At 43.5% G+C, this 72,089-nt stretch overlaps 1 protein-coding gene across 1 annotated transcript; it reads left to right on the plus strand.

Annotated features, from left to right (window-relative positions):
- Window positions 1–13,763: 13,763 nt before the first annotated feature.
- On the plus strand, window positions 13,764–41,824 carry LOC308162495 (ubiquitin domain-containing protein 1-like; the record flags this gene model as incomplete). Its single annotated transcript, XM_080536644.1, has 4 exons — window positions 13,764–13,856; window positions 40,199–40,426; window positions 41,146–41,331; window positions 41,613–41,824. The coding sequence occupies exons 2-4, from the start codon at window positions 40,252–40,254 to the stop codon at window positions 41,822–41,824; spliced, it is 573 nt and encodes a 190-aa protein (XP_080392770.1). The 5' UTR covers window positions 13,764–13,856; window positions 40,199–40,251.
- Window positions 41,825–72,089: the final 30,265 nt, after the last annotated feature.

Below are 72,089 nucleotides of genomic sequence, written 5' to 3' on the forward strand. Positions count from 1 at the left end.
ACAGCAACAGAAGGTGGGTTGTAAGGAAAGTACACCTTATAGCATATTTTCAGCATATTAAGCAGTATAAATACTTCAAACATGGGAGCCAAACCCAGTAACATTGTGAGGGCTGTTAATACAGCCAAGGGAATATTAGCAAATTCATCTCCTGTGGCTATAGTGGAAAAAATGAATCCTCTTGTTAAGGAGATTAGCGAGATATCAACGAAATGGAATATTCGTTGGGCAGACATTGAACAACCATGGCCAGCAGAGGGCACCTTTGATTTACAATTAATTGCAACATTGGAGATACTTATCAATGTACATAAGGCGCATCAAAAAGGAAAGATTAGATCAGAGAAACGCAGGTTAGAGTTAGCTATTTTAGACCTCTTCAAGGTAGAGGGGCAGAAAGTAGCATTAGCTTGGAAAGAGAAAACAGCTCACATGGATCCAGAAAAAAGAGATGAATTGGCCAAAGCAATGGAAGAGAAAGTGAACATTCCATTCTCACACACAGCTCCAATCTCCAGTCCTCCTCCCTATGCCAAGAGACTGGAGGACAATTCTCAGCGGATCTACCCTCAGGTCCCTGTCCTAAGTACGAGTGGAACCTTCACTATCAAAGATAAGGATGACAATGTACTGGAGAGGGGAAGAGCGAAAGTGACCGTGGACTTCGAACCAGAGAACAGGTCTGGTGCCAAACCGAAAATAAAGGAGGAGCCGAGGGAAAAAGGGGACGACAGGAGGGACAAGACGGATGACGGTGAAGATGGCAGTGGAGGAGATGGCAAAGATTCCAGTGATGACAGCAATGCACAAGGAGGCTACAGTTCTCCGATAAGAAAACTACTAGCCAGGGCCGAAAAGCAGGGAGGGAAAATACGCTATAAGAAGGGAAAAGAAGAAAATAGTTCTGAAGATGAGCAGAAGTCTCTGAAGGCAGGGAAGAGAAGAGAGAGCTTAGAGCAAAAGAAGAAGAAGCTGCAGGAAGACAGGGATGAAGAGGAGGGAGAAAGGAGGGCAAGAAAACTCCGTGCGAAAATCCTAAGAAACGAAGAGGACTACAGACAACAGCTGCAGGACCTAGACGTAGAGAGAGAAACGTGTCGTCAATCTCAAGCGGCAGCATCACCTGCATCCCGGTTGAACTCCCCAAGGTCCGGAGCGACACCAAGGCGGGAAGCGACACCAAGGCGGGAAGCGACACCAAGGCGGGAAGCGACACCAAGGCGGGAAGCGACACCAAGGCGGGAAATAAAAACGGAGCCACAAGAGCCACAAGTAAGCGATTATGAAACAGCATCGGAAGAAGAGGAAACTCAGGGGAACTTCCCAGTGCTGATTCGAGGTAACCAGATGGAATATCGTCCTTGGAATCATACGGATCTGTCAGAAGTGATCGAAAAACTCCCAGTCCTGGAAGATGGAGGTCATCCTTGGACGGCACAAGTCGACGTGAGATTGACAGGGACGCACGCTGCTATGGGGGATTTGAAAAGACTCTTAGCTACCATTACAGGATTGGACACCATGCAGGAAATATTGATGAAGGCGGGACTTCATAGATATATCGATACATCCGTTTATGATCCAGAACTCTTCGCAGCAAACAGAGGCAAGCTGTGGAAGGCAATCAGAGAAACATACCCTACTCACATTCACCCAGACAATGTCATTGTGAAGCCACTGGGGGGAGATGAAAATCCCCGGGGGTACGTTGCCCGTGTGCACTCTCAATGGAGAAGTGTGACAGGGAAGGATGCCGAAGAGAACCCGTTAGAAAAAGCCATAATCAGGGAAAAGATTCAACAAGGTCTCCCTACCCCAGTTAAGAACAAGTTAGCAGAAGTGGTGGGCCTACGACACATGAGCAAGGCTGTTTATATAGACAACATAGCACACCAAGTAGAATTATTTAGAAAGAAGATTCAGGCACAGAAGGCACAAGACGAGGACTCACTCAGAAAACTAACTCAAGTGCAATTGCAAGAAGGCAAGAAAACCAAAGAGAGAGAGCAGACTATAGCCCTACAGGTCCCATCTCAGCCACAGCAACTGCAAATTGTCCCTCCCCAGTCATACCCACAGGGGCCACAAGGGGGGAATCCATACCCACAGGGGCCACCAGGGGTGCAAGTGGTTCCATACAACCAGCCTGGCCAAGGACCACCACAAGAGGGATGGACCACAGCACCGAGGAGGGTACTAGGACCATGTTTCGTATGCGGCCAGTATGGACACTTAAAACGTACCTGCTTTAAGAAGAACCAGGGGGGCGCAGGGGGGAAACAGAAAGGAGGAAATAAGCCCCCTGCTGCACCGGCTCCAGGAGTGGTGAACCCCTATGGAGGCCCAGCAGCTGCGCTATAGGGGTGCCCGGAAGATCCGAAAGGGGGGTGCCAGCTGGTGGTGACAAACAGGCCTGAAGATGAACCTACAATATGGGTGTCGGTCAACCAACGTCCATTAGAATTGATGGTGGACAGTGGAGCAGCCTACACCTGTCTGAAGCCTGAAGACGCCACGCACCTTCCTATGTCTGGGAGATATGTGAAGACAATCGGATTCGAGGGAATTAAACAGCTGATCCCTACTACTGAGCTTGTAAGCTTAGAGTACAAAGGACAGAGAGCAAATCTGTCAATACTTGTATCAGAACACACGCCAATAGGGCTACTAGGGAGAGATGCACTATGCCAGTTAAATTGTACCGTGAAATGCACACCGGACGGCTGTCAGGTGACAGTGCCACAAGAGAACAGACAACTGTCTGTCATGATGGACAACAACGCATCTATGGTATATTGGGTGGGAGGGCTTAGCCCAGACCTAATGGAACCAGCAAGGATGTGGGACAATTATATCCTGGCACACATGGCAGAGGCCAGAAGGCCTACTGATCCATTGCATTGTACACTCCAGTATTTTAGAGAAGTTGCAGATGCAACCCCAGATGAGTGGCTGAAGCATCAGCCAAAACAGGTACAGCTTAGTGCAAGTTGTATAATCCTAGGCCCTCAGGGAGTGGCTATGAAGATAAACAGTGACACTTATCTAGATCAGGAGCATAAGATTGAGGGTAGCATCCCTCATGTGACACTTATGATATCTGAACACTATAAGCAGAAGCATTTAGGGGCAATGATGGCAGACTCAGAAAAAGCCAGATTTGTAACGACAAAAGAAAACCCTGCTATCTGGAGGAGCATTGATGGACAGTTCACAAAACTGATGATCTCTGCTCAAGGAATAGGACATCCGCAGACTGTGAAGCTAATGAACCAGCTAATCCTTCCTGTACAAGCTGACAGAGACCTCAGAGAAGAAATGATGCAGAACGTGCCAGCCGACCTGTGGGCAAAGAACAGTACAGACATTGGATTTGTGAAATCAGCTCGTCCATTGAGAGTTGAACTCATACCGGGTGCAGAACCCCCTTGGAAAAACCAATACCCATTGAAACAGGAAGCAATTGATGGAATTGAGCCACAGATCAAAGGACTGTTAGAGGCAGGAGTCCTGAAGATAACTCAATATCCGTTAAGCAATACACCTCTTCTGCCAGTGACGAAACCTGATGGTTCATATCGTCTGGTACATGACCTACGGGCTGTGAATGAGGTAGTCGTCAGCTATCCAGCTGAAGTTCCTGATCCTCATGTGCTGTTGACTCAGATTCCATCTACAGCCAAAGTATTTACAGTGATTGATTTATGTGGGGCTTTCTTTTCTATACCTCTTAGTGTAGAAAGTCAAGGGTTATTTGGGTTTACCTACAAAGGTCAGCATTATCAATATACCAGAATGCCACAGGGGTACAAACACAGTCCTCATGTTTTTAATCAGGTCTTAAGGGAGGACTTAGACGGGTTAGAACAGATGATAAGTAGTACTGCCATTCAGTACATGGATGACATACTCCTTTGTGCCCCAGATGAAGAAACATGTCACAGGGATTCCGTCAAACTGTTAAAGGTTTTGGCGGAGAAGGGACACAAGGTGTCTAAAAAGAAGCTACAGTATTGTCAGGAAAAGGTAACTTACTTAGGACAATCCATTACGCAGGGACATCGCAGCGTCACAAATGAACATTTGGAAGCTATTCAGAGGGCTCCAAAACCACGAACGGTTAGGGAAATGATGATGTTTTTGGGCATTACTGGGTATAGTTCAGCATGGGTGGAGGATTACTCTAGACTAGTCGCTCCATTGAGGGGGATGATTAAGGAAACAGGTAGTGATAACCTCCAATCTTGCATTACTTGGACAAGGGAAGCTGATTTGGCGTTTGAGACAATTAAACACAAATTGCAAGAAGCGCCAGCTTTAGCGCTTCCAGATTATTCCAAAGAATTTGGATTGTATGTTTCTTCTTCAGCCGAGGGGAAGTATGCCTGCGCTGTTCTTACGCAACCAACAGGCATTGGACCTAGTCCACAGCCCATAGCCTATTACTCTGTCGCATATTCAGAGGTAGAAATGGGTTTCGCGCCATGTTACAGAGCAATGGCCGGGGCTTATCTTATGTACGAGAAGGCAACAGCCTTAACCATGGGGTACCCAATTACCATTCTCTGCCACCACAGTCTAAGGAACCTCTTGAATCAAGGCAAGTACACTTTGACGATGCCTAGGATTAGGGATTATTACAGGATGTTGGAAAGGGAAGATGTAACCTTACTAAGATGTAACACACTTAACCCAGCAGAGACCTTGCCAACCCCAGAAGATGGGGAACCACACGATTGTGTGAAGGAAGCTACGAGGTACTCTAAGCTTAGAGCAGATCTACTAGCTTTGCCTTTAAAGGAAGCTGACGTTGAGTATTGGACTGATGGATCTTGTTACCGGGTAGGAGAACATTTACGTGCCGGGTATGCCATAGTCCGATCCCAAAATTCGAAGTTCCTTGTGGAACAAGCCGAGGCTGTTCCTCAGCCTTGTTCAGCTCAGTTGGCTGAATTGATTGCCCTCACAGAAGCATGCAATTTGGGAACCGGACAAAGAGTGACAGTATACACCGACTCTGCCTATGCCCACAATGTGTGTCATTTACATGGAGCTGTATGGAAGGGACGGGGTTTTAAGAAAACTGATGGTTCGCCTATTCAGCACCACGCTCAAATCATGAAGCTGTTACAAGCCATGATGAAACCAAGGGAATTAGCCATAGTAAAGTGTGCCGCACACAGATCTGACTCATCACATGTCACACAAGGTAACAGGGCTGCAGATGATGCAGCCAAAGCTATTACAGGAGCAGACAAAGCAGGTAAAGTTCTGCTGGTCACACATGAAGTACAGTTACAGGGCATGGTCACGCTTGAGGATTTGTTGATGTTACAGAGTGAGGCAAATGCGCTAGACAAAAACTTATGGTTAACAAGAGGAGCTAGTCAGGATGACACAGGTCTATGGAGAAATCATGAGGGGCTGGTTGTGGCACCCCCAGATTTATTAGGCGTACTGATACAGGAAGCTCATGGATTAGCACATGTGTCCAGGGGGGAGGTAAGACGCAAGATCACCAAGGAATATGGTTTTTGGGCTCCATATTTGTTGGAACAAATAGACCATGTCCTTGGTCAATGTGTGGTCTGTTTGAAGAACAATATCAGACCTGGAATACCAGTGGGAACTGGGCATATCCCTACCCCAAACGGGCCAATGAAACATTTAGTGATTGATTATGTGGACATGATTCAACCTATTGCAGGATACAGGTACATGCTAGTTGTAGTAGACAGGTTCAGCAGATGGGTAGAAGCTTGCCCCACTCGAAGAAAGGATGCTCAGTCTGTAGCAAAGTTCCTATGCAGGGAAGTCATGCCTAGGTTTGGAATTCCAGATAGGATATCGTCAGACAATGGTAAGGAATTTGTGGATAAGACGGTAAAGCTTATACTACAAAAGTTGGGAATCAAGCAGAGACTTGGGTGTATTTACTCACCTCAAAGCCAGGGGATAGTAGAGAGAATGAACGGGGTCCTTAAGAACCGTCTTTCTAAGGTCTGTAAGCATACAGGTCTTAATTGGTTGGAAGGACTCCCTCTTGCATTGATGGCCTGTCGTTCCAGTGAGATTCGAGGGCTGCACTTGACTCCCCATGAACTGGTAATGGGGAGGATAATGACAGCTCCCTGTGTACGAACCAGTGGGAAAGGGCCAAGTTTGGCTCTCCTGGAGAGTGACATGAAAGCCTATGTACAGTACATGACTAACCGGCAAAAGAGTATCTCTTCTTATGTGCTCCACAAACAGGAACGTGAGGAGGAGGTGAACGCACAGGAGAGGAAGGACGCGTTGCAACCGGGTGACAAGGTCTACGTGAAGGTCTACAGACGGAAGTGGCATGAGGCTCGACGGGAAGGACCTTACGAGGTCGTCCGGTGCACTGGGACTGCCCTCCAGATCAAGGGGTCCCCCACCTGGTATCACGTTCATCACTGCATCAAGGCACCCAATGAGGACGATGAGGGAGAACCTCAGCAGGATGGTGAGGAGATCCCTGGGGACGAGGAAGTCCACAGCTTGGACATCCAGGCTGACGAAGATGTTGGTGAGTATCTGCGTCATGATGCAGATGATGCCGGGGGCCTCGTCCCAGACCCTGTCCAGCCCACTGATGAGTGGGTCAACGGAGACCGTGAAGGATCCAGTGACTGCGACACCCCTCTTGGGGGTTCTACCGAGCCTGGTGTTGCCCCTGTTGTCACCCCTTCCGACCCTGACAATGCTCCAGACGGAGATGTCAGCAACCCGGGCGGATGCCCGGACCGAGGTACCATTGAGAGACACAGACCTGTCAGTGATACACCTCAACCAGTCAGACCCCGTAAAACACCAAGGCCAATTAGGAGGAAACTCAAGCCATGCCGTTTCAGAGACTGATATACCCCTTAGTGTTCCTACCCCATTGACTTCTTTGGACAATGTTACACTTTACTCACACACTGTTATGCCTGGACGTCAGAGAAGAATGATCATAGCAAGTAGAGCTTTTACTTGCCCACATTCACGTTGTACTATTGATGATTGTTTGATCTATACCGCCGAAGAAAGCGAGTGGTATTTATTGGATACTACATATATTACACTTGATCAGTACTCAAGCAACATGCAAGAAACTCGTGTGACATTAACTAATGTTGACCAGGAAGAGAGCTCGTATTGGTGTGCTAGACGTGATATCGGTGAACCGGTGTCTAGTAAATCCAACAATTTCAAGGACAATATTTGTAGGACCAGGCCTGACTATCCACACCACTTTAGGACCTCGGACTGTGAGACATTGGTGCATAGATATGTTCACGATGAGTTACCAGGAAAGGTTGAAAATGTTGCTGTGAAGGCTCCTACGAAGGCGATTGTAGTTGCTACTGACGATTATTTGTTGTATGATTCTAATCACCTGGGGACACGGTCCCACCCTAATTCTGCCACTAGTATCATGAAAGATTTTGCTTCAAAAATGAATTATTCTGATTGCTGGATTTGTCAACAGGTCCCTGTAAGTGCGTCTGCTCCTATGTTTTTCCCCATCCCGTTAACTAAAGCAGAATGGCTTCATTATAATTGGCAGGGTTTAGCCCCATTTGTTTTACAGGGCAAGAACCAGAGCTCTTCTTGTCAGCCCAGCACGATTCTGGTTCCTTTAAATTCTTCCTATGCAGGTGTGGATATTGGTGTGTTGGAACGTCTGACAGCAGCGGTTAACAAACACCATAGGCCTAGCGGTGTGGGGAAGGTTATTATTGATAGGCTTACACATTTGTCACAACCAACAGGTCCGAAGAAGATATATATTATCCAAGCTATGTTCGCTCAATTAAATGGTACTGCATTGAGTCCTCATCTGTCATGTTCTGGGAGTGTGACTTCTACACGGTGGAGGGGTTCAGTTGTTATTTCTGGATTAAAATGTAAAGTTGTTGATTGTGCTATGGTGCCTCAAATGAAATTACATGATACCAATACTACCAGACGGCAGAGAGGCACCACGCAGCTTAAAGTCATGCCTCTCGTAAATGTTACAACCTGTATTGACATTCAAGTACGGCCCAAGATCAGCTCGGTTCGTCAGTTAGGGGCTGCGTCTTGTGTAGGTGGAACCATTTTCTCGTATCCTGGTACGGAGCTTCAACTCCCGGAACATGTGTTTCTTGTGTGTGATAATGATGCATTCTCTAAGCTTCCTGCTTTCATTGAGGGTGGTTGTTATTTGGCTCATCTGATACCTTTGATTAGGAAAGTTACTCGGGAGGAGATGTCTGTACTTCACAAACAAGCAACCCATCGTAGTCGTAGGGCGTTGTCTGCCGCTCAGAAGTTTTTTGGCCTAATATTCCCAAGTTATGGTGTCTACAACACTCAGACTGAATTAAGTGCCTTATCATCCGTTCTTGAAAAACACATTAATGCTTCGGATGCTGTAGTGTCTGCCCTGGCCACTGAATTGACTGAAACTAAGAATGTAGCTCTCCAAAATAGAATGGCTTTGGACATTATTTTGGCCAGTCAGGGTGGTACTTGTGCTTTGATAGGCGGTGAATGCTGCAGTTATATTTCGGATTCTGGTAACGCTTTGCATGATTTTCATGAATCTAACAAGAAGGGTGTTGAGGATTTACATAAAGAACACGGTTGGAATATGTTAGATTTCTTTGATTCTGCTTTTTCAGGTATTGGTAATATGATCAGGTCCGTCGCTATTATTTTTGTTGTCATTATCATCTGTATTATGTTACTTGGTATTTTGATCAAATGTTTTGGAAAGTGTATTTCGGATGTTCCTATTAATGCTTTGGTGTTGACCAACGTAGCTGATGAGCAAAAGCTGGATTCTGTTTTGCTTTCTGATTTTGTTTCCTCTTTTGATGATTTGTTTGTTAAGTGATGTTTTGTGATTATTTGCGTCGATTACTGTTTGTTTCTTTCTGTATCATGTGATTGATGTCAGTTGAGAAGTGGTGTGGTGGTTATGCAAAGATAGGAAAGCGAAGAAAACGCTCTTGACTGGGAAGGATATCAATCTGAGACAGCGGTAAAGGCTGTTCTCCAACTGGGTACAAGTGCTAGTAACCTCTGACCCCGACGCTTGAAGGACAAAGAAAACATCGGTCGTTGGAAGTTTCTATGTTAATTTGTGCATGATGGACTGTGTTTAGTTTAATTGTGATTGTTGTTTTCGAGATTCTTTTTATTATTGGTTAGTTTCTATTTTTTGCATGATGTCTTTGGGTTCTTAATAGTTATTTTTTATTTTTTTATTTTTTTTGATTTTTTGTTTTTTATTTTTTGTATTTTCTTAGCTGTGGTATGTGGGGTTTGTGTTTTTGTTTTGGTTTATGTGATCATTTAGTTTCGGAACACCCTCTGGGTGGTCCGAGGGGGGATGTGTAGTATATTTTTACACATTAACGGCCTTCTTATATTCACGTATATTTTACACATATATTCACGTATATTTTACACATATATTCACGTATATTTTTATTACTTCATATACACTTTATTAAATACTTTTGATACTTCATTATAAACGATCTTGTCGCACATGCGCTGAGACACACACACACGAATTGTTGCGCATGCGCAGTCACACACACACGCATATGCACGCCCCCGAGGGTCTGGGCCAATCAGAGGCCTAGGAGGAGGGCTATAAGACTTCCGTGCAGAGGCGCGAGCGGCCTGCTCCTGACTATCTCGATTCACGGTATGACTGTTCAGTGTGCCTGTAATCTGAAGACCCAACCTTTTTTGAATAAATACTTTTAAAACTTTGGACCTTCTTGTATCACTGAAACAGAGAAAATATTCTACAATATAAACATACTATACTAGTCCATAAGCACAGTATGGGAGAACTTGGTGATAAGCATAATACGAGTTATACATATGCGCTCTGCGCTGCGGGCTATGCGCGATGCAAGATAACTGAGAGGAGACGGTGTGTGTGCACTGCTTCTATATCATAAGATGTACATTTGATACGTACAAGTAAGCTAGCTAAGTAAGTAATCTAGCTAACTATGCCTGCTGGTTGCGCGATGCAGGACAGCTGTGAAAGGAGACTGACCAGGCAATGTTCAGGCTTCCGTTCAGACATACCATGACACGGTACTTTCCATGGAATTATACATGGTCTCGACCAGGGTAATTGCCCGAGCGGATTTTCCTGGTCAGACGCATTCAGACATACACCGCCACAGGAAATTGCATGGAATCTACTGGGAAGGCTTGTATGTGTGAAAGGGGCTTAATTCAATGCCTTCCAGATCAAATTCCATCCAGGTCACACAATCTACCAGACACTCTCCTCATGTTCAGGAACATGCTGTACCTGGAAGTGTCCCGAGCCCTGGACAGAGAAGACTAGCAACACCAGGCTGCTCTCCTGGAAAGCTCTGTTGAGTTTGAGCTCGTTGGAGGGAGTGGTGGACCAGATGCCTTTCTGCTGGGAGATGTCGATGTTCCTCAGGTTACAGCTCTTCATGATGAAGTAACGCACCATCCCTGTAAACTGAAAATGCATAAATAAATAAAATATATATATATTTAAAAATAAATAAATAAATACAGTCATAGAGTAGGATTACATCTTTATTGACATGTTTATTTCCAGATGTAGTAGCATATCATTTGGGTGACTTCATCCATATGTAGTAGTATTTCTAATAGGCGGTGGGCCGAAGCTGTCTATCTGCTTTCGTTTGTGAAATGATCGATCTACAACTACAGACTAGTTGATTTTTTCATATAAGCTAAATAGTTTTTTTTGGAACATGTTTCCGTCAGTTGGTAGACGTTGGTCGATCAACGTTTTATGAAAAGTAAACTTACGATCCATAAGTTAATAAGGAGAATGATTGGGGCTACTATGCCGCTAACCAATCAAAACCCGTTAAAGCGTCACCTGACTTGACGTCTGCCAATGATATTCCTTCAAAATACGGAACTAGGAAGTAAACAACGTATTATCTGGAAAGACTGAGTTGTTTCGGATAACTTTACTGTCAAGTAATGTTTCAGGTAAGATTTGCACGTCATACTAATTCATATCACATATTAATGAACAAGTCCATGTCATGTTGTGTCAATACAAACATGTTCTAATATGCTATTTTTGTGAAAAATCCAACCAAACGTCACCCGCGATTGTGAAGCTAATGAATTAACAAGCTAGTTATCTAACTAAAGGGTACAATAGCTAAGTTACCAATGTCAACTATGTCTATTCTCAATCATTTCAGTAATAATTGTGCCAAATTGGGACCAGTAACATTAACTTGTGTGTCAGTATGTTACAGTATATGTGTGTGCAAGCATGTTTTTGATATTGTCAATCGTCTCACTTTTACGAGGTGAGCTGGTAAGACAAAACCCAAGACTAAATGTATCTTCACTTGCCTTGCCTATAATTGACGAGACTAGACAAAGATTCAAGTGTTTAGAGAACATTTATAACACTAGTGTGTTTTCGCAGTGCAAACACAGACACATGTCTGTACATGGTAGGTTGTTAGATTTGCATGTGCATCTCCCTTTCACACATTTTGTTTTTTTGCAGGAGCAGTATACAAGCTCTAAAACTGAAATATTTGTCCCGTCTGCATATTATGCACTGGGCGGGAAGAAGATGTGGTTTTTTATTTAGGCTGAACGTAGTGGTAGTCTTTGAGCGGAGAAGTCTAGGCTTTGGTGGTGTATCATTTTCAGTTTGACCTTCTGCTTCTACTACATTGTAAGGGAGGGGGGGGGGGGGAGGGAAGGGAGAGAGAGAGAGATATGATACTCTATGCATTGTAATAGTAATGCTTCCAAAGTTATAGCCTAGTTTATTTACAACTCTCCTAATCTGTTTCCCCAGGTAACCCCAGATGCTCAGCCCTGGACTGCACTGCACATCTTCTGGACCTGACCTGACACGGCTGACCCTGACCCATTGATGCCTTGTTCATATCTTGTTCATGTCATATCTTAGCTTGTTTATATCATATTGTTAATAATGTTCATGTCATATCATGTCATATTAATCTTAGCTTGTTTATATCATATTGTTCTTATAAATAACTTATATTGCTATAAAACACACCTGCAGCCTCCTGTACTGATTTTTCCCTTCTCTTGCGGGCTCTTTCAATGTTTCGTATGTTGGCATACTGCATATAGCATTGTCTATGGTAGCCAATATTGTGGTTATAGTGGTTCTCCAACTGCAAAGCCGCAGAGAGGAAAGCGCTACAGAGAGTCGTGAGATCGGCCCAGAAAATCATCGGCGCCCCCCTCCCCTCTCTGGAAGAGCTGTACAACACACGCTGCCTCAGGAAGGCCTCCAAGATCTCCGGAGACCCATCCCACCCTGGGAACGAACACTTTGTTCGGCTGCCCTCGGGCAGGCGGTTCAGGACCATGTCCGCAAGGACAAATAGACTGAAGCTCAGCTTCTACCCTAGGGCCATTCAGGCCCTGAACACAGCAAATACCTAGGTTCTAGGCCCTGGACAATCTAGACAATTTGATGGCAGCTACTAGATTGTAATCAAGTGCAATACTGAAACACAACTGTGAACATTTCAAACCTGCAAACTGCGACACTTTAAATGAATGTGCAATAATACTATGTGCAATATGACAACCCTCGGGTACATAAGGTTCAGAGATAGGAAATGTTAGGATATGTATAGCATAGCATAGAGTACAGCACAGTGTTTTATTTGTATAGTATAGTATAGTGGATAGTGTATATAGCCTTTATTTATGTAAACCAGCTCTTTTCCCTTCTTGTTTTTAGTATTTTTTTTCCTAGCACCAGGGGAGCCCCCCCCTCCCAAATATATATAATACCTATAGTTATATATATATATATTTTTTTTTTTTACAGCCCTTTCTGCAATTTGGCTTTCTGCAGTGTGAAGATTCACCCACTGTAGAGAACAATGTACAAATTTGGTCCAACTTGCATCTGAAAATGCTGTAATATTGTCCGTTCGGTTTGTTAAATGCATACAACACTCCATAATTCATCACGGGCCGGTTTCAGAGACAAGGCTTAAGCCTAGTCCTGGACTAAATCACACTTTCAATGTAAAATCTCCATTGAAGATGTTTTTTAGTCTAGGATTAGGCTTAAGCCTTGTCTGTGAAACCGGCCCCACATCTCGTTATTTCCCCGCGGTTGCTAGGGTTAACAGCCATTGTTTACATTTCGGGGTCCTAATGAAGCCGTACTCGAATTCTGATTGGTTTATCAACTAGAGCGACCAGCGATGTGCCTGAGCAGACAGACTATTAAAAAATAAGTTTGTGAAAATCTCCGACATAATACAGCTGCAAAAAGAGATCGTTTACTCTGTAGATGGAAAAAGATAAACTTCGCGCTAAACGCATTCGGCCAACCACCTATAAATGCTTAAACAAGTTTACTTTATTGATGTAAACCAGCTCCTTACCTTCTTGTGATTTTATGCTTTTATGCTTTTTCTAAAATGTTTTTTTTTCTTCTTTCCTAACACCAGGGGAGCCACCCCTCCTAAATGTCGTTGTTTGGTACCTGTACTGTAGCAATGACAAATAAAGTCCATTCCATTCCATTCCATTCCATTCCAACGTGGGCGATTTTATTTAGGAACACACCCGAGCTAAGTGGGCGGAGTTCCAGAACACAGCTCCGGAAGGACCCCGCGATGACGTCATCAAAAGACGACACCGTGTTGATAACAACTTTCACTCTACTTCTCATGTGAGTCCGTCGAGGCAGCTCGCTTGTAGGAATGAGATGTGATTGCTGGATGATAAGACGTCCGACAGGGCCGTTTGGAGCAGCGCCACTGGTATCTCCACATTGGTGAAAACGCAGACATGTAAGTAAAACTAGTGATGGCGAGATGAAGCTTCATGAACTGTTGAAGCTTTCCAATACAATACATGTATAGCAGGCAGAGTGATAATGACACCGTGGCGTTGGTGTGTGAAGCTTTGAATTGAATAAATGTGCTTGTGTTACTAGGAACAACAACATTTTATTCATTTATTCATTTTTATTTAAAAATAACAACATCTCCACAGTGCTGGGCTTCAGGCGGTTTCTTTTTTTTTAGACGATTTCACCTGCTTTTGAAAAGATCCTTTCACAGGGCACAGAAGAAGCTGGGGTACATAGAAAAACAAAGGCAAGTTTATACAAATTAGGATATACATATATACACTTCCCGAATCGGTCACGTGGTACGGCCGGCAGGCGAAGCTTCGCTCTTACCATACGTCATCAACACATGCCTCTTACCATACGTCATCAACACATGCCTCTTACCATACGTCATCAACACATGCCTCTTACCATACGTCATCAATCAACACATGCTTCGATACGCGCACCACAAAAATCTGCCTCGGTTACTCGACACACGCTACGAAGCGTCGGCACGGAAGAACACATCACTACAGAAGAGATGTTGTATCTGTTTGATCCGTTTTTTACCGGAATACACCACGGAACAAACACATGTTCTGCTGATTATTTTGATTTCATATCAACATTCCGCAAGAAAGCCCAACAAGAAACACGCTTTCGTCTGTCCTTTGTGCAACTCGTGAGAGGCCGTGGATTGCAAAGTCAGAACACGAAAATCTGAGCTCACTACCTTCTCCAGTTGAACATAAACTAAACTATTTCAATGCTGCCATTGTTTGCTGCCGAAGTTACAAGATCCTTCTGTGGTAACCTAACTTATGAATAATGGGAATGCCATCCAGGATTCAAGTTAACCATTTATTGTAGAACGGTAACGTGGTACTCTGGTCACTTGCAAGCTTAATCTGGGACCCCAGCTATTCAACAGGTAACTGCAGCCCAACACATCTTGAGGTCCCCTACTGGCGTGGGGTGGTACTACAGGTAGTCTAACCAGGATATCACACCTTCCATCCCGCCATGTTTTTCAAAGGATGTGAAGTTCTCATGGAGCCTCCATAGCTTGCGCCTCTGACGTAAGCAGCAAGCACGATGCAATGCATTCTGGGACAAGTAGGCAGGAAGCGGTTGTTTTGAAATAGATAGAATGACGATCTAATGGTACAACACAGCTACATTTGTGTGAACATGGAATGGAATGAATGTAACAGAGTTGGGAATGGATGTTGAGTTGTGGTGAATGTGGATGAGTTTCGCTGTGCTTGAGCAGCCCTGGTTGTTGTTGCGCCCGACTTGGAGTTTGGGTGTACTGCAGGTCTTCGTGTTATTTTGTCCTTGTGGTGTTGCCATACCCAGTGGTAGGCAGCGTTAGAATAAGGCCCAATCCCGATTCCCTTTTCTACCCCTATGGCTCGTTTTCGAGTGTGACTCAATTTCGAGCCAAGGCCTTCGAACAGAGCCACAAGCCGTCGGGGTTGAAATCTACCCCTATGAAATGGGACAACCCTTCAAGACTGATACGTCATCAGTAGTATCGTAGAAAAGCATTGACGCTCGCGACTCATTCACAACTTCACTTTTATGCTATCAATCGATCAAACAAGTCATCAAATAAAAAAGAACAATGCTTCATTATCAGACCGTGACAGAATAACGGCACTCTAACCTGTATGAAACCTGTGCTCCTACCCTGCCAGTCTGCACTGATTTAGGACAACAGTGCAACAACTTCGCGGCTGAACTTTAGTTAAATTTACGGCGTCATATACCATCAATGGGAAACATGGAAAAATGCATGACTTACATATTTATTGACGTTCTGAAATCCGAAGTGACAGGAACGCTGGAGAAACAGCCGCTGTCCACTGCATTAATTAACTACATGTCCTTGATGAGTCTCCCGCTCACTGCCCTCCATCAAAAATGTCACATCCATCGATAATATTACATAATAACAACTGTTCGGATTAGATTGCGAGTTGTTTTGGTATGCCGCAATACAATTTATACCACCAAGGGGGGGGGGGGGGGGGGTGGAATTCGCGCCTATCATGCACATATCAGCCTGTGGATAGAAAACTTTAGATAGATAACTTTACATTAAATATGTCTACCATCATCCGCTGTCAAACACCACAATTTATTTCTAAATAAACATGATTGTACATCTCTGAAATGTTAATCGCGCACATTTCTATGGGTCAGTTGCCGGGGCAGAGGAACAGGGTGACTGTCAGCCTGTGACAAACGCGCAGATATGAGTGCTCCGGTGTCTTGCTTTAGTAGTCTAATGTAAGTAAGTAAGTAAAGCTTTATTTATATAGCACCTTTCATACAAGAAATGCAGCTCAAAGTGCTTTACAACAGGAATAAGAACATAAAGTGAATATAAAAACATATACAAGTAGGGATGCACGATATGCATTTTTTTCCAACCGATACCGATGTTTACCCGCTTCTCGTGGCCGATAACCGATATGAGAACCGATATGAGTAGGGATGCACCGATATTTATCGGCCCGATATTGAGGAATTAATATTTATCGGTATCGGTATTTATTATAAAATTAGCCGATATTTAAACCGATAATATGAAGCCGGAAATATTTCTGCTTCCGGTTTCCGCACTCTGCTTCCGGGTTCCGCGCTCAGGCACGCAGTTTGTATAGACGAGACGCGAGCGAAACATGCCTTCCCCTGTGTGGACATTCTTCACAATTTCTAAGGCAGATGTTGCGTTTGCAATTTGCAATACATGTTCAACAAAAGTTCGGAGAGGAGGGCAAAGGGCAAAGAGTTACAACACAACGAATCTAATAAGTCACCTGAAGAATCACCATTGCAAGCACGCTGTATGGAAGGAATATCAAGCACTCGTAGCAGAACACGTTAGCCCAGCCACGGAAAAAAAATCTGCGGTGCCTATTGAAAACGCATTTGAAAACAGCAGGAAGTTCACTTGAGACAGCTCAAAGGCTCAAGCCATCAATGAAAAAATAATGGAGTTGATGGCTGTGCAACAGCTGACCAGCCAGCCGAGCCGCAAGCAAAGAAGACAAGGACAGACGGTAATGAATGAATGAATGGTCTTTATTTTATTATTTATTTATTTAAGACTCTTTATTGTCATTGCTATAGTACAGGACAGGTACCAAACAACGACATTTGGGAGGGGGGGCTCCCCTGGTGCTAGGAAAGAAAAAAAGAAAAAAAACAAGAGGGGAAAAGAGCTGGTTTACATAAATAAAGGCTATGTACACTATCCACTATACTATACTGTACAGATAAAACACTGTGCTGTACTCTATGCTATACCTATTCTAACATTTCCTATTTCTCTGCAACCTTATGTACCCTAGGGTTGTCATATTGCACATAGTGTTATTGGTTGCACATTCATTTAAGTGTCGCAGTTTGCAGGCTTGAAATGTACACATTACATACACACAGGTAACCCTTCTTTGCTGGAAATGTACGACGAAATCTTGGAAGAAAACACTGAACCCACAGAAGAGCAGGCGAGAACTCAAACGGAAGTGCAGGTAATTTATTCAATTTAATGTTTGGCTTTCAACTTGTTAAAAAATACACCACATCACGATAATGTGACATGTGCGCTGCTATGTAGGGTGTTACGTAAGGAGGGGCGGATGTTTATGCGGAAGTGGAGAGCTTGGCTAATCTAGCGACATATGTACTTACAGTATATTGTGATTTTGTTGTCCTTTTAGATGTACCTCTCACAGTCAACGATTCCCAGGACTCAGAACCCAATGGAATACTGGAGAAGCAACAAATCCCGTTTCCCGACCCTGGCCCTGCTTGCAAGGGCGTACCTGTCAGCCCCTTGCACTAGCGTCGACAGCGAACGTTTATTTTCTGCAGCTTCTCATGTGATCGATGAAAAAAGAAACCGACTCGGATGCGAGAGAGCAGAGATGCTTCTTTTTATGAAGAAAAATATTCACCTGATGCCCTCAAAGTAGGCTAGCATAGTGTAAAGTAGCCTCAGAGTGGTAGGCCTACATTGCAAAGGTTCTATGAGGTAGGAATTGTATTCAGTTTGTATATTAGGGAACACCAATGGAAAACGTGTCTATTATTTAGGTGAGAATGTGAATGTAGGCTATACAAGACAAGTTGTTTACAAGGAAAACATTCACTTTTAGTTTTTCCATGTCAGTGCAATTTATTTTGAATTCTTATGCAAAACGTTTGATGGGCTTTATCACAACCTACCTCATCCTCATGCACTAAAAGTAGCATAGCCCAGCCCTTTTCAGTTGCTTTATTAAGCATACTAGTGTAGCCTACTATGTGCCTTGTATCATTCTGTTTATCTGCAGACTAAGCAGCCATTTGGCACTAGTTTCTGTACAAGTTCTATACAACTTTTGGTTCTTTAAAAGTCTTTATTTTTGTATTGACTGATGCACAAGGTGCACTTTATTTTTGTATTGACTGATGCACAAGGTGCACTTTATTTTTGACACTTTTTTGATCTAATTACTCTTAGGTGAGCCTTTTTTGTTTTCATAAAAGGAGGCCAGATCTTGGCTAAAAAAAGCATTGTGCACTGATTCTGTTTGTTAGAGGAAATAATAAATTAACATTTGAAGACTCAGAAATGTTCTCTTTGTTGTGTTAACAATAGTGATGTAAGTTAGATTTGGTGAGATCACTATGGAATATTAAATCATCAATCTTTGCTCACTACATAGCCTTTCTTACCTTCAGGTGTGCATGAACTACAGGTTATCAACTGTGAAATGATATCTGAATGGTCTTTATTGTCATTGATATAGTACAGGTACCAAACAACGAAATTTGGGAGGGGGAGCTCCCCTGGTGCTAGGAAAGAAAAAATAAAATAATAATAATAATATCGGTATCGGTATCGGCCACGAGAAGCGGGTAAATATCGGTATCGGTATCGGTTGGGAAAAATGCATATCGTGCATCCCTAGATATGAGAACAGATATAATTTCACAGTTGATAACCTGTAGTTCATGCACACCTGAAGGTAAGAAAGGCTATGTAGTGAGCAAAGATTGATGATTTAATATTCCATAGTGATCTCACCAAATCTCACTATTGTTAACACAACAAAGAGAACACTTCTGACTCTTCAAATGTTCATTTATTATTTCCTCTAACAAACAGAATATGTTATAGACAGTGCACAATGCTTTTTTTAGCCAAGATCTGGCCTCCTTTTATGAAAACAAAAAAGGCTCACCTAAGAGTAATTAGATCAAAAAAGTGTCAAAAATAAAGTGCATCTTGTCTATCCCTGTAAATTGAAAATGCATAAATAAAATATCAAAAAATAAATAAATAAAGTGCATCAGTCAATACAAAAATAAAGACTTTTAAAGAACCAAAAGTTTTATAGAACTTTTACAGAAACTAGTGCCAAATGGCTGCTTAGTCTGCAGATAAACAGAATGACACAAGGCACATAGTAGGCTACACTAGTATGCTTAATAAAGCAACTGAAAAGGGCTGGGCTATGCTACTTTTAGTGCATGAGGATGAGGTAGGTTGTGATAAAGCCCATCAAACGTTTTGCATAAGAATTCAAAATAAATTGCACTGACATGGGAAAACAAAAAGTGCATGTTTTCCTTGTAAACAACTTGTCTTGTATAGCCTACATTCACATTCTCACCGCAGCTTTTTTTTTCGCGGCTAGGCTACCTTCTGCTACTAGTGCTTGATATTCCTTCCATACAGCGTGCTTGCAATGGTGAATCTTAAGGTGACTTATGAGATTCGTTGTGTTGTAACTCGTAGACCTTTGCCCTCCTCTCCGAACTTTTGTCGAACATGTATTGCAAATTGCAAACGCACTATCTGCCTCAGAAACTTTGAAGAATGTCCACTCCGGGGAAGCCTGTACGCAGGCGCAGCAGCATGAGCGCGGGAACCGGAACCAGAAATATTTCCGGCTTCATATTATCGGCTCAATATCGGCTAAAATTTAATAAAACCGATAAATATTTAATAACATTAATTTCCCATTATCGGGCCGATAAATATCGGTGCCGATAATATCGTGCATCCCTATATACAAGCATAGAATGAATATAAAAGCAGGGGAAAACAGTCAAAAGAAAAGGTAAAGATTTACATTTCTTACACACTATGTGATACATTCATACACTACTATATATTATTTTAGCCCCCTCAGTGAGTGTAGTCACGCTAGTATGGGACCTGCACCTGTGGTACACGCTACCCCACCCGCAATGTACTACACCCTCAGTGAGTGTAGTCACGCTAGTATGGGACCTGCACCTGTGGTACACGCTACCCCACCCGCAATGTACTGCCCTCTCACTTGGTTGCAGGGTATTTCAACCGGGGCCTGGTTACCCCTTAATATCCAGGACCTACTGTCCCTTCCTTAAGCCTAACTTGGATCTCGGCGGGCCTGGTTACCCCTGAAATCTAGTATCCAGGACCTACTGTCCCTTCCCTAAGCCTAACTTGGATCTCGGCGGGCCTGGTTGTTACCCCTGAAATCTAGTATCCAGGACCTACTGTCCCTTCCTTAAGCTTAACTTGGATCTCGGCGGGCCTGGTTACCCCTGAAATCTAGTATCCAGGACCTACTGTCCCTTCCAAAAGCCTAACTTGGATCTCGGCGGGCCTGGTTACCCCTGAAATCTAGTATCCAGGACCTACTGTCCCTTCCTTAAGCCTAAGTTGGATCTCGGCGGGCCTGGTTACCCCTGAAATCTAGTATCCAGGACAGTAAAATATTTAAAGTGCAATAGCTGGCAAATGAGCAGTGGGCAGGTGCAGATAAGCTAGTTGAAGGCTATATTGAAGAAGTGCGTTTTTAGCTTTCTTTTAAAAATATTTAGTGAGCTGGCTTCCCTGATCTCTAAAGGTAATGTGTTCCAAAGCTTTGGGGCATAGTTGGCAAAGGCTGCGCTCCCGATCTTCTTCTGACTGTTGCTGGGAACCTCTAATAAACCTGCGATAGATGATCTTAGTGTTCTTGAGGGTACATAATTGGCAAGGGAATTAGCTATGTACTTTGGGCCTCGCCCATTAAGGGCTTTGTATATAAGGAGGAGGACCTTAAAATCAACCCTACATGTTACTGGCAGCCAGTGCAGAGTAGCTAGGACCGGAGTAATGTGTTCTCTCCTCTTGGTTCTAGTTAGAAGTCGAGCTGCAGAGTTTTGAATGAGCTGAAGTCTTGCAGTCGTTTTTTTAGGAAGGCCAGTAAAAAGTGTGTTAAAGTAATCGAGCCGGCTTGAGACAAAGGCATGAATCAGTTTTTCAGCATCTTTTTGGTTTATAAGTGGTCTTACTTTAGCAATGTTTCTAAGGTGAAAGAATGATGTTTTCGTCACCTTGTTAATATGGGACTTGAAGCTTAGGTCTGAGTCGAAAATAACACCTAGACTTGTAACCTCAGGTTTAATCCATGATGTCAGTTTCCCTAGATTATTAAGCAACATATCCCTCTTTGCTTTAGGGCCGATCAGTAGGACTTCAGTTTTGTCCTCGTTTAGCTTCAAGAAGTTATTGCTCATCCATTTATTTATTGCTAGAAGACAGTTCGTAATGGAGTCTATAGCTGAAGTATCATTTGGTTCAGCAGAAATGTACAGTTGCGTCAACTTGCGTGTCATCGGCATAGCTGTGGAAACATACGTTGTGCTCTCTAATGATGTCCCCGAGTGGTAACATGTATAGTGAGAATAGTAGTGGACCAAGGCAGCTCCCTTGTGCGACTCCGAAATCGCTGTCATATTTCTCAGACACATGATCTCCAAGCTTGACATAGAACTTTCTCCCTGTAATGTATGTTCTGAACCAATTTAACACACTGCCAGAAAGACCAACTAACTCTTCGAGACGATTGATTAGGATATCATGGTCGATCGTATCGAACGCTGCACTTAGATCTAATAGGACGAGAATTGAGACCTTGTTAGCATCAGAGTTTAGTCTGAGATCACTCACTATTTTAGTAAGAGCAGTTTCAGTGCTGTGATATGTTCTAAAACCTGATTGAAATTCCTCCATGACATTATTTTCTTTCAGAAAGGAGTTTATTTGTAGTGAAACTTCCTTCTCAAGTATCTTACTAATGAATGTGAGGTTGGATATCGGTCTGTAGTTTTTCAGTGCATCGGCGTCGAGGTTGGGTTTCTTTAATAGCGGTCTTACAACAGCTGTTTTGTAGGCATCTGAGAAGATGCCTGTTTGAAGCGACGTATTTATGATCTTCAGCACATGATTTGAGACACTATCAAACACCCGCTTGAAGAATGCTGTTGGTATAGGGTCAAGGCAGGAGGTGGAGGAATTAGATTTAGAGACTGTGTTACAGAGGTCCAGTAGTGTAATACAGGTGAATTCACTCATAGTTGCTGCTTTTGTTTTCCTGAGGTCGACTATGTTTGCGTCAGGGGTGATGCTGGCTCTAATAGATGTTATTTTATTATTAAAGAACAGTGCAAGCTTTTCACATTTTGTTGCTGACGGCTACGGAGGGGGGGGGGGGGCAGTGTTGCCCGCTTCCTAACCTTTAGAGGTGCAGCAATATCTAACGTAGTTGATAGTGTACTGTGTAAATTTAGGGCCATCTCATGTAGAGAGAATTCGTCGCTGCATGGCTCAATTGATCTCATAATGTTAGAAAACTGTGTTTCAGCATTGGTGTCTAAGAGTCTTTTTTGAACTACCGTTTGTATTCTAGTCTTTGTTAAGATTAGGTTAGTATCAAAAAACACACAGTCATGGTCAGAGATAGCAGGCATAGCAGGCTTGTCGATGGAGGGAGCGTGGAGAGAGTCTCAACCCTCCGATTCCTGGGGGTGCACATACAGGATGACCTGTCCTGGAAGATCAACACAGCAGCCATCATCAAGAAGGCACAACAGCGGCTCTACTTCCTGAGAGTCCTCAGGAAAAACCACATCGGACAGGAGATGCTTGTGACCTTCTACCGCTGCGCAGTGGAGAGCATCCTCACCTACTGCATCTGCGTGTGGTTCTCCAGCTGCACAGCCGCAGAGAGGAATGCGCTACAGAGAGTCGTGAGATCGGCCCAGAAGATCACCGGCGCCCCCCTCCCCTCTCTGGAAGAGCTGTACAACACACGCTGCCTCAGGAAGGCCTCCAAGATCTCCAGAGACCCATCCCACCCTGGGTACGAACACTTTGCTCGGCTGCCCTCGGACAGGCGGTTCAGGACCATGTTCGCAAGGACAAACAGACTGAAGCTCAGCTTCTACCTCAGGGCCATTCAGGCCCTGAACACAGCAAAGACCTAGGTTCTAGGCCCTGGACAATCTAGACAATTTGATGGCAGCTACTAGATTGAAATCAAGTGCAATACTGAAACACAACTGTGAACATTTCAAACCTGCAAACTGCGACACTTTAAATGAATGTGCAATAACACTATGTGCAATATGACAACCCTCGGGTACATAAGGTTCAGAGATAGGAAATGTTAGAATAGGTATAGCATAGCATAGAGTACAGCACAGTGTTTTATTTGTATAGTATAGTATAGGGGATAGTGTACATAGCCTTTATTTATGTAAACCAGCTCTTTTCCCTTCTTGTTTTTAGTTTTTTTTCCTAGCACCAGGGGAGCCCCCCCTCCCAAATTTCGTTGTTTGGTACCTGTACTATATCAATGACAATAAAGACCATTCATTCATTCATTCATGTACTGATACGTTATCAATGTTCAGCCCTCTTGTTATTACCAAGTCCAGGGTGTTGTCATGTTGATGCGTAGCTTGATGTATGTGCTGTGTAAGTCCAAAACTGTCCAGTAGGTTCAAGAGCTCTATACTTTTGGGGTCATCCTTCTTATTAATGTGAATGTTCAAATCTCCATTCAAGATTAATCTATCAAATCTAGTGACGACAGTTGAGATCAGTTCTGAATATTCTTGCAGGAATACTGATAATGAGCATCTTGGTGGTTGATATACTGTAATGATAAGGACTGATATTTCTGCTTTGAGCTCAAGAGCATAATATTCGAATGATGTGACTTCACCCAGGTCAATGTCCTTGAAAACAAGTTTAGCTGAATAAATAGCTGCAATGCCTCCTCCTTTCTTGTTTTGTCTAATTGACTGCTGATAATTATAGTTTGGGGGGCAGGTTTCTATTATGGTCCCTAAACCTTCGGTATTGGTTAACCATGTCTCGACTAAAAATATACAATCTAGCTTATTCTTGGTTATCAGGTCATTAATCAAGAATGATTTCTTTTTCAAAGCTCTGACATTAAAAAGAGCTAATTTCAGCTGCATGAACTTTGCATCACAGTTTGAATACACAGTTGTCTCACGGGTAACAGTTATTAGCCTTGATTTACGTACAGGATGTGCTGAGGGATAGTTGTAATTGTTTTGTCTAGCAGTAATCCGTGTAGGAATAGCAGAGGTGCTTATCTCTTGCTGGATGACCGTGTCCTTGCTGGATGAGAGAGTGTTCTGGGTTTTCTTTGATGGGGGTGGGGCGGGGGGACGGGATGGGGGGGTTTGGGTGTGCGAATTGGGGGGGTAGCTAGATTCAGGATACAGGATGAGATGAATGCAGAGACCTGTGCATGCGTCCCCTCTGAGGGGGATGAAAGCACGGGGCTTGAAGTGAGAGGGAAGTGGAAGGGTGGTGCCCGGAGAGGGCTAGGGTAGGGGCGAGGTGTCGTGGAGGGTTGTGAAGGGGTCAGGTCGAGTATCCCAAAGAGGGGTAGAGGCCTGGGGGTTTGTGGGTGGGGGGTTGGGAGTCGCTGGAACTGACACCTCTGCTAGTTGAACAGCAGAGGCAGGGTCCAGCGTTGTGAGGGTGGGAGAGGCCTTCTCCTTGACGTCCTCGTCTTGTGGTGCGTCAGCTGTTGACCTGTCCTTGTGGCTGGGGAGACCGGCATCTGTGGCTGAGTCATTTGATTGTGGCCTGTTCTTGTTCTTATCTACTGTTGGGTGGTTGATGGAGTAAAGTAGGTTAGAGGTGAACAGTGCCTCTCCGGCTCTGTTGAGTCGATTCTTGCTGAAGAGGTCTCTGCATTCCCAAAATAGATTGAAATTGTCAATATAGTTTACTTCATGTAGGTGACAATTAGTTGATAGCCATGTGCTTATTCCGAGTAGCCTGCTGAATCTGTTAACTCTCCGTCCATTTGAAGGCAGGGGACCACTGATGTATGATTCAACATTCAAGGATCTTAACATCTTTAGGAGTTTGACAAAGTCACGTTTCAGTATTTCTGATTGCTGTTTGGCTATGTCATTGGTTCCAACATGTAGAATAATCTTGTTCACATCTTCATGGGCAGACAGGATTTCTGGGATTTTTTCTGTTATGTTATAAACCATCTCATCAGGGAAGCAGTATGCTTTTATGTTCCTCTTACTGCCAATATTGATATGCTTTACAGCAGAGTCACCAATAATTAAAGTTGCTATTGGTCTTGTCGCATCATTACCTTGGTGCTGCTTAAGCCTGGTTTTAAGGTGGGCCCTGAACTAGCATTGTTAGCTTGTGCTGTAGCATCATTAGCTTGCAGCCCCTTTAATCCAGGCTCACACAGTAGCTGTTGGGTAGCCAGTGACGGCCAGCCGGTCGCGGTACTAATCTCAGGTTGAGAGTCACTGTCTGCGGGAAGCAGAGTCAAGGGCGCCGGCTTTCCCCGACGGGCATTCAGAGGGAAAGTATCGTTTTCAGTGGACCGGGTGCTACTCACGTTAGCAATCTGACTCGGTGCCACTCGGTTCGCAGAGTCCTTCAGTTGAAATATCTTTGTTTCAAGTACTGCAATCTTCTGTAGATATCCGCTGCAGCCTCTGCAAGGCGACATGTCCGCGCCGAGAGGATATTCTGCCCGGTGTCCGAGAGACAAACTGTGGACTGGTGACTCCTTGATTAGGCTATTGCTTGTACACGCCGGTGCTCCAGGTGCGTGAAAATTGTAGAGAGCGAGAAAGCAAAATAAGAAAAAGAGGATATAAAAGAATGTAGTAAAAGCTATATAAAAAACGTAAAATAAAGAAATAAAAGAAGTTAAAACTATAAAAAAAAGCCTGTAACGTTAGACACAGCACCTCGACATAAAAGCGATTTTTTTTTGTTATGCTTGTTATAAAGAAAAGGTCTATAATGCATTGTAATGACATTAAACTAACGTTTGATAGATAACTTTACATATGTGTACCATCATCCGCTGTCAAACGCCACAGGTAATAATTGATTTATGATTGTACATCTCTGAAATGCTCGACTGTCATGCAGCGTTGCGTTACTGTAACGTTAGACACAGCACCGACATAAAAGCGATTTTTTTTGTTATGCTTGTTATAAATAAAAGGTCCAATGCATTGTAATGACATTAAACTAAGATAATAAGATGGTTATCATCATTTTTCAAATCTTTATTAATAAGTAATTACAGAGAAAGTAAAATGACATTTCCGCATTGAATAGAGCGACATAACATTTCTGTAGATGATTCGCAATGCATCCTGGAATCAAGGGGTAGCGTACCCCTATGGCTTCGAAGCTAGTCTGGTCCTGAAATCGCTCGAAATGAAGTCATAGTTAGCCCTCGAAATGAAGCCATGGCTCGATGAAATATGAATTGGGACAGCCCTCCCCCTAAACGTGAACGCGCAAATCAAGCCATAGGGGTGAAAACGAAGCCGTAGGGGTGAATTGGGATTGGCCCTAAGACTACCATCTGAATAGGTATGTGCACGATGGAAAACGCTCTATTTTATTATTTGTTCTTCAGCTTCTTGATTAGTGTAAATGGGCACAAATATATACATATATACGTTTGTTAGTTTTACTGTATATAGGTATAATGTATATCTATATATTTGTATCTATATTGGTGAAATTACTGAACAAAATGTGAAATTTATCTGTGACTGTTTGTGCTTCATTTGTTTTCTATACACAGGTCCACCTCACAGCTACTGTTTCTGAACCCAAGTCCACAGAGTTCCTGCTGTGGTTCTTCAGTCCAGAAAAGCACAACGTGGGGTCCAAAGATGGTGGCCGTGAAGCTGGAATACTGCAGTCAAACACTGGAAGTCAACGTGGTCGTGAAAGAGGAGGAAGGAGGGGAGGGAGTGGAGGTGAAAGATGTGATGGTGAAAGAAGAAGTAGAGGAGGAAGGAGGAGAGGATGAAGAGATGGTAGATGTGATGGTGAAAGAGGAGGAGGAGGTTAGAGGAGAGGAGGAAGAAAAGAAAGATGTGATGGTGAAAGAAGAAGTAGAGGAAGAAGGAGGAGAGGATGAAGAGATGGTAGATGTGATGGTGAAAGAGGAGGAGAAGGTTAGAGGAGAGGAGGAAGAAAAGAAAGATGTGATGGTGAAAGAAGAAGAAGAGGAGGAAGAGATTAAAGATGTGATGGTGAAAGAAGAGGGAAGAGAATATGAAGTTGTGAAAGGAGAGGAAGGAGAAGAAGAAGAGGAAGTGGAGGATGAAGATGTCATGATGAAAGAAGAGCAAGGAGAAGATGGATTGGTGGACACAGATGGTGAGGATGGTGAGTTCATGTTCTGTATTTGGCAAAAGCCAGGCCAGATTAATGAATAGTTCAAAGGGCGCTGGCAGATATTTAGCGGTGTATGCAATCAGACATTTATTTTCATTTTTATTTTCCCCACGATTTCCTCCATAGCAGTTGTTGATTCATTCAAACTAAAGTTGTTACAATTTCTCTAACTTCTATGACTGATCATGGAATTACAACTGTTGAGCAAAACAGTGAGTGACAGTTAAACTAGGTACAACGTGAATACTCTTAAATTGAAACGTTAAACTTGGATTCTGTCTCCGTTTGAGAGAATATGCTTTAAATCAATTGTTAATGATAAAACATTGATACGGTATCCATTTGTTGTAATATCTCTGTAACTCTCTGAACACTACATGTTCCCACAGCGTGTGCAGACTCCAGAGATGTGGTGTTACTTCTGGCACTGCTGAGTCTATGGAAGCAGCACTTGTTCTCATGTTGTTTCTAATCCTGTATATGTTCCTATTCTTACAGGAGAGAGCTCCAACCCAGACTCAGACATGGAGCCCAGCTCCACCGCATCAGGAAGCCATAAACAACACAGACGGAGGAGGAGGAGCTCAAGACAGAAGAATTACCACTGTTTAGATTGCAGTGAGAGTTTCATTTGTCCAACTCACCTTAAATCACAACCACAGACTCAAGGAGGACAGAAGATTCACTCTTGTCTTCAGTGTGGAAAGAGATTTGGTCATATGAGCGATCTAAAGAGACACCAGAGAATACACACAGGAGAGAAGCCGTTCTGCTGCTCCCAGTGTGGGAAGAGTTTCAGTGTGGCAGGAAACCTAAAGAAACACCAGAGAATACACACAGGAGAGAAGCCGTTCTGCTGCTCCCAGTGTGGGAAAAGTTTCAGTGAGGCAGGTGACCTAAAGAAACACCAGAGAATACACACAGGAGAGAAGCCGTTCTGCTGCTCCCAGTGTGGGAAGAGTTTCAGTGAGGCAGGTGACCTAAAGAAACACCAGAGAATACACACAGGAGAGAAGCCGTTCTGCTGCTCCCAGTGTGGGAAGAGTTTCAGTGAGGCAGGATCCCTAAAGAGACATCAGAGAATACACACAGGAGAGAGGCCATATTCCTGCTCCCAGTGTGGGCAGAGTTTCAGTGAGTTAGGACACCTAAAGAGACATCAGAGAATACACACAGGAGAGAAGCCGTTCTGCTGCTCCCAGTGTGGGAATAGTTTCAGTGAGGCAGGACCCCTAAAGAGTCACCAGAGAATACACACAGGAGAGAAGCCGTTCTGCTGCTCCCAGTGTGGGAAGAGTTTCAGTGTGGCAGGAAACCTAAAGAGCCATCAGAGAATACACACAGGAGAGAAGCCGTTCTGCTGCTCCCAGTGTGGGAAGAGTTTCAGTCAGGCAGGACCCCTAAAGAGTCACCAGAGAATACACACAGGAGAGAAGCCGTTCTGCTGCTCCCAGTGTGGGAAGAGTTTCAGTGTGGCAGGAAACCTAAAGAGACATCAGAGAATACACACAGGAGAGAAGGTTTAAGGAGACAGGAGCCCTAAAGAAGAAGGGGGGGTCTGCTGGCTGCACCATCATCTACTGTATGGATATTTACTTGTTGATCGGATCAGGGAGAAGGTTGTGTCATGACATGAGCCTTTTCTAGATTATTTTCTCTCAATTCCTCCTGTCCTCTCCTCCTACCCTCCCTTCCTCTCCCTCCTTCCTCCTCCTCCCTTCCTCTCCTCCCCTCCTCTCCCTCCTGGAGAGTGAAGGAGGAATCGAGGTCGTAGGAGTTGAGATGTCCTTGTCCCCTCCTGCGTCATGTGGTCACCGCCCCTTCCACCCAGATGTGGCCTTGGTGTTTAGAAGCCGAGTGTGACTGAATACGGGTATGTTGTTATGTTTGCAATAAATCCTCCTAACGTTTCAGCTGGAAGACTGAGATGTTGTACATCATATTATATTAAGATATAGATCCTATCACTTCTCAGTTTTCTATTAGAACAGCTTATTTTCTGGACATACGCCTGGACGTACTCCAACACTGTTCCTCCCCCACATTTGTTAGATTGGCCTCTAGCCTGCGTGTACAGATTGTTTAATGATGTTTTTTTTTAAATGTGATTTTCTTATTTTTTATGTTATGAAAGTTTAAAGGTTGAAGAGCCTCAATGTAACAAACAATAGTTTTAACATCACTTACTTATACTCATAGTTTGTTGTCTCAGTGTTATGTTTGTATTTCTGTTCAGTTCAGCTGTGTACGTGTTTTTGTAGTCCACTAAATCTAGGACTACAATTCCCCAGATATTATCTAGCCATTAGGTGACATATTTGACACGTGTGTTGTGTGCTAATAAAGTGATGTTGTTTGAACCTTTTATACTCCTGCATTCACTTGTCACTGCTTTATGTCAATAAGATAAGAGCAACCGCAAACAAAATCATATCCATGGAGCAAAACGGTGGGATGTCACAAAAAAACTGAAAAAATACACAGATACATAGCTTTGAGACAGAAATGTTGTTATGTTTTGATATGTTTATTGTGTTTGGGACAAATACAAATCAAATCAAATCCCAAATGTCCAGAAGTGCTAACCTGTTGTCTTCCTTGTTGTGTTATTAGTACCAGATGCTGTCTGCTGGGGAAGTGACCCCTCAGCCCCCCTCAGAACTGAGCCAGAGCTTTGCTTTGAGTCTCGCTTCTCTTGCTCCTCTACCAGCTTCTAGAACAGCCGTACCTTTTTACCTCCTAAATGACCCCCTCTTTACAATGCTAACCTGCTACTTTCACACAACCACCACTAGTTGGCCGCTTGTAAACTAGCCTGCCTCCTACACTAGTCAGGTTTGTTATATAATTTCGTGGGAATTTTTTGGGGATTTGCTAATCTATACATTTTTGGAAAGGGCATTGTATGAGGAATCAGAAAATACATGTTTCCATTTGCACAGATGTCTGAAAGGCGGCCATCTTGGCATTTAAGAAATGGCCGCCATAATACACACGTTTTGTAATATCTTGGCTTCTAAATAAGCTAGAACATTTTAACTGCTAAACCTACATTTTCAGGGTCAAGGAATCCAATACAAAGCTATTTTTTATTTTTTTATTTTTTTTATATCATCACATAAAAATGTGTAACTTATACTTTAAGAAATTGTCGTTTTTCTATTACTTCCATACGTGAGTCCACAGACCACAGTATGATCACGACAACCTTTTGCATTAGATAGTCTCGATGTTATGATTTAAACTTTTGTTGGCTTTTTGGGGGGATTTGCTAATCTATAAATTTTTGGATGTTATGGCAACAGCCAGCAACCAGTAAGGCAATACAGAGGCAGGTAAATCTTTAGCCTAATGGCATATTTAATGATCTTCTTTCGGGGTATGGGTAGTTGTTTTCCTCTCCACTCCACCATGCTCGGGGCCGAGGGGCTACCCTTTTACCACCCCGAGACCTGGTTGAGGGGCTCACCACATCATCGTCTCGTCATCTAGTACCGACAGAACATGCATCCCGTTGGGTGGGTGGTACACCAGGCAATCCAGGATAACATGGTCTGCGGTTTGGTCCTCTGCGCCACACTCGCACGACGCATTTGGGGCCAAGCCCCATCTGTGCATTGATGAGCGGAAACGCCCGATGCCGGTCCGGAGACGATTGAGCCTCACCCAGGATAGCCTTGGCAAGTCCATCCCGAGGGGCCTAGGGCCGGCGACTGGGATATGGTCGCGGAGTTTGGAGGTGTTTGCCTCCCACTCCGCGCGCCACATATAATCCGCCCATCCTGCCGCACTGATGTTAAGATCTCTGCATTGCTGCCTGAGATCCTGTGCGGCAGGCACAAATGGGTGTCTCGACTTGAGACGCTGGGAGGGCTCCGCTGTTATAGTGAGCCTATCGTGGAGCAGATGGTTATTAAGCTCCACGGCCCGGCAGGCGAGACGTGCTGTGGCTCCCATGCGGCAGAGGCCTGCGGGCTGGATGCCTGTTAGGGTGGGAAGGTTGTCCACGGGGGTAGGACGCAGGCATCCTGTCACAAACCGCAAGGCTTCGTTTATAGGCGAGTCGATGAGGCGGGTGTGGGCACTGCGACACCATACTGGGGCGCAGTATTCACTAGTTGAATAAAGGAGGGCTAGGGCTGCCGTGTGCAAGGTCTTTGCGCCGGCGCCCCAGCCTGAGCCAACCAGTCGCCTCATCAACGCCACACGAGCTGTTAACTTCTTGCGCAGTGACTCGAGGTGCCGGCGAAACGTGAGCGTCCTGTCCAATGTCACGCCGAGATAGATTGGCTCAGCGGAACATGGCAGGGGAGTTCCATCTAGGTATACTCTAAGCTCACATTTAGCCTCCCTGTTGTTAAGGTGGAAGGCAGCCGACACCGTCTTTGCCTCGCTAAGCTTCAATCTCCATTTCCGGAAGTATGCCACTAGTGTCTGCATGTCCTGGCTCAGAATCCCCTCCACAGACTGCCAATTTCCAGCAGAGTACACCATACTGCGAGGTCGTCTGCGTAGGCGTACTTCCGCGAGAGTGTGTTGGGCAGGTCATAGGTGTAGATATTATAGAGGAGGGGGGCCAGGACCGATCCCTGAGGGACGCCGTTCTTAAGGCGTCGAAGCCTGCTTAGCTGTCCGCAACCGGTGGTAAGGGTAAAGCTGCGGTTACGGATGAGCTCCATGATCATTCTGACCATGTGCCTGTCCGGCAGCAGGCGGAGCAGCTTGCAGGTGAGGCCGCGATGCCATACGGTATCGTAGGCAGCCGTCAGGTCTATAAAGACGGCCCCGTCTCGAGGATCTTGAAGGGGATGCATAACAGAGAGATGGGACGGTAACTCTTAGGGTCCCCTTCAGGCTTATTCGGTTTAGGGATCGCAACAACTAGGGCTCTTCGCCAGATTTTGGGGATCTTGAGTTGGCGCAAACAGGAAGAGAGGAACGCTCTCAGGCAGGACTTCAAGGCGGGTGCGGCATGGAGAATAAGCTCTGTATATCATATTTAATGATAAAAATAGGGAATGAAACAAAATAAATGAATGGGAGGAATGTGGGGAGTGTATGGTGTGCTGGTTGTTCTGTTTGTGGGATGTGTATTTACTCTATGTGTAATGACAGGCGGGTTGTGTCTCTTGACTATGTATAAGCGTTTATGCTATGTGTGATGTGATATGTGAATGGCGAGTCCAATGCGTGCCAATGTGAGCTGGGCTGTTAGATTAGTTCATCATCATCACTTTCGTGCGTCACAGCTTGGGAATCGTCATCGTTCTGGCACTGGCTGCTGCACATGTCGGTACAGGCTAAGTTCTTAGCTCTGCATGAACATCTGCCAGAAGAACAGTCAGTTTTGCATTTGCATTGTACCATCTCAATGATGGACTTTGGGGCTGGGAGGACGTCTGTGGTTGTTGGTTTAAGCATGCCATCCTCATGTTTGGAGTACCAATTTGGCAGGGGATCCAATTAGCCTATGGATCCTGCAGAGCAATGGCTGCCTGTGCCCATATACTTTTTTTTTTTAAGAAGAAGAATACAAAAAATTGCTTTGTAACTCCAACCATTGGATTCATTGACCCTGAAAATGTAGGTTTAGCAGTTAAAATCAATGTTCTAGCTTATTTAGAAGCCAAGATATTACAAAACGTGTGTATTATGGCGGCCATTTTGTAAATGCCAAGATGGCCGCCTTTCAGACATCTGTGCAAATGGAAACATATATTTTCTGATTCCTCATACAATGCCCTTTCCAAAAATGTATAGATTAGCAAATCCCCAAAAAAATCCCACGAAAGTTTAAATTGAAACATGAACCTGACTACACAGAAAAACTGCAAAATAGCTTTATACTAGCTTATCCTGATGTGATTTTGAAAATGTAAGGATACTGGGTGGTAGAACGCACATATCTCGGACAAGTCATGAAAGGAGGGTCCTGAAATGTGATCAAAGTGCAAAGATATCAAATTTTTCTTTCCTCACAGGGGTCATGATCCCTCATGGCTGTTCTAGTGTTAATAACCTGAGGAGACTTAGCTTCATCACATCGTGTGTCCTTAGGGGTCAATTCTTGTGAGCCTAGCAACTCATGTGTGTCTTTATTAGTGGTTAATTAGTAGAATTGACATGACAAGACACAGCTGTGTGTCACCCCTCATGGCTGAAACTCACTTGATCCATATTCTACAAGTGTTGCTGAGGACAGTGGTAGTAATCATGTTTATAGCCTTGGAAATATGTTGGTGTACAGTCCATTATGGGTTCCCTAAGCAATCTAGAGGTGGCACTTTTAACTGTTGAGAGATTGAGATAACGTTTATTGCCACTATGCATTACACATATAGGAATTTGCTTCGTCACCACAGCAAGTGCGTTTATACTTTTTTTCACATATCAAAAAACAGGACAACACAACAACAACACAGGACAGACAACAGTGCATTGGATAGTGCGGTATAAAGTAAAGTGCAGTGCAGAGTTTTTTACAGTGAGTCCAGTTCAGTCCTGGGCAGACTTGGGGGCGGGGGGGGGGGGGAAGCCAGAGTCATTTAACAGCCTGGCGGCTGAGGGGTAGAAGCTGAGCCTGTGGCGGGCCTTAAGTGCCTTAGGCAGCCGCAACCTTCTTCCAGAGGGAAGCAGGGTGAGGAGGCCGTGGCCGGGGTGGAAGGGGTCAGCCATGATCTTCCTTGCCCTCCTCAGAGCCCTGGTGTCATGCAGGGAGTTGAGGGAGGGCAAGGGACAGCCGATCACCCTCTCTGCTGAACGTCGCACCCGCTGCAACTTGGCCTTGTCCTTGGTCGTTGCAGCAGGGAACCAGGTGATGATGGAGTGGGTGAGGATGGATTCTATGATGGCCGTGTAGAACTGGACCATCATGGACCTCGGCAGCCTGAGTTTCCTCAGCTGCCGGAGGAAGAACATCCTCTTCTGGGCCTTCTTTGTGAAGCGCAGGAAAGGACCAAGAATACTTTGTATCACACCCCTCAAGGTTGAAACTCACTTGATTCATGTCCACTTGATTCATATCCACTTGATTCATATCCACTTGATTCATATTGACTTGATTCATATTGACTTGATTCATATCCACTTGATTCATATTGACTTGATTCATATCCACTTGATTCATATTGACTTGATTCATATCCACTTGATTCATATTGACTTGATTCATATTGACTTGATTCATATCCACTTGATTCATATTGACTTGATTCATATCTGCTTGATTCATATCCACTTGATTCATATTGACTTGATTCATATCCACTTGATTCATATTGACTTGATTCATATCCACTTGATTCATATTGACTTGATTCATATCCACTTGATTCATATCGACTTGATTCATATTGACTTGATTCATATCCACTTGATTCATATCCACTTGATTCATATTGACTTGATTCATATTGACTTGATTCATATCCACTTGATTCATATTGACTTGATTCATATCTACTTGATTCATATCCACTTGATTCATATTGACTTGATTCATATCCACTTGATTCATATTGACTTGATTCATATCCACTTGATTCATATTGACTTGATTCATATCCACTTGATTCATATCCACTTGATTCATATTGACTTGATAGTTGATTCATATCTACTTGATTCATATCCACTTGATTCATATTGACTTGATTCATATCCACTTGATTCATATTGACTTGATTCATATCCACTTGATTCATATTGACTTGATTAATATCCACTTGATTCATATTGACTTGATTAATATCCACTTGATTCATATCGACGATTCATATTGACTTGATTCATATCCACTTGATTCATATCCACTTGATTCATATTGACTTGATTCATATTGACTTGATTCATATCCACTTGATTCATATTGACTTGATTCATATCCACTTGATTCATATCCACTTGATTCATATTGACTTGATTCATATCCACTTGATTCATGTGATTTCTGAATAATAAGACGTCCGACAGGGCCATTTGGAGCAGCGCCACTGGTATCTCCACATTGGTGAAAACGCAGTCTGCCTGTCTGTCTGTCTGTTTCTGCCTGTCTGTCTGTCTGTCTCTCTGTCTGTCTCTGTGCATAACGCTTTTTTTTCGGATGACGGATTTTAAAAATATGCATACGAAAAAAACTGCATCAGTGTGCAAAGACCTTTAGTTGTGTGTTCTGCTGCTGACCCCCTCCTGTCCTGCGTGTGGCGCTGTAGAGCACCAGGCCCCCATGGACGACCAGGGGTCCCAGGTATCCCAGGCCGTCAGGGAGCAGCTGGCCAGGCTCACCCAGGGATGCCCTCAGTTCTCTGGCTGCGGAGCCACGGTGGCAGCCTTCGTCTCCCAGTCACGTGAGTGGGCGGAGAGGGAGGGGGAGGAGAGGAGAGGGAGGGGGAGGAGAGGGAGAGGGGAGGGGGGGGGGAGAGGAGAGGAGAGGAGAGGGAGAGGAGTCGGGGGAAGGAGAGGGGCGAGGGGCTACTGTACTTTCCACGTCACACGCACACCCTGGTAGTAACCCTCCTACACACACACCCTGGTAGTAACCCTCCTACACACACACCCTGGTAGTAACCCTCCTACACACACCCTGGTAGTAACCCTGCTACACACACACCCTGGTAGTAACCCTGCTACACACACACCCTGGTAGTAACCCTCCTACACACACACACACACTGGTAGTAACCCTGCTACACACACACCCTGGTAGTAACCCTCCTACACACACCCTGGTAGTAACCCTCCTACACACACACCCTGGTAGTAACCCTCCTACACACACCCTGGTAGTAACCCTCCTACACACACACCCTGGTAGTAACCCTCCTACACACACACCCTGGTAGTAACCCTCCTACACACACACCCTGGTAGTAACCCTGCTACACACACACCCTGGTAGTAACCCGCTGATATGATGCGTTTCTGTGTAACTATATGCCAATTGTTGTGTGCCTATCAAATATTGCAATACTCATTGTTTAACCTTAAACATATTTTAGGTGTGCCCACTCTCAGTAGTCAACAACATATTTAGGAGCAGGCACATACCATATCAAGTAACAGTGAGACCAGTTTAACTCTAAGGACATAGGAGCCTTAGCCCAGTGGTCAGCAAGAGCAGAACAGCATGAACACAGCATAGCCATGTATGGGAACTAATGTCAAGTATTGTAAGTTACGAGGTAAAGCTATTTCCCTCTCTGAGAACTGTATATAAGCTGTAACAAACATCAGTACTGGGCTTGGCATCTCTTTGTGCCACAGCCAGGCTCGGCACCAGCCATGTCGTAGCCATGCTTGAAGCTTGGACTTAACAGAGCATGCTGTCTTGGAAACATCTGTACATGGGAATGCAACCCAGATCTGCCTAATACAATGATTACGATTCAACCTTCTCTCTGAGTCATCAATATATAAGTTCCGGCCACGTGACCAAGAAAGATCTCCTTATATCAAATGGCGTCACGAACACATTATCAAATGGCGTCACGAACACATTATCAAATGGCTTCTAACGAACAGGATGCTAGATTCAGCGAAACAGGTAAGGCACAATGTAATTATTTGCTTAACCTGAATTGCTGTTCTAGAACGAATCTAAACATTTTTCAAAAAGGAGATGTATTGATATTGGAAAGTACTAAATAAAAAATAATTAAAGTTTGAGTAGAAGGCGCTGTATAGTCAAAGACGGTGGTCAAAACACTGAGAGTTAGGATTTATTGAGATTCTGAACTTTGTAAGGAACAAAGCAGAAGTCTATTATGTTTATCTGTAAGGTACAGAAATATATTTATTGTGTATTAAGTTAGGGACAAGACCTTAAATACGTGATTGAAAGCACAGCACTTTGAGGAAAACTACGTTTGAAAAGATTTGGCCATAATATTTAAAAGACTCTAAGAGAAGTTTCAATCAACATAATTGATTACTAAAACCGCATGTCTATTAACATCATGGGAAGCAAACTACTATGTATGGCATGCAGAATGTTATCACTAAGAATGAAATAAATAACAACCATATTTCTGAACCAAGCTTCACAACAGGGCGTGAGTGTTAAAACTCTGACCCTAGGCTATTAATAGAACGGAGACTGCTCCTGTAACCAAACACACACACACACACACACACACACACACACACACACATAGAGCTACAACATACAACAAATAGACAAATTTGTCTCATATTGAAATTATCATGCAAATCTGTGTTGATTCAGCAGACATATAACATTTTGATTGATTTAGTGAACAGAGAAATACGCATTAAGACTCTAAGACTGTGAAACATCAAAGGAGGACATTTCTGATGGAGAAAACACAATTCAGCAAGAAAGACCTGGAATGTATTCTGACAATGCCTGTCAATTCTATTTCCTGACAGAATCAAGGAAATCAAGAGACATTGAGCGAAGGACTCAGAGACCGAGATGCTGTTCAGATCTGGTCTATATTAACCATTGCAGAAGTGGGGAGAGAATGTTGCAGATGCTGAAGGAAGCTATTGCCGGATGAAACAAGAGAAATGAGACAAACTAATGACATTTCAATGTGACAAACAATGGAAATGTTAATTCTTATGATTTAAGACAGAGACATGATGATGACAAGAGAGACTTACACATACTTTTATGTAGTCATAATTGTTCAATTGTACTGACGCACGCAACTAACAGTGTCATCAGCAGTAAACAGCTGAATTCAACAGCACGAACTTACAAACTTTCTTCTAGGAAATTCTAAGGGACGGGAACAACAGTCCAGATAACCCAATTAACAAACTTATGCTTAACATCTGTATTTTTGTTTCCAACTGTTTCTGAGCAGGTTAATTCCACAATCCATTGATGGAGAGCCTTTAGACTTAAGTCAAGAAAAGGAGGGGTGTAGTGTAATGATAATGCTAAAATTGTCTTAAGTTAATAAAACCTATTAACGCTGTGAACAGAGGCAAGAACACGTGCAAGACTGATGACCATCAAAGAATCAAATAGCACTCCTTGTTACCAGAAACACAAGGCCGTTCCTTTGATTGAAGATCTACTTCCAGACATTGTTATATTGACATATAATGTACTTTGTATGATGGAACCGATGCCTAATTTATTTCTGATGTGGTCATTCATTGACTTTATTAAGAACTCCATATGTTTTTCAATAGAAATAATTTACCAGTCAAATTAATCTTACATCATGGGGAAAAAAAAGAGTGAGCTGATATGATGCGTTTCTGTGTAACTATATGCCAATTGTTGTGTGCCTATCAAATATTGCAATACTCATTGTTTAACCTTAAACATATTTTAGGTGTGCCCACTCTCAGTAGTCAACAACATATTTAGGAGCAGGCACATACCATATCAAGTAACAGTGAGACCAGTTTAACTCTAAGGACATAGGAGCCTTAGCCCAGTGGTCAGCAAGAGCAGAACAGCATGAACACAGCATAGCCATGTATGGGAACTAATGTCAAGTATTGTAAGTTACGAGGTAAAGCTATTTCCCTCTCTGAGAACTGTATATAAGCTGTAACAAACATCAGTACTGGGCTTGGCATCTCTTTGTGCCACAGCCAGGCTCGGCACCAGCCATGTCGTAGCCATGCTTGAAGCTTGGACTTAACAGAGCATGCTGTCTTGGAAACATCTGTACATGGGAATGCAACCCAGATCTGCCTAATACAATGATTACGATTCAACCTTCTCTCTGAGTCATCAATATATAAGTTCCGGCCACGTGACCAAGAAAGATCTCCTTATATCAAATGGCGTCACGAACATTATATCACCCTCCTACACACACACCCTGGTAGTAACCCTGCTACACACACCCTGGTAGTAACCCTCCTACACACACACACCCTGGTAGTAACCCTCCTACACACACACCCTGGTAGTAACCCTCCTACACACACCCTGGTAGTAACCCTCCTACACACCCTGGTAGTAACACGCCCCAGGTATGATGATGCTGATCATACTACTGTAGAGAGGCATAAAATATGGCGAGCTCATGTTCTGGTAGACTGTTGATCTCCGGGTTCCCTTTGTGTGTGTGTGTGTGTGTGTGTGTGTGTGTGTGTGTGTGTGTGTGTTGGTCTCAGTTCTGTGCATGTGTACAGTGCCAATCTGGCAACCTTACTAGTGGAGACTGAACCAGGTTACGCAGAGCTTCAGAATTGGCAGCTACGCCCCGCGGTGGTGTAGCGGTCTAAGCACTGGCCACTAGTGCATGCTGCCCACCGGGGCCGGGGTTCGTATCCCGGCTCGCCAGACCCGGATATGGCCAGGGCACACACGGGGAACGGCATATTGGGCGGCCGCTCCCGAGGGGGGTATAGGAGTAGTTCCGGACAAGGATCCGTCGCGCAACAGCGCCCCCGTCTGGTGCTGGAATAACGGTGCTGGGCTCGAGGAGCCAGTCAGCTAGTCTGGGTCTGGGTAGTAGCTAGTCTGGGTTCAATTGGCTACCAAATTGGGTGAAAAAAGGGATAAAATCTGGAAAAAAAAAAAAAGAATTGGCAGCTACAGTGAATTCTGAAAACATTATTTACCATGAGTGTTACTGCTCTGCTTTTTACTTACTTATATCAGAGCATGATTAGTGGTTGGTCCGGAGGCCTACATGTCTAGTTAAATGCATTCCACAGCATTGTAATGCTTTTTAGCTGCACTGGCCTAGACTTCCATCTATGGCCATGCTGCCCTCAACCCTGACTGATGTACCTCTCCTCCTCAGGACGGAATTAACCTTTAAAGAAGGAGCGGCTCAAGTGGAAGAGTGAGTACCCCATGACCGAGGGCCAGCTCTGCAGTAAGAGAGATGAGTTCTGGGACACAGCCCCAGCCTTTGACGGGAGGAAAGAGATATGGGATGCGCTCAGAGCAGCAGCCCTGGCTGTAGAGCGCGACGACCTGGAACTGGCACAGGCTATAGTGGACGGAGCTTGCATTACCCTGCCACATGGTGAGTTAAGACACACACTCACTCATGCACGCAGAACCCTGTCTGTTGCTCTGAGATTACTGTGATGGTTACATAATGCTCACAGGGCAGCGTAACAAGAGTGGATACCTTGATAGACAGGATGGACACACACTTTTTAAGCGTGTGTCTGGGTTGTCAGCACATGTTTACTCCCGATATTAACACTGGCTCAGCCATGAGGTGTCATTTGACCCCTGTGAGTACAAAATAAATTCTACCTTTGCACTCCATCAAATCTCAGGACCCACCTTTCATGATTTTTCCTAGATATGTGCGTTCTACCACCCAGTATCCTTACATTTTCTCCCAGCTGACTGCCTGCTAGACTGAACCATCTACAACCCTTAGCCTGCTAGACTGAACCATCTACAACCCTTAGCCTGCTAGACTGAACCATCTACAACCCTTAGCCTGCTAGACTGAACCATCTACAACCCTTAGCATTTACCCTTTTGGGGTTTGCTGATCTAAGATTAAGAAAAATATTGATGGCTGCTCTATTTTGTTGTTGTTGTTGTTTTCTTTCTCTTTTTAACCAATGGGGTTAGTGGAGATGCGGTGGTGGTTAGGGAAGGTTCTAGAGGTATGGAGCTTAGTATTAGTGGTTAGGAGTGGAGTTTTTTTCTTTTTTTCGGCTGAGATGGTGACCGAGGGTCTTTGAGTGTCTGATGTTCCTGTTTCTCTCCCCTCCCTTCTAGGTACTCTGACAGAGTGTTACGACGAGCTGGGAAACCGCTACCAGCTCCCCGCCTACACTCTAGCCCCTCCCATCAACATCATCACTGAGCGCACCAACGAGAGCAAAGCCTCTGAACACCCTGAGCAAGAAGCTCCACCCCCTCCTCCCAAACAGGAGTTCCTGCTGCGCGTCCGCCTGTCATCAGGTATACTGACGTCGAATACCAAAACTACTCCTAGTCCGTATCCCCTACCCCCCCCCCCCCCCCAAGCACCTTAGGGCTACATGAGAGAATTGGATATGTATGATCAGTATGGTAATGGTCCCTTGATGGTTCTGCCACATTGTGTATATACCTGTACATTCCTCACATCTACACAAGCACCTAGGAGGTAGGGGCAAGGGGTTGATAGGGGATGAATGATTCTCAGTGCACAATGGTTCAAATGGCAGCAACAAGTTGACTTGACTCTGTGTTTTTGACAGGTAAGGACCTACGTCTGACGGCCAGCATGGCAGACTCCATCTCCCACCTGAAGAAACTGTTGCACGGGCAGGAGAACATTGACGTGGGCCACCAGAGGTGGTTCTTCTCTGGAAAACTCCTCACCGACAAGACCCGGCTTCAGGACATCAAGATGCAGAAGGACTTTGTCATCCAAGTCATTGTCAACGAGAACCCACCTGTCATACTCTAACTGAGGAGAGGGAGTGAGAGAGAGAGGGAGTGAGGGAGTGAGAGAGGGAGTGAGAGAGGGAGTGAGAGAGGGAGGGAGGGAGTGAGAGAGGGAGTGAGAGAGGGAGGGAGGGAGTGAGAGAGGGAGAGAGGGAGTGAGAGAGGGAGTGAGAGAGGGAGTGAGAGAGGGAGTGAGAGAGGGAGTGAGAGAGGGAGTGAGAGAGGGAGAGAGGGAGGGAGAGAGGGAGGGAGTGAGAGAGGGAGTGAGAGAGGGAGGGAGGGAGTGAGAGAGGGAGTGAGAGAGGGAGGGAGTGAGAGAGGGAGTGAGAGAGGGAGTGAGAGAGGGAGGGAGTGAGAGGGAGTGAGAGAGGGAGTGAGATAGGGAGGGAGTGAGTGAGAGAGGGTGGGAGAGAGGAAAGAGAAGGTCTTCCATGGTTTTCACACTAAATTGTTAACCTATTTTGTACTGTGGCAGTGCAGATATTTTCACATTGTATTTTCCAGTGAATAACTTCTGAAAACTGGACTGGCCTGATAACATATCTGTGCTGTGTGTACTGGGGTTGGCGAGAGGGTGTGGAAGACCCCTTTGTTGAGAGACAAGGACAGAGGGAGTGGAGAAGAGACACACACACAGATGATAAATGATGATCTGACTGATTCTTTTCTAGAGTGAGGAACTGAATATAAGTTGCCGTTAGGTGACTATCTGTCAATGCCATTTCAATAATTGCACCTCTAAGTTCAAGACACTGGACGGTCTGGACCTATTGTTGCTGAATATTGCTGTGGAAATGTGTGTATATTTTTTGTAATTAGTTCATATATGCTTTTTGTATTGCTCTTCTTTTTATATTTTTTGGGAGACCCCCCCCCTCCATGCATCTTTCTTTCTTTTGAATCTTGAAAAGAAAAATGTTTAAAACATAAAGAAATGTACATATCTATTTCAGTGTGTTTGATCATGTAAATATTTGTACATACCGGTAATATATTTGAGGATATCAAATGTATTTTCATGCGATAATTGTATAGGCTTTGAAAAATATGATTGGACAATCAAGTGATATTCCTGTTAGGTAAAAAGAATACGCTGATATCATTTTCATGTATTTTTATGTCTCAACAACATGCTGTAGTTTTGTATGCACAATGATGCATATACATGATGAATGTGAATACACATTCTGAATATACTATTATTGTTGTTGTTGTTCCTCATCACTTGTTCAAAACTCTTCTGTAACATGTGTTTGTGGATGGAGTCATCTCCACTGACAGACTGTATTTGGCTGTGTCAGTCAGTTTTCATAAATAAACTCATAAATACATTTTGAGTTTTTGCAACAGAACTTATGGTAGCTCCATACAAAAATAGACAGTTTACATTTGAGAGCAGGATGGAACATCCTGGCCATTCTTTTAAAGTTGTAGGAAGGCACAAGTTAGGTGAAGGCTACAAAAAGATTTTGAAGGCTTTAGCTATCCCTCTGAGTACCGTTCAGAGCATCATTAAGAAGTGGAAAGCGTATGTTACCACCCACACCTTGCCCAGATCAGGCCTATTATTAGACCTAATCCTAACCCCATGGCCATGACGCGGCCGTTCATGTCAGCCCCGGCCTTGGTGTCCTCCGCCTCAGGGGAGCCCTGGCTGCATCCACCCTCCGTCGCCACCTTTGCACTGGGGATTGTTCCGAAGGCGGAGAACACGTTGCGCAGGGCCTCGTCATCCAAGCTGTCGTCCAGGTTCATCACATGCAGATCGACACCCTGGTAGAGAGAGACACCCTGTTTAGTGAGATGATTTTTCAACCCCTCAAATACATCGACAATAATTACAAAGTACATCAACTTCTATGTTAGTATTAATAAATTCACAAACCAGCTCAGTCTCGCGCTCTCCTCTCTTCTTCTCCTCTCCTCTCTTCTTTTCCTCTCCTCTCTTCTCCTCCTCTCCTCTCTTCTTCTCCTCTCCTCTCTTCTCCTCTTCTCCTCTCTTCTTCTCCTCTCCTCTCTTCTTCTCCTCTCCTCTCTTCTCCTCCTCTCCTCTCTTCTTCTCCTCTCCTCTCTTCTTTTCCTCTCCTCTCTTCTCCTCTCCTCTCTTCTCCTCCTCTCCTCTCTTCTTTTCCTCTCCTCTCTTCTTCTCCTCTCTTCTCCTCCTCTCCTCTCTTCTTCTCCTCTCCTCTCTTCTTCTTCTCCTCTCCTCTCTTCTCCTCCTCTCCTCTCTTCTTTTCCTCTCCTCTCTTCTCCTCCTCTCCTCTCTTCTTTTCCTCTCCTCTCTTCTTCTCCTCTCCTCTCTTCTTCTCCTCTCCTCTCTTCTCCTCCTCTCCTCGCCTCTCTTCTTTTCCTCTCCTCTCTTCTCCTCCTCTCCTTCTCCTCTCCTCTCTTCTTCTCCTCTCCTCTCTTCTTCTCCTCCTCTCCTCTCTTCTTCTCCTCTGCCCCCCCTGCTCCACACTCCCTACCTCTTGATACCACACAAGCATCACCCCCTCTCCCCCATGTAACCTGCCCTTGTCTCTGCTCGTACACTGGTTGGTAACACACACTCCAGGCTATTCCACTCCTCTACTGCCTTCAAACCACTTCACACACACACACACACACACACACACACACACACACACACACGGCTATAGGCCAGAGCTACAAATCATGCTGTATAAATATGTGTGATTAATGTATTTTATATTTCTGCAGAGGGCTGTACACTGGACCCAGACTGCCTTGGTGATAGTAAACATTGGCCTGCCGAAGAGCAGAAGGAAACCCTTGGAGCTTCAGCGGGGGATATGCTGCTGCGAATGCTCCACGCCACCAACAGGGGGCGACCTCAGTAATGAAAATTAACCACTGTCCCTGCCTGACATGAGAACCCAATTCACTATACACATCCATACAAACATTACTGCTGCTGCATAAAAAAAAAAATGCCTGGTATAACACACATATACACATATACATACACACAGCTGGAGGAAGTGAGTGAGTAAACTATAAGTTCTAAAATGTATGTTTAAAGTGAGTAAGTTGTCTTAATGCTTCAGTTCAAATATGCATCGTACAATCCACTGGATATGGAAAGAATGGAAAGAATGTAAATATGTAGCAAATAAATCTTTACTTGCACTATTGAAGTGTGTGTGTTTCCTAGGTCACATAAAAAAAGAAATACTCCTGCACACGTTACTCCCACCTTATAGTCTTAGTGGAAAGAACTGACATGTGGATTCAGTGTGTTCAGCTATTCTATGCCTAAGAAGGACACGTGGATGCAGAAGAATGACCCAAAAGCACTCAAGGGATTGTGATATAAAACAGTACCTTTATATTCCTTCAACAGTAAAACCATTTAAAAAATGAACAATTTGTGGTTTTAAACCTTCCCTACTTTTATCAGGGATAAACTAAACAGATATAAAACACTGCCCAGGTTTAACATTTCCTATCCACCAATGGGATAGAAGTAAATTACATGGAGGGGGGGCTGGGGGGGGTTCATTAAATACAATTTACAAAAACGATCACAAATCAGATCAAATAGAAGAGCAGTGATAATTCAACCCTGGTTCTGGGGGGGTTGATGAGGGCCCTGGCTTCCATCCTAGCCCAGCGCTACTACACTTGATGGAGCTAATCAATTGATCTTCAAAACCATGATTAGGCGAATCAGGTGTCAATGCTGTGCTGGGATGAAAAAAAAACTCCAGTTCTGGAGCTCTCCAGGACCAGGATTGAGGATCACTTAAATAGAATATCAACAATTCAAGTCTTTGACAAAAGGAGAGAGAGAGAGAGAGAGATACAGAAAGAGAGAGAGCCCCTCTCTTAGGTCTCACCAAGCATAGACTGCAGCACAAGGTTACATCATGGTGGTTGCTATGGTTTCTGTTGCTGATCCACTCGTGTTTGGGAAGACACAAATGTCACAGAACATTATAACGTGTAGCCTAATAATAACACAACATTCAACACAATGTGGGTCAGATCCATGGAGTAGCAACAACACATCAGGAGAGGCTGGTGGAGGTAGGAATCGGAGGACAGGCTCATTGTTATGCATGAAACGGAATCAGTAATGGTATCAAACACGTAGTTCCTTATTCCATTCCATCCATTACAATGAGCCCGTCCTCCGATTTCTGCCTCCACTGCAATACACGTGTGGGCTGGGCTTAAAGTTAGTGTTGTCTTCGATTATATTACTCGAACGTACCAGAACAAAAATCATCTTCTTTACTAAAAGAACAAAGCATCTCCTGTGAGGTCACTTCCTGTAAACAAAGCATTCCGACAGCTTCCGCCAGTTTCTCTTTCGTATCCTTCAACATACATCAACATAACATTATCGCATCTGAAAAAAGTGACCAACAGTCTGAACATTAACTGCAAACTTGAAACTGTCAAAACACAGTGTGCTACTGGGTTGGTGGATCAATGGAAGAAAATCTAGACTTGTCTGTCTCAAGAGGTGGTGGATCACAATACCCAAGACAATAAATCAGCCCTCAGATCTTCAGTTCTAGTTGTGTGGTGAGACCCTCGGCCACCATAGTACAGTAGGTGATTGGGTCCATCCTTCTGTTCTGAACGATGCTTCACAGTCAGTCAGGGAGGGAGGGAGGGAGGTTCTTCAAGTCTTCATCGAAGCAGCGCAACCTTTCATGGCTGAGGAGAGGGAGAGACAACTGCTTACAGGCCCTACTACTTAATAATAATAATAATAATAATAATAATAATAATAATAATAAGTAAAACATTTCATAACTTAACGAAGACTTCCTAAAATGGAGGTCTGTGGTTGTAGGTCGGCTGTACCTTGTGTTGCTGTAGTTGCTGTTGTTGTTGTTGTTGTTGTTGTTGTTGTGTGTTTATGTGTAATCCTATGAAGTCTGCTGGTAAAGACGAGGCCTGTGGAAGTGGTAGCCTGTTGTGTACCTCGTGTTGCTGAAGCTGCTGCTTCCCTGAGAGTCTGTCCCACAGCTGCAGCAGCAGACCTCCAGCCTGGGACTCCAACTCCTACAGGAGGGGAGGGGGGGGGGAGGAGAGAGACAGAGAGGTGAGGATGGAGGGAGGGAGGGCAGGATGACTCAGAGAGAAGGAGGGAACAAAGGATGACCCAAAAAGGAGGAGAGTGAGCGAAAACAAGAATGACCCAAGAAAGGGAAAGCGAGATAGAAATAGTAGATAATAATCACAATTATAATAGAAATTGTCCAGAAATGAGGTGAGAGGGATAATGTGACGTGCGTACTAGGGCTGGGCAAACGATCAACATTTCTTTTTCGATAATCGCAAGAATTAACGATCAATTATCGATTAATTGATAAGCTTTTTTTTCATTAAAAAAATAATAATAATAAAATAACAGAAATAACAAGCATGTTTTCCTTGGGGAAAACACTTTATTTTTGTTGCTATTGCACACATTCATTCATTCACATTCAAACTAGACACTACAGTCAGATAACAATCGTCTTAAACAAGGCAGTGAGTAGCCTAAATTGTTTAACTTAAAAACACATTTTACGTTATAAATAAAAATATAGAAAATAAGTAACTCACCATAGGAGCAGTAAAAAAACAGTTACTCACAAATAGGAGGATGACTGAAAACGTTAGTGTCCTTAAAACAAACAAACAAAAGATTATCGAGCAAAATATTTTGTGATCGACCAAGATCCTTATCGATCAATTATCGATCGTCGATCATTGATGCCCACCCCTAGTGCGTACTAACATCTGTCACACCTCTCTCTCTCTCTCTCTCTCTCTCTCTCTCTCTCTCTCTCTCTCTCTCTCTCACCTGTCCGTCTCTGCTGATCTGCACCTTCTTGTTGTCGTTCCAGGGGTTGAGGAGCTGGTGGGCGTACTGGAACGGCAGGCTCTCCTTCCTGATCCACTCCACGCAGAACACCCCCCCCAGCCCAGTGGACCCCCAGTCCTGGCAGCGCTCCTGGACGATGTCAGACGTCATCCTCGCGTAGCCCTGAGACAAAACAACAACATTTGAGTCTGCGCTCTCGCTCTCTGTCTGATGCACAGTTGTGTGTTGTGTGTGTGTTTCTCTCTCTGACAGTCTCTCAAACACACACCTATAAAGTACATGACAATCCCAGACTTTCTAAAGCCTCTTTCACACATAGTTCCCTCAGGGGTGCAAACTGGCGATGGTCCAAAAAGGTGACACTTTTTTTTTGCCCGTAGATGGTTAGCTCTATCATTAACAGTCTAACAATGATGCGCATGTAAGTAGCGATGGCCCTGACCTTAACACCCGCATAATTAATGTAAGCAACCTGTTCTCAAAATAATTATGCGGGTTCCTGCAGGTTTCAACAAGTTACATTTAAGACCTTTATAAGACCACTTTTAATAGATGTTAAGACCTATTGAGCAAGTATTGGTATTAGACTCACATTCGTTGATTCTTTTCATTAGCAATGCTGGGTGATCTGTTCTGTTGCATATAGAACAATGATAATGTAAGTTGTAGAGTTATCACTCTATCAATTTCTTGATTCATTTCCATTGCTTCTCAACACATTACTAGATATAATAGCATAAATAACAGAATAAACTCACACACTTACTTACACTCACTTACACTGCCTACAGTGCCTAGCCTACATACTGAGATATGGCACACACACACCTCTCACAGGAGGTCCACACACACACACACACACACACACACACACACGCACGCACGCACGCACGCACGCACGCACGCACACACACACACACACACACACACACACACACACACACACACACACACACACACACACACACACTATATTTACTAAACCACACACACCGTTGCTACCACTGCAAGTTTGAAGAAATTCTAACTTCACATGCCTACATTCGAATCGCCTCCTACGGCGATTATCGTATTGTGGCCTCTTGTCTTATCATTTCACGTGGCAAAATATCGGGGTTTTGGGCGCAGCTTAACCAATGTCACACGAGCAATAAGTGTGCGATAAGTTTTGTTTTATAATGTTGTCTCTCATCCGCACGCGTCATATTCCCACGCAGTGGGTCTGGCGACAATAATACATTTTCCGGTCGGACTTTTAAAATAAAAATAAAATCGATTCTACGCAAGTCTAAAGCACACAGAAGACATTAAAAATGTTTATTTTGAAAGTCTCGCCCTGTGTCTGATCCTGATGTTATAGAAGCAGTGTAGCAGCAGGGTAAAAGCGAGGTAAAGGGGGACGCGAGACAGTCTCGGGCAGCGTTTGTAAATTCGCTCTGCGCACTGGGCTCAACGTCATAAAGGGACCAAGTAATTTGATTGGACAAGAGGCATTCCATGACTGCTGATCAGATTTCCAGAGCGAATTTACGAACGCAGCCTAGGGCAAACCACTCGCCGACGTTTTTTTCATGACAAGAAACTTGAAGTTATAAAATACCCACTCGATATAATAAACAACAGTTTAACGATCACTAAATACTTATAATGATCATCTAATTATGTGTAGTTATGTGTTTCTATCATGTCGATGTTCTATCAGGTAAATTCGCTAGAAATAACCTCCATACCCTGGTTCAGAAGAAGAAATCAGTCCTTCGTCACTTACATCGTCGTCATCGATGAAACTTTTAGGTGGATTGGTTACCATAGCCTAGATGGTCTTTGTGACATTTCACAATCACAAACATATATGTACAGAAACTCACTAAAGTATAAAACACCGCTAAAATACCGCTTCTCTTCAAATCACTCCATGACACTTTGAGGTCAGTGCATTAGTTTTTTTGGTGAACTACCGTAATAACCCTAAATGGCTAGAGAGTGCAACTTCTGTGCTTTCAGAAACTGTCGGATTTTTTTCGATTGCACATATAGTTCAAGAATTACGATAGTTTGAACGAACACTGTAAAATCCTGTTGAGAAGTTATCGCAACATAGAAATAACTTCTATGTTATTTTATTTTATTACTTATGTTTCTACTTCGATCTTAATACCTTTTTAAGACGTTTTATTTCAACTGTAGCAGAGTTTAGCAGACAGGAAGATGTTAGCTTGGGCATCATGTGACTTGGATGAGATGAGATGTAGACCCCCACCCAAAGGTGACAAGTTTGCACCACTGTCCCTGTAATTTCCATGGAATCCCAAGCTGTGTCGACCGGGCGTTAATACATGTGGGACGGAGGTATGATATGTGGCAGATAAGGGTGTGTGGCAGTCTCGCGCGCCTGTCTCGTTCCAGCGCGTCAACTCGTATTACCAGCGCTTACCATCACCATGTTCGCTCGCCAACTAAAGCACTTGATTACTGTTGATATAAACATACTATACTAGTCCATAAGCACAGTATGGGAGAACTTGGTGATAAGCATAATACGAGTTATACATAATATGCGCTCTGCGCTGCGGGCTATGCGCGATGCAAGATAACTGAGAGGAGACGGTGTGTGTGCACTGCTTCTATATCATAAGATGTACATTTGATAAGTACAAGTAAGCTAGCTAAGTAAGTAATCTAGCTAACTATGCCTGCTGGTTGCACGATGCAGGACAGCTGTGAAAGGACACTGACCAGGCAATGTTCAGGCTTCCGTTCAGACATACCATGACACGGTACTTTCCATGGAATTATACATGGTCTCGACCAGGGTAATTGCCCGAGCGGATTTCCCTGGTCAGACGCATTCAGACATACACCGCCACGGGAAATTGCATGGAATCTACTGGGAAGGCTCGTTTTGATTGATTGAAAACTTTATTAGAAGATTTGCAGAAGTAGGTACATGAAAGTACATATTACATACAAGGTCAACTAACAGGATAAAAACCCAAGAAAGCCACTGGCTTATTTCAATTGGGGTCCTTGATTCTCAATTCATCGTTACATGTAAGACCGACAAAACAAACTAGTACTATCTACAAGATAATACAGACAAATAACTATTACTATCTACAAGATAAAAATACATCCATCATGGGAAGAACAATACAACAAAACATCAGGTATGTACAGCGGGTAGGACAGGTGGGGACATACACCACAGGTGGGGGCGGGGGACAAAACATAAAGTATGTACAGTGGGTAGTTCGGGTCTTTTAATCTGATTTTTGATTTAGAGGGTCCAGTTACGGATTGCAGCCTCCTGTAAATGTTTTTTGTTCGTATGTGTGAAAGGCGCTTAATTCAATGCCTTCCAGATCAAATTCCATCCAGGTCACACAATCTACCAGACACTCTCCTCATGTTCAGGAAAATGCTGTACCTGGAAGTGTCCCGAGCCCTGGACAGAGAAGACTAGCAGCACCAGGCTGCTCTCCTGGAAAGCTCTGTTGAGTTTGAGCTCGTTGGAGGGAGTGGTGGACCAGATGCCTTTCTGCTGGGAGATGTCGATGTTCCTCAGGTTACAGCTCTTCATGATGAAGTAACGCACCATCCCTGTAAACTGAAAATGCATAAATAAAATATATATATATATATATTAAAAAATGTAAAAAATACAGTCATAGAGTAGGATTACATCTTTATTGACACGTTTATTTCCAGATGTAGTAGCATATCATTTGGGTGACTTCATCCATATGTAGTAGTATTTCTAAATGCTTAAACAAGTTTAACGTGGGCGCTTTTATTTAGGAACACACCCGAGCTAAGTGGGCGGAGTTCCAGAACACAGCTCCGGAAGGACCCCGCGATGACGTCATCAAAAGACGACACCGTGTTGATAACAACTTTCATTCTACTTCTCATGTGAGTCCGTCGAGGCAGCTCGCTTGTAGGAATGAGATGTGATTTCTGGATGATAAGACGTCCGACAGGGCCGTTTGGAGCAGCGCCACTGGTATCTCCACATTGGTGAAAACGCAGACATGTAAGTAAAACTAGTGATGGCGAGATGAAGCTTCATGAACTGTTAACAGGGTTAGTGGTGGTCTAGTGGATAGTGAGTTGGACTTGGGATCGGAAGGTTGTGAGTTCAAATCCCGCCTGAAACCACACCACTACTAGTGTGCCCTTGGGTAAGGCACTTAGCCCTCAGTTACTCCAGGGGGAATGTCCCTGTAATTCGTAATTGTAATTCGCTTTGGATGTGGGTGTGTGAAGCTTTGAATTGAATAAATGTGCTTGTGTTACTAGGAACAACAACATTTTATTCATTTATTAATTTTTATTTAAAAATAACAACTTCTCCACAGTGCTGGGCTTCAGGCGGTTTCTCTTTTTTTTTTGACGATTTCACCTGCTTTTGAAAAGATCCTTTCACAGGGCACAGATGAAGCTGGGGTACATAGAAAAACAACGGCAAGTTTATACAAATTAGGATATACATATATACACTTCCCGAATCGGTCACGTGGTACGGCCGGCAGGCGAAGCTTCGCTCTTACCATACGTCATCAACACATGCCTCTTACCATACGTCATCAACACATGCCTCTTACCATACGTCATCAATCAACACATATGCTTCGATACGCGCACCACAAAAATCTGCCTCGGTTACTCGACACACGCTACGAAGCGTCGGCACGGAAGAACACATCACTACAGAAGAGATGTTGTATCTGTTTGATCCGTTTTTTACCGGAATACACCACGGAACAAACACATGTTCTGCTGATTATTTTGATTTCATATCAACATTCCGCAAGAAAGCCCAACAACAAACACGCTTTCGTCTGTCCTTTGTGCAACTCGTGAGAGGCCGTGGATTGCAAAGTCAGAACACGAAAATCTGAGCTCACTACCTTCTCCAGTTGAACATAAACTAAACTATTTCAATGCTGCCATTGTTTGCTGCCGAAGTTATAAGATCCTTCTGTGGTAACCTAACTTATGAATAATGGGAATGCCATCCAGGATTCAAGTTAACCATTTATTGTAGAACTGTAAGTAACAACGCGGTACTCTGGTCACTTGCTAGCTTAATCTGGGACCCCAGCTATTCAACAGGTAACTGCAGCCCAACACATCTTGAGGTCCCCTACTGGCGTGGGGTGGTACTACAGGTAGTCTAACCAGGATATCACACCTTCCATCCCGCCATGTTTTTCAAAGGATGTGAAGTTCTCATGGAGCCTCCATAGCTTGCGCCTCTGACGTAAGCAGCAAGCACGATGCAATGCATTCTGGGACAAGTAGGCAGGAAGCGGTTGTTTTGAAATAGATAGAATGACGATCTAATGGTACAACACAGCTACATTTGTGTGAACATGGAATGGAATGAATGTAACAGAGTTGGGAATGGATGTTGAGTTGTGGTGAATGTGGATGAGTTTCGCTGTGCTTGAGCAGCCCTGGTTGTTGTTGCGCCCCCCTTGGAGTTTGGGTGTACTGCAGGTCTTCGCGTTATTTTGTCCTTGTGGTGTTGCCATACCCAGTGGTAGGCAGCGTTAGAATAAGGCCCAATCCCGATTCCCTTTTCTACCCCTATGGCTCGTTTTCGAGTGTGACTCGATTTCGAGCCAAGGCCTTCGAACAGAGCCACAAGCCGTCGGGGTTGAAATCTACCCCTATGAAATGGGACAACCCTTCAAGACTGATACGTCATCAGTAGTATCGTAGAAAAGCATTGACGCTCGCGACTCATTCACAACTTCACTTTTATGCTATCAATCGATCAAACAAGTCATCAAATAAAAAAGAACAATGCTTCATTATCAGACCGTGACAGAATAACGGCGCTCTAACCTGTATGAAACCTGTGCTCCTACCCTGCCAGTCTGCACTGATTTAGGACAACAGTGCAACAACTTCGCGGCTGAACTTTAGTTAAATTTACGGCGTCATATACCATCAATGGGAAACATGGAAAAATGCATGACTTACATATTTATTGACGTTCTGAAATCCGAAGTGACAGGAACGCTGGAGAAACAGCCGCTGTCCACTGCATTAATTAACTACATGTCCTTGATGAGTCTCCCGCTCACTGCCCTCCATCAAAAATGTCACATCCATCGATAATATTACATAATAACAACTGTTCGGATTAGATTGCGAGTTGTTTTGGTATGCCGCAATACAATTTATACCACCAGGGGGGGGGGTGGAATTTGCGCCTATCATGCACATATCAGCCTGTGGATAGAAAACTTTAGATAGATAACTTTACATTAAATATGTCTACCATCATCCGCTGTCAAACACCACAATTTATTTCTAAATAAACATGATTGTACATCTCTGAAATGTTAATCGCGCACATTTCTATGGGTCAGTTGCCGGGGCAGAGGAACAGGGTGACTGTCAGCCTGTGACAAACGCGCAGATATGAGTGCTCCGGTGTCTTGCTTTAGTAGTCTAATGGAAGTAAGTAAGTAAGTAAAGCTTTATTTATATAGCACCTTTCATACAAGAAATGCAGCTCAAAGTGCTTTACAACAGGAATAAGAACATAAAGTGAATATAAAAACATATACAAGTAGGGATGCACGATATGCATTTTTTTCCTACCGATACCGATGTTTACCCGCTTCTCGTGGCCGATAACCGATATGAGAACCGATATGAGAACAGATATAATTTCACAGTTGATAACCTGTAGTTCATGCACACCTGAAGGTAAGAAAGGCTATGTAGTGAGCAAAGATTGATGATTTAATATTCCATAGTGATCTCACCAAATCTCACTATTGTTAACACAACAAAGAGAACACTTCTGACTCTTCAAATGTTCATTTATTATTTCCTCTAACAAACAGAATCTGTTATAGACAGTGCACAATGCTTTTTTTAGCCAAGATCTGGCCTCCTTTTATGAAAACAAAAAAGGCTCACCTAAGAGTATTTAGATCAAAAAAGTGTCAAAAATAAAGTGCATCTGGTCTATCCCTGTAAATTGAAAATGCATAAATAAAATATCAAAAAATAAATAAATAAAGTGCATCAGTCAATACAAAAATAAAGACTTTTAAAGAACCAAAAGTTTTATAGACCTTTTACAGAAACTAGTGCCAAATGGCTGCTTAGTCTGCAGATAAACAGAATGACACAAGGCACATAGTAGGCTACACTAGTATGCTTAATAAAGCAACTGAAAAGGGCTGGGCTATGCTACTTTTAGTGCATGAGGATGAGGTAGGTTGTGATAAAGCCCATCAAACGTTTTGCATAAGAATTCAAAATAAATTGCACTGACATGGGAAAACAAAAAGTGCATGTTTTCCTTGTAAACAACTTGTCTTGTATAGCCTACATTCACATTCTCACCGCAGCTTTTTTTTTCGCGGCTAGGCTACCTTCTGCTACTAGTGCTTGATATTCCTTCCATACAGCGTGCTTGCAATGGTGAATCTTAAGGTGACTTATGAGATTCGTTGTGTTGTAACTCGTAGACCTTTGCCCTCCTCTCCGAACTTTTGTCGAACATGTATTGCAAATTGCAAACGCACTATCTGCCTCAGAAACTTTGAAGAATGTCCACACCGGGGAAGCCTGTACGCAGGCGCAGCAGCATGAGCGCGAGAACCGGAACCAGAAATATTTCCGGCTTCATATTATCGGCTCAATATCGGCTAAAATTTAATAAAACCGATAAATATTTATTAACATTAATTTCCCATTATCGGGCCGATAAATATCGGTGCCGATAATATCGTGCATCCCTATATACAAGCATAGAATGAATATAAAAGCAGGGGAAAACAGTCAAAAGAAAAGGTAAAGATTTACATTTCTTACACACTATGTGATGCATGTCATACATTCATACACTACTATATATTATTTTAGCCCCCTCAGTGAGTGTAGTCACGCTAGTATGGGACCTGCACCTGTGGTACACGCTACCCCACCCGCAATGTACTACACCCTCAGTGAGTGTAGTCACGCTAGTATGGGACCTGCACCTGTGGTACACGCTACCCCACCCGCAATGTACTGCCCTCTCACTTGGTTGCAGGGTATTTCAACCGGGGCCTGGTTACCCCTTAATATCCAGGACCTACTGTCCCTTCCTTAAGCCTAACTTGGATCTCGGCGGGCCTGGTTACCCCTGAAATCTAGTATCCAGGACCTACTGTCCCTTCCCTAAGCCTAACTTGGATCTCGGCGGGCCTGGTTACCCCTGAAATCTAGTATCCAGGACCTACTGTCCCTTCCTTAAGCTTAACTTGGATCTCGGCGGGCCTGGTTACCCCTGAAATCTAGTATCCAGGACCTACTGTCCCTTCCATAAGCCTAACTTGGATCTCGGCGGGCCTGGTTACCCCTGAAATCTAGTATCCAGGACCTACTGTCCCTTCCTTAAGCCTAACTTGGATCTCGGCGGGCCTGGTTACCCCTGAAATCTAGTATCCAGGACAGTAAAATATTTAAAGTGCAATAGCTGGCAAATGAGCAGTGGGCAGGTGCAGATCAGGGTTTCCGTTAGAAAAAATTGGCGCCGGTCATCGTGTCCGGGAAGATTTCAATTTACTGGACAAACGTGAGATATTCCGGTCATCATATTAAAATATAATATAGCTGTTTGTCGCGGTGATTACTGTTGTGTAGCCTATATATGTCGTTTAATGTCTATTTCTCATCCGATACGATTAGATGCGAGCTATATAATACATATAATAATATATAGGCTTTCATGATTCGCATGCGCGCTATGCCATTATGTCCAGCGCTGAACGCGCGCCACACTGAGAACGGAACAGACTGCATCGATCAATGAACGGACTCCACATTACGTTAACTGAAGTGTGTTAAATAGTTTCACCGTCACGACAGTAATGTAAGTTTTCTATATTCTCTTTCCAGTGTTACCCTTTTTATCAATAAAACAACGTCATTTCTATAACCACGTCTCGCTGATTAGGAAGGCATTAAGTCTAGCTGCCTGTCAAATCATACTTACTCGGACTCGGGAGTATGAGAATGAGGAGGATGTATCGGGGGGATACACACCCCACATTTCAATTTAGTGGCAGAAATTAAACTCTAACACTATAGATAGACTAAATTGAACTAAAATGATGGACACCGACTGAATAACTGAGTGGGGGGAAGACAGGTCTCAAATGTGGAACAATTATAACATTTAATACATAAAGATAAAACATACACAAATATATAACATTGATATCCCTAAACTCAAATGTAGTGTGGTATTGTCAACCTAATCTAATCAATCCTAATCTAATGGTACCAGTAGCCCAGGTTGTCGATAGTAGCGCACTACTCCCGTAGTACTTCTCCCGACTCAGGGCTGGAACGGGCACGGCAGGCTCAATCAATGAACGGGGTTGAGATGGCCGCTAGCGTCCTTTACTAGCCGCATCTCACGGCCCTCGGTGGTCATTCACTGTGCTCTAGCACATCCAAAACACGCAGAACAATAACCTTGACTCCGGTCACTGCAGTGGTTTTATTTAGACTAGATCAAACTAAATTAACTGACTAAACTACTCGCGCCGTTGAGAGACAGGGTTGCCAGATGGGGGGGGGTTACCGCCGAATGGGCTACTGGGTTTAGCGGTTATTTAGCGGACTAGTTAGGCTGTACATTGTCAATCCCATCTGGCAACCCTGCCGCTGTTTGTTCATCGCGTAGGCTAGTCTACACATTAATAATAAAAGAAAACATATAGCCTATATATTCGTCTTTTTTAATGTAGAAGGAATCAGAATATGTGACAAATTAATTTTAGCAAATTGTATTCAAATTGTGCTTAAAGGGAATTATTTTCACCGGACATTCTCACCGAAGAGATTTAAAAATGTCGGACTTCAACAGATTTTATCGGACAAAGACCGGTAATTACCGGTTAACGGAAACCCTGGTGCAGATAAGCTAGTTGAAGGCTATATTGAAGAAGTGCGTTTTTAGCTTTCTTTTAAAAATATTTAGTGAGCTGGCTTCCCTGATCTCTAAAGGTAATGTGTTCCTTTGGGGCATAGTTGGCAAAGGCTGCGCTCCCGATCTTCTTCTGACTGTTGCTGGGAACCTCTAATAAACCTGCGATAGATGATCTTAGTGTTCTTGAGGGTACATAATTGGCAAGGGAATTAGCAATGTACTTTGGGCCTCGCCCATTAAGGGCTTTGTATATAAGGAGGAGGACCTTAAAATCAACCCTACATGTTACTGGTAGCTAGGACCGGAGTAATGTGTTCTCTCCTCTTGGTTCTAGTTAGAAGTCGAGCTGCAGAGTTTTGAATGAGCTGAAGTCTTGCAGTCGTTTTTTTAGGAAGGCCAGTAAAAAGTGTGTTACAGTAATCGAGCCGGCTTGAGACAAAGGCATGAATCAGTTTTTCAGCATCTTTTTGGTTTATAAGTGGTCTTACTTTAGCAATGTTTCTAAGGTGAAAGAATGATGTTTTCGTCACCTTGTTAATATGGGACTTGAAGCTTAGGTCTGGGTCGAAAATAACACCTAGACTTGTAACCTCAGGTTTAATCCATGATGTCAGTTTCCCTAGATTATTAAGCAGCATATCCCTCTTTGCACCCCATAAGGTTCAGAGATAGGAAATGTTAGAATAGGTATAGCATAGCATAGAGTACAGCACAGTGTTTTATTTGTATAGTATAGTATAGTGGATAGTGTACATAGCCTTTATTTATGTAAACCAGCTCTTTTCCCTTCTTGTTTTTAGTATTTTTTCCTAGCACCAGGGGAGCCCCCCCTCTAGGGCTGCAACGATTAGTCGACATAATCGACGACGTCGATCATAAAAACTCGTCGACGTGGAATTTTAGTGTCGACGCATCGTATAAAAAAAGTTAAAAATGTTTTTAAAGTTTATATTTGCACTTTCATTTGTATTATTTAACTTATTTATTATTTATTTTGTTTCATTGAAACAGAGATTGATTATTGTATGTATTAAATGTTTTGGAAGGTCCAAATTCAAATATTTCATGCGTCATTATTTGAATTTGCAATGGGAACGTATGTTAAGCCAGAGAGACTGGACAACAGAGGGACATTCACAGGTGTGCAGACTTGAGAAGGTGAGGTACAACATGCACTGGAGCCCGCGGCCACTGCCGCGGCCACACGACTAATCGCGACTAACCGAAAAAATTATCGACAGATTAGTCGACTACCAAAATAATCGTTAGTTGCAGCCCTACCCCCCTCCCAAATTTCGTTGTTTGGTACCTGTACTATATCAATGACAATAAAGACCATTCATTCATTCATTCATGTACTGATACGTTATCAATGTTCAGCCCTCTTGTTATTACCAAGTCCAGGGTGTTGCCATGTTGATGCGTAGCTTGATGACAACCCTAGTTGACTATCTGTGCAGTATAGTACAGTGGATTGTGTACATAGCCTTTATTTATGTAAACCAGCTCCTTACCTTCTTGTGATTTTATGCTTTTTCTAAAAAATTATATATATATATACCGGTATATATATATTTTTTTTTTCCTTTCCTAACACCAGGGGAGCCACCCCTCCTAAATTTCGTTGTTTGGTACCTGTACTGTAGCAATGACAAATAAAGTCCATTCCATTCCATTCCATGCAAGTCCAAAACTGTCCAGTAGGTTCAAGAGCTCTATACTTTTGGGGTCATCCTTCTTATTAATGTGAATGTTCAAATCTCCATTCAAGATTAATCTATCAAATCTAGTGACGACAGTTGAGATCAGTTCTGAAAATTCTTGCAGGAATACTGATAATGAGCATCTTGTTGGTCGATATACTGTAATGATAAGGACTGATATTTCTGCTTTGAGCTCAAGAGCATAATATTCGAATGATGTGACTTCACCCAGGTCAATGTCCTTGAAAACAAGTTTAGCTGAATAAATAGCTGCAATGCCTCCTCCTTTCTTGTTTTGTCTAATTGACTTCTGATAATTATAGTTTGGGGGGCAGGTTTCTATTATGGTCCCTAAACCTTCGGTATTGGTTAACCATGTCTCGACTAAAAATATACAATCTAGCTTATTCTTGGTTATCAGGTCATTAATCAAGAATGATTTCTTTTTCAAAGCTCTGACATTAAAAAGAGCTAATTTCAGCTGCATGAACTTTGCATCACAGTTTGAATACACAGTTGTCTCACGGGTAACAGTTATTAGCCTTGATTTACGTACAGGATGTGCTGAGGGATAGTTGTAATTGTTTTGTCTAGCAGTAATCCGTGTAGGAATAGCAGAGGTGCTTATCTCTTGCTGGATGACCGTGTCCTTGCTGGATGAGAGAGTGTTCTGGGTTTTCTTTGATGGGGGTGGGGAGGGGGGATGGGGGGGTTTGGGTGTGCGAATTGGGGGGGTAGCTAGATTCAGGATACAGGATGAGATGAATGCAGAGACCTGTGCATGCGTCCCCTCTGAGGGGGATGAAAGCACGGGGCTTGAAGTGAGAGGGAAGTGGAAGGGTGGTGCCCGGAGAGGGCTAGGGTAGGGGCGAGGTGTCGTGGAGGTTTGTGAATAGGGTTGGGTACCGAAAATCGGTACCGGTAGGTACCGGTTACTTTACATTCGGTATGTACCCGTACCGAATCGCAAAGGAGATTTCGGTACCTCATTTCGGTACTTTTCTATCTCGCCCCCTGGTGTCCGGTATCAACTGGTGACTCGTGACGTCACGAGTCACCAGTAAAAGCTCAGTAAAAGCAGCGAGTACGGAAGGATAACGAGAAGGTTGCTAATAGCAACTTCCGCTAGCGGGTTGGCGTAACCAACGCGACGCTCGACTTATGGGTGCGTTCCGTAAACTCGTTCTGGAATTCTGATCACCACTCGTGGAATGCCTTCTGTCCAATCAAATGACTTGCTCCCCTTATGACGTCGGGCCCAGTGTGCGCTGCGACGCTCTCCGAGCGAATTTACGAACGCAAGCCTTTGATTGGACAGTGCACTCCAGGATTCGACGCGTCTGTTGATGACGTAGTGCGGATGTGTGGCTGCGTCTCTGCGAGGTGGACAACATGATCGGGGATCTCTTGATATTCGGGTACTGTCCTTATCCTACTACTGTGTCTGAAAAATCAATCGTCATGTCATCATGGACCAGAGAGGGGGAGGGGAGTAGTAGTAGCTGAGCGGCAACAGAGTTTGGATTTTGACGAGGTGGAGGGCTCCAGTTTATCAGAGTTATATTTCCTCTTGGTCTTCTTGGTTCTGGGGGCTATGCAGGCCTCTTCACTAGATCCCTTTTCTAAGAATATTCTGATGTCCTTGAGGGGCTGCCGAACAAGTGTGTACTCGTATTCGACATCAGTACCAACGATAGGCACCCCCAGCTTAATGGAGTCCCCAAGGCTCAGGAGTTTTATTTTCATTTATTTTAATTTGAGTGTATATTTAACTAATATATATTGTGCCTCAGCAATAAAAAAGTGAAAAGCTGTTTAATGTTGTCGACCGTGTTATTATTATATATATATGTCATTTAAAAAAATCAAAAGTACCGAATTAAGTACCGTTTTGGTACCGGTACCGTTTTTAAAGTATCGGTTAGGTACCGGTACCGGATAAAACCCAAACGGTACCCAACCCTAGTTGTGAAGGGGTCAGGTGGAGTATCCCAAAGAGGGGTAGAGGCCTGGGGGTTTGTGGGTGGGGGGTTGGGAGTCGCTGGAACTGACACCTCTGCTAGTTGAACAGCAGAGGCAGGGTCCAGCGTTGTGAGGGTGGGAGAGGCCTTCTCCTTGACGTCCTCGTCTTGTGGTGCGTCAGCTGTTGACCTGTCCTTGTGGCTGGGGAGACCGGCATCTGTGGCTGAGTCATTTGATTGTGGCCTGTTCTTGTTCTTATCTACTGTTGGGTGGTTGATGGAGTAAAGTAGGTTAGAGGTCTCTGCATTCCCAAAATAGATTGAAATTGTCAATATAGTCTACTTCATGTAGGTGACAATTAGTTGATAGCCATGTGCTTATTCCGAGTAGCCTGCTGAATCTGTTAACTCTCCGTCCATTTGAAGGCAGGGGACCACTGATGTATGATTCAACATTCAAGGATCTTAACATCTTTAGGAGTTTGACAAAGTCACGTTTCAGTATTTCTGATTGCTGTTTGGCTATGGCATTGGTTCCAACATGTAGAATAATCTTGTTCACATCTTCATGGGCAGACAGGATTTCTGGGATTTTTTCTGTTATGTTATAAACCATCTCATCAGGGAAGCAGTATGCTTTTATGTTCCTCTTACTGCCAATATTGATATGCTTTACAGCAGAGTCACCAATAATTAAAGTTGCTATTGGTCTTGTCGCATCATTACCTTGCTGCTTAAGCCTGGTTTTAAGGTGGGCCCTGAACTAGCATTGTTAGCTTGTGCTGTAGCATCATTAGCTTGCAGCCCCTTTAATCCAGGCTCACACAGTAGCTGTTGGGTAGCCAGTGAAGGCCAGCCGGTCGCGGTACTAATCTCAGGTTGAGAGTCACTGTCTGCGGGAAGCAGAGTCAAGGGCGCCGGCTTTCCCCGACGGGCATTCAGAGGGAAAGTATAGTATTCAGTGGGCCGGGTGCTACTCACGTTAGCAATCTGACTCGGTGCCACTCGGTTCGCAGAGTCCTTCAGTTGAAATATCTTTGTTTCAAGTACTGCAATCTTCTGTAGATATCCGCTGCAGCCTCTGCAAGGCGACATGTCCGCGCCGAGAGGATATTCTGCCCGGTGTCCGAGAGACAAACTGTGGACTGGTGACTCCTTGATTAGGCTATTGCTTGTACACGCCGGTGCTCCAGGTGCGTGAAAATTGTAGAGAGCGAGAAAGCAAAATAAGCAAAAGAGGATATAAAAGAATGTAGTAAAAGCTATATAAAAAACTTAAAATAAAGAAATAAAAGAAGTTAAAACTATACAAAAAAGCCTGTAACGTTAGTAGGGATGCTCCGATATATCGGCCACAGATTTAAATCGGCCGATTTCACTCCAAATGACTCGATCGGTGATCGGCAAAAATGGCCGATCGCAAAAAACGATTTTTTTTTTTTTTTTCTGGGGAAGACAGATAACTGAACAGAAAACAGAGGAGGACGTAACAGTATGTAAACCATGAAGGCCACGTTTATGATGTCTTTTATACAGCCATATCGACTGACTTGGGCTTCAGGCCCTAACTGGGTGATAGGCCAGACCTTTACTATGCCATAAAAATGGGTCTGCGTTTGCTTGGTGCCTAATGGATCAAAACTTTTGTCTAAAAAGCAAAAAATATGTAGGCTATCCAGTCAGTAGGCCTACAGTTATGTATTTTTAAAAAAATCGGTATCGGTATCGGTTGATCTTGAGGGAAAAAATCGGTGATCGGTATCGGCCCCAAAAATCCAGATCGGAGCATCCCTAAACGTTAGACACAGCACCTCGACATAAAAGCGATTTTTTTGTTATGCTTGTTATAAAGAAAAGGTCTATAATGCATTGTAATGACATTAAACTAACGTTTGATAGATAACTTTACTAGGGATGCTCCGATCTGGATTTTTGGGGCCGATACCGATCACCGATTTTTTTCCTCAAGATCAACCGATACCGATACCGATTTTTTTTAAAATACATAACTGTAGGCCTACTGACTGGATAGCCTACATATTTTTTGCTTTTTAGACAAAAGTTTTTATCCATTAGGCACCAAGCGAACGCAGACCCATTTTTATGGCATGGTAAAGGTCTGGCCTATCACCCAGTTAGGGCCTGAAGCCCAAGTCAGTCGATATGGCTGTATAAAAGACATCATAAACGTGGCCTTCATGGTTTACATACTGTTACGTCCTCCTATGTTTTCTGTTCAGTTATCTGTCTTCCCCAGGAAAAAAAAAAAAATAAATAAATAAAAACGGTTTTTGCGATCGGCCATTTTTGCCGATCACCGATCGAGTAATTTGGAGTGAAATCGGCCGATTTAAATCGGTGGCCGATAAATCGGAGCATCCCTAAACTTTACATATGTGTACCATCATCCGCTGTCAAACGCCACAGGTAATAATTGATTTATGATTGTACATCTCTGAAATGCTCGACTGTCATGCAGCGTTGCGTTACTGTAACGTTAGACACAGCACTGACATAAAAGCGATTTTTTGTTGTTATGCTTGTTATAAATAAAAGATCCAATGCATTGTAATGACATTAAACTAAGATAATAAGATGGTTATCATCATTTTTCAAATCTTTATTAATAAGTAATTACAGAGAAAGTAAAATGAAATTTCCGCATTGAATAGAGCGACATAACATTTCTGTAGATGATTCGCAATGCATCCTGGAATCAAGGGGTAGCGTACCCCTATGGCTTCGAAGCTAGTCTGGTCCTGAAATCGCTCGAAATGAAGTCATAGTTAGCCCTCGAAATGAAGCCATGGCTCGATGAAATATGAATTGGGACAGCCCTCCCCCTAAACGTGAACGCGCAAATCAAGCCATAGGGGTGAAAACGAAGCCGTAGGGGTGAATTGGGATTGGCCCTAAGACTACCATCTGAATAGGTATGTGCACGATGGAAAACGCTCTATTTTATTATTTGTTCTTCAGCTTGATTAGTGTAAATGGGCACAAATATATAAATATATACGTTTGTTAGTTTTACTGTATATAGGTATAATGTATATCTATATATTTGTATCTATATTGGTGAAATTACTGAACAAAATGTGAAATTTATCTGTGACTGTTTGTGCTTCATTTGTTTTCTATACACAGGTCCACCTCACAGCTACTGTTTCTGAACCCAAGTCCACAGAGTTCCTGCTGTGGTTCTTCAGTCCAGAAAAGCACAACGTGGGGTCCAAAGATGGTGGCCGTGAAGCTGGAATACTGCAGTCAAACACTGGAAGTCAACGTGGTCGTGAAAGAGGAGGAAGGAGGGGAGGGAGTGGAGGTGAAAGATGTGATGGTGAAAAAAGAAGTAGAGGAGGAAGGAGGAGAGGATGAAGAGATGGTAGATGTGATGGTGAAAGAGGAGGAGGAGGTTAGAGGAGAGGAGGAAGAAAAGAAAGATGTGAGGGTGAAAGAAGAAGTAGAGGAAGAAGGAGGAGAGGATGAAGAGATGGTAGATGTGATGGTGAAAGAGGAGAAGAAGGTTAGAGGAGAGGAGGAAGAAAAGAAAGATGTGATGGTGAAAGAAGAAGAAGAGGAGGAAGAGATTAAAGATGTGATGGTGAAAGAAGAGGGAAGAGAATATGAAGTTGTGAAAGGAGAGGAAGGAGAAGAAGAAGAGGAAGTGGAGGATGAAGATGTCATGATGAAAGAAGAGCAAGGAGAAGATGGATTGGTGGACACAGATGGTGAGGATGGTGAGTTCATGTTCTGTATTTGGCGAAAGCCAGGCCAGATGAATGAATAGTTCAAAGGGCGCTGGCAGATATTTAGCGGTGTATGCAATCAGACATTTATTTTCATTTTTATTTTCCCCACGATTTCCTCCATAGCAGTTGTTGATTCATTCAAACTAAAGTTGTTACAATTTCTCTAACTTCTATGACTGATCATGGAATTACAACTGTTGAGCAAAACAGTGAGTGACAGTTAAACTAGGTACAACGTGAATACTCTTAAATTGAAACGTTAAACTTGGATTCTGTCTCCGTTTGAGAGAATATGCTTTAAATCAATTGTTAATGATAAAACATTGATACGGTATCCATTTGTTGTAATATCTCTGTAACTCTCTGAACACTACATGTTCCCACAGCGTGTGCAGACTCCAGAGATGTGGTGTTACTTCTGGCACTGCTGAGTCTATGGAAGCAGCACTTGTTCTCATGTTGTTTCTAATCCTGTATATGTTCCTATTCTTACAGGAGAGAGCTCCAACCCAGACTCAGACATGGAGCCCAGCTCCACCGCATCAGGAAGCCATAAACAACACAGACGGAGGAGGAGGAGCTCAAGACAGAAGAATCACCACTGTTTAGATTGCAGTGAGAGTTTCATTTGTCCAACTCACCTTAAATCACAACCACAGACTCAAGGAGGACAGAAGATTCACTCTTGTCTTCAGTGTGGAAAGAGATTTGGTCATATGAGCGATCTAAAGAGACACCAGAGAATACACACAGGAGAGAAGCCGTTCTGCTGCTCCCAGTGTGGGCAGAGTTTCAGTCAGGCAGGAAGCCTAAAGAAACACCAGATAATACACACAGGAGAGAAGCCGTTCTGCTGCTCCCAGTGTGGGAAGGGTTTCAGTGTGGCAGGATCCCTAAAGAGACATCAGAGAATACACACAGGAGAGAAGCCGTTCTGCTGCTCCCAGTGTGGGAAGAGTTTCAGTCAGGCAGGATCCCTAAAGAGACATCAGAGAATACACACAGGAGAGAAGGTTTAAGGAGACAGGAGCCCTAAAGAAGAAGGGGGGGTCTGCTGGCTGCACCATCATCTACTGCAGGGGTGCTCATTACGTCGATCGCGATCGACCGGTCGATCGCGAAGGTAGTGTGGGTAGATCACACGGCATTGAAAAAAAAAAAAAAAAAAGTTACAAAAAAATAAATAAAAAAAGTTACAAAAAAAAACATTTAAATATTTTTTTTGGAAAAGTAGCCGGGGACGCCTCCTGTCTGGACCACACAGGAGAGGGCATCACTCAGCCCCGCGCCGCCTCACAACACACACACACACACACACACACACACACACACACACACACACACACACACACAGACAAGCACACACACACACACACACAGACAGACACAAGCACACACACATGCACACACAGACAGACAGACAGACACACACACACACACACACACACACAGACAGACAGACAGACAGACAGACAGACACAGACAGACAGACAGACAGACACACACACACACACACTCCGCCGCCCGGAGACGTCGATGGCACCTGGCTTGGCACTGGCCAGTCTGGTGTAAACCACTCAGAGCTCCTGAGTTAATGTTAATGTTAATGGACTACCAGTGTGAATATTTGTTTATATAGTTTAATACATCTCTTCTTTGATTTTGAAACAGTGTAGCGTGGCCTTAATTTGTTATTATTACAGTACATTTTTGTGTTCGCAGCAATGGCAATATGTTTTATTTGGTTGGTAGATCTTGTTGAGCTGGTAATTTGAAAAGTAGCTCACAAGCCTAAAAAGTGTGAGCACCCCTGATCTACTGTATGGATATTTACTTGTTGATCGGATCAGGGAGAAGGTTGTGTCATGACATGAGCCTTTTCTAGATTATTTTCTCTCAATTCCTCCTGTCCTCTCCTCCTACCCTCCCTTCCTCTCCCTCCTTCCTCCTCCTCCCTTCCTCTCCTCCCCTCCTCTCCCTCCTGGAGAGTGAAGGAGGAATCGAGGTCGTAGGAGTTGAGATGTCCTTTTCCCCTCCTGCGTCATGTGGTCACCGCCCCTTCCACCCAGATGTGGCCTTGGTGTTTAGAAGCCGAGTGTGACTGAATACTGGTATGTTGTTATGTTTGCAATAAATCCTCCTAACGTTTCAGCTGGAAGACTGAGATGTTGTACATCATATTATATTAAGATATAGATCCTATCACTTCTCAGTTTTCTATTAGAACAGCTTATTTTCTGGACATACGCCTGGACGTACTCCAACACTGTTCCTCCCCCACATTTGTTAGATTGGCCTCTAGCCTGCGTGTACAGATTGTTTAATGATGGGGTTTTTTAAATGTGATTTTCTTATTTTTTATGTTATGAAAGTTTAAAGGTTGAAGAGCCTCAATGTAACAAACAATAGTTTTAACATCACTTACTTATACTCATAGTTTGTTGTCTCAGTGTTATGTTTGTATTTCTGTTCAGTTCAGCTGTGTACGTGTTTTTGTAGTCCACTAAATCTAGGACTACAATTCCCCAGATATCTAGCCATTAGGTGACATATTTGACACGTGTGTTGTGTGCTAATAAAGTGATGTTGTTTGAACCTTTTATACTCCTGCATTCACTTGTCACTGCTTTATGTCAATAAGATAAGAGCAACCACAAACAAAATCATATCCATGGAGCAAAACGGTGGGATGGCACAAAAAAACTGAAAAAATACACAGATACATAGCTTTGAGACAGAAATGTTGTTATGTTGTGATATGTTTATTGTGTTTGGGACAAATACAAATCAAATCAAATCCCAAATGTCCAGAAGTGCTAACCTGTTGTCTTCCTTGTTGTGTTATTAGTACCATATGCTGTCTGCTGGGGAAGTGACCCCTCAGCCCCCCTCAGAACTGAGCCAGAGCTTTGCTTTGGGTCTCGCTTCTCTTGCTCCTCTACCAGCTTCTAGAACAGCCGTGCGTTTTTACCTCCTAAATGACCCCCTCTTTACAATGCTAACCTGCTACTTTCACACAACCACCACTAGTTGGCCGCTTGTAAACTAGCCTGCCTCCTACACAGAAAAACTGCAAAATAGCTTTATACTAGCTTATCCTGATGTGATTTTGAAAATGTAAGGATACTGGGTGGTAGAACGCACATATCTCGGACAAGTCATGAAAGGAGGGTCCTGAAATGTGATCAAAGTGCAAAGATATCACATTTTTCTTTCCTCACAGGGGTCATGACCCCTCATGGCTGTTCTAGTGTTAATAACCTGAGGAGACTTAGCTTCATCACATCGTGTGTCCTTAGGGGTCAATTCTTCTGAGCCTAGCAACTCACGTGTGTCTTTATTAGTGGTTAATTAGTAGAATTGACATGACAAGACACAGCTGTGTGTCACCCCTCATGGCTGAAACTCACTTGATCCATATTCTACAAGTGTTGCTGAGGACAGTGGTAGTTACGGACATAGCAAGGGCAAAAAGTTAGAGAGCTAAGGGTCATACAGCATCTTTCAAGGGCAAGGAGTTTAATAGTTGCATTTAAGCTTGGAGACATAATGGTTTATGGACTGTCTGCTGGAAAGCTCTCAAAGTTCATTCAGCTTACATACCATCTATCTTAATGTTACACCCACAGGGTGGAATGTGCCCTGTCAGCTGGTGTGAAGTTACAGCATCTGTATATCAGGGGAGGCCTGAATAGAGCAGATAGGATTTTTTATTTTTTAAATCTCACACCATATTCACATAAGTGTATATTGAAACACACATGCACTTATTACCTTCTCCTGTACATTCAATCCCAAACTCAATTTGTGGTAATGCTCCAGCAGGCTTTTGGTACAAGTACAATACAACATACTATACCCTCAGCATTTAACCCTTTGATTAAATGCTCATCTCCACAAAATATATTCTACTATCATTGTGGTCAAAGATACAAATATATGACTGTCTCTGTGCTCATTGGATGTTCAGTGACTCTTACTCAAGGACATCACTGGGCTGGTGTCAGTGAGGATGATGATGATGATGATGATGATGATGATGATGATGATGACTTGGTACAAATCCAATAGGAAGTTCACAGGTGAAGGCCATTGATATTCTCCTTCGTGACTCTGCACCACCATGCTAAAATAACAACTGCCAATCAGTCTTAGCCGCCTGTCAAGCTTTAAAGAAGGATGAAACATGGCCGTATAAGCCCCCTGCCAACTCCCTGTTCAGGAACATCCTCTTGGGTCAGTCAATTGCTTGATCTCTTCTTCTTTGATTGCTTGTGGTTTCTTTGATGGGCAAGCTGAGCAGTGTAAATCTACTTCCTGTTTATGGTCCGCCTTTTTCAATCCATGTCAATCTAGTCAATCCATGTTTGTGATTGTTTTGATGGCTAAATTGATAAATTGAGTAGATTACTAGATTCACTAAGGTCAATTTCTTTCTCCAACCAAAGACAGTCCACGATTGTCAGGCTTGACCGATATCTGTGACCCTTTCTATTGGTGTGAATTACAAAAAGTGTCAAAAATGGGTTGTCTGTCATGTTTTACTTTAGTTTCACCTGGTGAATACACAATTATTTCCCCAGGACTTTCTATAAGATGAATCTCAGAAAGAGAGTAGGCTGTGCTTTTCTCCTCAGTAATGCTACTATGGAATGTGTTTAGGTAAAACAAGTCATGAACATAACTAAATAACTACAGCACCAACTGTGCATAATATGTGTGTTGTGTATGTGTGCGTCGTGTTTATGTGTGTTGTGTTTGTGTGTGTGTGTGTGCGTGTGTCCATGTGTGTGTGCGTACGTGTCCAAATGGACCCAAGCCTCGGTCTCTCTGGGGCTGGGCTGATTGTATGACGGACTGTTGACAGCGATGGTAGTAGGAAAGAAGTGAGGGATGTAAGGGATGACAGTGGCCATAGGGCTGGCCTGGGGGCTGTAGTCAGTGCTCAGGGGTATCATGATATCGTCCTGGTCCCAGACGTGAAAGGCGTTTGGGTGGGTGTGGGGGACGGCAGCGGGCGTGTCCAGCAGGCTGGCTCCCTTTAGGTCACCATCCTTCTGGACGGTCTCTTCGACGGGGCCCAGCAAGGCCTCTGTGGAGAGGTACAGGTGGATGGTGAGATAAGAGTGTAAAGATTAATGTCTATGCTTCTGTAGTCCACACTGGCTCCCTCATGGGTTCTATCAGTTTATCAAAATGCATTTCTGTTTTTATCAATGAACAAATGACCTAACTAACGATTAGGTTATGGGCCACACATATATCAACATATATACAGTAACAATTGAAATCCTCTATCCAACAAATGCACTCTTTCCTGAGAGAGAGAGACTCCTTCCTGTGTATCTTTTTGAAATTGAAACCATCTGCTATTGTACAAGTTAATTACCTACGATGTCAAGGGCGAGGTCCTTGATAAGGTGGCCCACAATAGCATAAGCAACTGCAACCACCACCACAGCCATTCCCAGGTAAATCATCGTCTTGGGTAGTTGGACAATGTCCCTTGAGCATGGCTTGTATTGCACATAAAGCTTATCTTCGACCACATATTCGAAGAATTTTCCTGATTTATCTGTGTAGTTAAACTTCTCCATGGTTCCCATTGTATAGACGTCCACTGCTTTGGAACTGCTGTAGGTTATATCATGAGGAAATGACTCTGCAGTAGCCAATGCCCGCTGTTTGATTCCAGAGTTGGCCTCTCTTAATCCAGCATTTGAAATGAGTCAGCGTTGCAGACCTACATTCACAGAGTTAGTGAGATTAATGAAAAGGTTAATGAATTGATTTCTAACGTCAACCAATTGGCATAGGCTATAAGTCATTCCAATATGTAAGTGTTTTAGGATGACAGACAATTCACAATTCAGTCTATCTTAAAGTAGGCTAGAAATTGTAATTTATCAGTTGCAACTGAACACAAATTTTGATTTTAAATCAAATAGAAAATAAAACATAATTTTAAAAGAAGACTGCAGTTTACCTTGCGGTTCAAGTAAATGCAGATGTCAGATGAAAGGTGGGAGTTCAGCGGTAGAATCCTCGATTGGATGGTGCCATTTCATAAACATATTTGAATAAATCTTAGATAATATGTTGAACTGTTTGTTACCAAGCACAGATCATAAAGACAATCTTAGAGAAACATTTTACGCATAAATTGATTTGATCTTTGTGGACAGCACACGCACAAGTGACCGCTGTCCACGGTACTGACGTAGGCTCCACTGGCAGAGCTCTGGAGAGCAGAGGCAGGTTTGAAGGATTAGGCTATGGTCTCTGATTATGGTCTACCTCCCGTCCTAATCCACTTCCCAGTTCCCACCATGTCAGTAAATACAGAATTATTTAAATTGACTGAGACAGTCAAGACAAAATGGTGCTTGACATTCAGTTGAATCAGTCATTCAATCCAAATAAATACACTCTGGAGCTAACTAATTAATTGCTCCCGTCCACAAAAAAAAGAAAATGTATTTACTAGCATGATATGACAATACACTCAGTCTAGTCTATACCAGGCTGGGGCTAAAGCAATAATCTATGAATGATCGATATGAATGATTAGGCACCACGTGACGTGAGAGATTTCCCGGGGAAATGGAAAGCATTCGGGTGCGTTCGTAAATACGCTCTGGAAATCAGCATTCATGGAGAGCTTCTTGTCCAATCAAATTACTTGGTCCCTTTGTCAAAGACCCAGGAAATCATCGTGGACTTCAGGAGGAAAAAATCTGAGGTCCAGCCCCTGCTCATCGACGGAGAGAGCGTGGAGAGAGTCTCAACCCTCCGATTCCTGGGGGTGCACATACAGGATGACCTGTCCTGGAAGAACAACACAGCAGCCATCATCAAGAAGGCACAACAGCGGCTCTACTTCCTGAGAGTCCTCAGGAAGGACCACAACAAGCAGGAGATACTGGTGGCCTTCTACCGCTGCGCAGTGGAGAGCATCCTCACCTACTGCATCTGCAACTGGTTCTCCAGCTGCACAGCCGCAGAGAGAAATGCGCTACAGAGAGTCGTGAGAACAGCCCAGAAGATCACCGGCGCCCCCCTCCCCTCTCTGGAAGAGCTGTACAACACACG

The sequence above is a fragment of the Nansenia antarctica genome (assembly GCF_963989245.1).
Source record: "Nansenia antarctica genome assembly, chromosome: 1".
Lineage (NCBI taxonomy): Eukaryota > Metazoa > Chordata > Actinopteri > Argentiniformes > Microstomatidae > Nansenia > Nansenia antarctica.